The sequence below is a fragment of the Oncorhynchus keta genome, chromosome 30, assembly GCF_023373465.1.
Source record: "Oncorhynchus keta strain PuntledgeMale-10-30-2019 chromosome 30, Oket_V2, whole genome shotgun sequence".
NCBI lineage: Eukaryota > Metazoa > Chordata > Actinopteri > Salmoniformes > Salmonidae > Oncorhynchus > Oncorhynchus keta.
The window spans coordinates 39,756,545-39,828,633 of NC_068450.1; the positions used below are offsets into that span (position 1 = coordinate 39,756,545).

The 72,089-nt window shown below is 43.5% G+C and overlaps 2 protein-coding genes and 1 long non-coding RNA gene across 4 annotated transcripts; 2 read left to right on the forward strand and 1 right to left on the reverse strand.

Annotated features, from left to right (window-relative positions):
• The first annotated feature begins 23,909 nt into the window (after positions 1–23,909).
• LOC118363565 (polycomb group RING finger protein 1-like) lies at positions 23,910–29,124 on the forward strand. Of its 2 annotated transcripts, none has more exons than XM_035744542.2 (9): positions 23,910–24,076; positions 25,007–25,112; positions 25,821–25,973; positions 26,221–26,292; positions 26,411–26,516; positions 27,576–27,621; positions 27,917–28,003; positions 28,317–28,397; positions 28,955–29,124. In XM_035744542.2, the coding sequence occupies exons 1-9, from the start codon at positions 23,990–23,992 to the stop codon at positions 29,003–29,005; spliced, it is 789 nt and encodes a 262-aa protein (XP_035600435.1). In that variant the 5' UTR covers positions 23,910–23,989; the 3' UTR covers positions 29,006–29,124. The 2 variants fall into 2 exon arrangements, with proteins under 2 accessions (XP_035600435.1, XP_052344379.1); XM_052488419.1 differs by having other exon boundaries at positions 27,920–28,003.
• A 6,226-nt stretch (positions 29,125–35,350) lies between these two features.
• Positions 35,351–37,873, reverse strand: LOC118363566 (transcription factor LBX2-like). The gene is made up of 2 exons (XM_035744543.2): positions 37,123–37,873; positions 35,351–36,437 (listed from the first exon to the last, which is right to left on the reverse strand). Exons 1-2 carry the CDS (start codon positions 37,445–37,447, stop codon positions 35,995–35,997), a joined length of 768 nt encoding a protein of 255 aa, XP_035600436.1. The 5' UTR covers positions 37,448–37,873; the 3' UTR covers positions 35,351–35,994.
• A 925-nt stretch (positions 37,874–38,798) lies between these two features.
• LOC127913753 (uncharacterized) lies at positions 38,799–43,949 on the forward strand. The gene is made up of 3 exons (XR_008086642.1): positions 38,799–39,002; positions 42,776–42,975; positions 43,382–43,949. It is a non-coding gene; the product is annotated as an uncharacterized LOC127913753 (long non-coding RNA).
• The last annotated feature ends 28,140 nt before the right edge of the window (positions 43,950–72,089 follow it).

Genomic DNA, 72,089 nt, shown 5'->3' on the forward strand with positions numbered 1-72,089 from the left:
GTCATCATCACCACCACCACCAGACAACATTAAAAACCCTGACGTTACACTTATCTTAAAAACGGTGTTTCTTCTTCCCTGTCTCCTTATCAGGTGCAGCACTAGAAAAATACCCACTAATTTAAAACTCCAACCATTATATCTCCAATTAGCTCTGGGTATAAGCCTACATGTGTCTGGAACACATGGTCACTCGTATATCAAACTGACTCAAGTGGGAGCTGTTTGGCCTAGAGCGCTGCGCAAATGAAATATGACAGAGTTCAACTTACAGTGTGAGGGCTCTGTGTGTGGGTGATGAATGCGCTTAGTATCCTACGCGGGGTCCCACACGGGGGAGTGTCTCTGCATAATCAGCATACCACTGTAGCTGATACCTGCACTGTGTCTGTCCTGCACCCTAGGCAAAGTATAGGAGCAGGTGCATGGTGTCCTCAGACTGTGTGCGTGTGCGCATGCATGAAAGAGTGCTTGCGTGTGCGTGTGTTCATGTGTTTCTGTTCAGCCCTTGTAATTTGAAAACATTTTCGAAAATGTCAGTCTGTTGTTCACATCTGTATGGGGAGCGGCACAGCTGCTTTTTCATCCAGTAAACATTGCCACAAGTGTCTTTCAGCTGAATCGTCAGGGGGATGGAATTAAATTGAACACTGCACAGCATTGTGCAAAAATAACATTACCGCTGTGCAGAGAAAATGCATGCTAAAAGAAAACCAAACTCATTAAAATTGCTCAGAGTAAACATTACAGATACACTCATTTGACTTATCGCTATTGAGGTTTCCTCATAGGCTGGGTGATATGTGAAGGTCTTATCTAACTCTAGGGGTCATAAGTCATATTACCCCCCAGCAACAGTATGAGATATGGAGCTCACAGGGCTGTTTCAACATGCACTGCCTCAGACACTGTTATCTCCTCAAAGCCCTCTTCTATATCTTTGGCTCTAATTGGTTAAACACCACCAGTTCCTCACATCACCACAAATCTCTCTCCCCAAAGTCTTTTGATATAGACCCCTATCTCCACTGGCGCTGTGCTCTTCACACATAGCTATGACTGATTGAGTTGCTCATCCGCTAAATGTGAAAATCAATGCATTCGCAAAGGGACAGATCAGACAACTGACCGCAGCTTATCACACTGAGATATTTGGACTATTTACAGCACATTTTTTTTTGTGAATAAAGGAACAGAAGTCTAGATAAAATGTAATGTTTCAAGCTTACTTCCATGTATACTATGTGGTGGTAATTTAACATTTGTAACCCGTAATAATACATTTGATTTGTGTAGCACTTTTGGTTTAGACAGAAATCACAAAGCTCCATGTCTTAGTGATGATTTGTTCCCTACTTGCAGATGCTGAGGGTTGGACTCAATAAACTGCAGAAATATTCAACTGTTGGAGAGACATCCTGTCATTACAGCCATTAACTGATAAAAGTATTAAAATGGACTTTTACTGGTCCAGAAACGATGTGAACATTTCGCCAGTCTGTGTTTGATCAAAGCCCAGTCTTCGTCAATCTGGTCCACAGCCTGTGGAAGGTTCAATGCAAAGAACAAGGCTTCTGCAGTTGGTCCCCATTCAAATATTGGGATCATTTTACACTTTTTATTAGTTATCATACAGTTAATTTAAGGCCATGATTGCCTGTAAGCAGTCTCCAGTATCGCAATCACATTTTTCAGTCTTTTTCATTGATTGGACAAATTTTGTTAGCACAAGTCCATCTCTGGTGTCATCTTTGATGCCATTCTAGCCTAGGTACCTTGCAAATGTAGGATTTTACCATGTCTGCAGTTTACAGTAATACTTTTTTGATAATGCTTTTTTGATAATGCTATGTTAGAGAGAGGGTTTCCTAGGAATCTCAGACAAAAGGAAAAGAATACAAGCAGTGACCCAGCAATGGAAGGTCATACACCCTCCAGATCAACTACACGCATCTTCAAATCTCCACCACATGGAGCTGGACCTCAGTCTTCCTGCAATCAGACCAGAAAAGGTGACGTCAAAAGGAGAGGCCCAAGACTTGATGGGAGATAACTTCTAAGAAAGCCACTCTGGACTAAACTCTCTTCTCTATGAACTAAATGGTCGCTCTTTGGTATTCTCCTCGGTCTTTTCTAATGAGGACTTGGGGTCAGTCTAATTGTGGCAGGAAATACTGCACTGATCAGAGGTGCAATTTGAGGGGAAATTAGGATTACCTCATCATCTCTGTGGTTGGGGCAGGGAGAGCAGAGAGCCCCTAGGCTGCTCGGATGCTTCTTCTCGGGCCAGGAGCTGCACAAATGTGGGAAGAGTGTGTATGAGTTGGGGGGAACTTGGACAGGCTCAAGGGAGGTGATCATTAGAAAAAAATCTGAGGATGAGAGTCTGGGAGGTATGGGTGAGGGCAATGCACCCACAACGCGTTATATTTTACAGTAAAGGCTGCAGAAGAAGCAAACTCTTTTGTACACGCACACCTGCTGGGGAAGAACGCGTGCACCCGATTGGCTGAGGAAACTAGTTTAAACCTGTTTGAAGGCTCGCATATATTTAATACGCCAACATACATTTGTTAAAATGGGCAGAAGGCATGTGATGTTTTGACTAACCACCGACCGTATATGATACTCTGACCACCAATAACACCCAGTGGTCACAGCGGGCCTATGATGCAACCTTGGAATAATCATCTTTATCTTGCCTCTTCATAGCAGTAGTAGTAAAGAACAAACTGCAGTTTCAAATAACATTTCATACTGAATGGGCTGACTTTGGAGAGAATGTCTGAAAATACCATGAAGCACAAGGCTCTAGCATCTGCACTGCGAAGCATTTTTATCATATTTCTTGCCCCATCATAATACTTGCCACTAAAGCTCCTGTCTCCCCCCCAGAAAACTAACCAGATAACAAGGCAAGCTTCTGAAAGATTCCCCTGTCCAACTATTTACCGTGGAACAGCCTCCTTTTGTCCCGGTCCCTTTAATCAGATCATAACTTTGATCCACCCACCTATCAGGAAATTAAAGGCTCTTGACTCAAGTTCTCCATTAGCTCGTAAATTTGACCATAGTTGTGCACAGGTTGTCCTTTCCAGTGCTCCACCATTCTAGCTCTGTGCCAAGCCACGCTGCACATGTACACAGAGAACAAAGATCCAGCCCGCAAAGTACAAATTCCTGCTTTCTTCTTTGGATCTAATAGGCTTTGAACAATAGGGAATTGTTTCATTGAATGTGTTGAAACTTTTTCTTATCATGCCTCATTCCCATGCCTTCTATCTGATTGTCTCTATTGAAATCGTATAGATAGATTAATGGTAGACTTGTGAATATTGTCTAAAAAATATACACATTGTCAATTGTTATATAAAATGTATGTTTAGTTGTCAGAGATCCCACTATAATAACACCAGACACCCAAACTGCAAGGTGTGTGGGTTTTAGGTTTGCAAAGCCCTTCGTTTCCACATTTCAACACAGAACAAACAGTCTGATTCGCTAGCTGTATCTCTAGCCCTAATCTCCCTGCTTCCGATACCACAGGAAGCCCCCCCATCCCCCTGTAAACCCCCTCCCTAAAGCCAAGGGCGAGCAGAGCACGCAGAGGCACACACCTCTGCCTGCGAAGAGCAAACAGGGGGATCTATATTTCACCAAAGCAGGCCCCACACTCAGGCCTGGGTACAAGTAAACAATAGTACTGAGGGTCCATAATTGATGGCACCATTCCCTTTCATACAGTAAATACATGTCAAACAGTGGGGACAAGGCGGCCAGATTACCCAAGATTTGCAACACCTCTGGATTACCCAAGAATGCCTGTCTTTGATCTCCCACCACTTAGCCTTTGATTCCCTGTAATTATTAAAAGAGGCGGCTTTTTGTGCCAGAAAAATGATAAATGACTAACGATTTCTTGATTTTGCATTGGCGGGTGGCAAAGATACCTTATCTGTGGTGTGGTGCACATGAGCAGTAGTGACAGAGGAAAAACATGTATATGATACTTTGACTCCAAGTGTTGATTTGTAAAAAATAATAATAATAATAATAAATGTCATCTGTATCTGCACCAAAACTCTGGTATTTTTCATCCTGTAGCTTGTTCTCCATTTATTTTTAAATAGTGAGACAACATGTTTTCAGCACATTCATTTCCATGACTGATCAAAACAAATCTTCTCATGCTTTCTGGCTCTCTGCAGCCAAAATACACTGGTGTACAAAACATTAAGAACACCTCCCTAATATTGAGTTGCACAACTCCACCCTCCTCCCTTTTGCGCTCAGAACAGACTCAATTTGTCGGGGAATGGACTCTACAAGGTGTCGAAAGCGTTCCACAGGGATGCTGGCCCATGTTAACGCCAATGCTTCCCACAGTTGTGTCATGTTGGCTGGATGTCCTTTGGGTGGTGGACCATTTTTGATACACACATACACAAACTGTTGAGCGTGAAAAACCCAGCAGAGTAGCAGTTCTTGACACAAACCGGTGCCCCTGGCACCTACTACCATACTCCGTTCATAATTACAGCTCAGCATTTAACACCATAGTACCCTCCAAAATTGTCATTAGGCTCGAGACCCTGGGTCTCGTCCTCGCCCTGTGCAACTGGGTCCTGGACTTTCTGACGGGCCGCCCCCAGGTGGTGAGGGTAGGAAACAACATCTTCACCCCGCTGATCCTCAACACTGGGGCCCCACAAGGGTACGTTCTCAGCCCTCTCCTGTACTCCCTGTTCACCCATGACTGTGTGGCCATGCACGCCTCCAACTCAATCATCAAGTTTGCAGACGACACTACAGTGGTAGGCTTGATTACAAACAACGACGAGACGGCCTACAGGGAGAAGGTGAGGGCCCTCAGAGTGTGGTGTCAGGAAAATAACCTCACACTCAACATCAACAAAACAAAGGAGATGATCGTGGACTTCAGGAAACAGCAGAGGGAGCACCCCCCTATCCACATCGACAGGACAGTAGTGGAGAAGGTGGAAAGTTTTAAGTTCCTCTGCATACACATCACGGACAAACTGAAATGGTCCACCCACACAGACAGCGTGGTGAAGAAGGCACAACAGCGCCTCTTCAACCTCAGGAGGCTGAAGAAATTTGGCTTGTCACAGAAAACATTCACAAACTTTTACAGATGCACAATCGAGAGCATCCTGTCGGGCTGTATCACCGCCTGGTACAGCAACTGCTCCGCCCACAACCACTAGGCTCTCCAGAGGGTAGTGAGGTCTGCACAACGCATCACCGGGGGCAAACTACCTGCCCTCCAGGACACCTACACCACCCAATGTCACAGGAAGGCCAAAAAGATCATCAAGGACAACATCCACCTGAGTCACTGCCTGTTCACCCCGCTATCACCCAGAAGGCGAGGTCAGTGCAGGTGCAGCTGGGACCTAGAGACTGAAAAACAGCTTTTATCTCAAAGCCATCAGACTGTTAAACAGCCATCACTAACATTGAGTGGCTGCTGTGCTGACCAACTGGCAGGTGTCTTCACTGACATTTTCAACATGTCCCTGATTGAGTCTGTAATTACCAAACTGTTTCAAGCAGACCACCATAGTCCCTGTGCCCAAGAACACGAAGGCAACCTGCCTAAATGACTGCAGGCTGCCTGCCATTCAGGACCTCTACACCAGGAGGTGTCAGAGGAAGGCCCTAAAAATTGTTAAAGACCCCAGCCACCCCAGTCATAGACTGTTCTCTCTACTACCGCATGGCAAGCGGTACTGGAGTGCCAAGTCTAGGACAAAAAGTATTCTCAACAGTTTTTACCCCCAAGCCATAAGACTCCTGAACAGGTAATCAAATGGCTACCCGGATTTGCATTGTGTGCCCCCCCAACCTCTCTTTTACGCTGTTGCTACTCTTTGTTTATCATATATGCATAGTCACTTTAACTATACATCCATGTACATACTACCTCAATTGGCCCGACCATCCAGTGCTCCTGCACATTGGCTAACCGGGCTGTCTGCATTGTGTCCCGCCACCCACCACCCGCCAACCCCTCTTTTACGCTACTGCTACTCTCTGTTCATCATATATGCATAGTCACTTTAACCATATCTACATATACGTACTTCCTCAGTCAGCCAAACTAACCGGAGCCTGTATGTAGCCTCGCTACTGTTATAGCCTCGCTACTGTATATAGCCTCGCTACTGTATATAGCCTTGCTACTGTTATAGCATCGCTATTGTTATAGCCTCACTACTGTATATAGCCTCACTACTGTATATAGCCTCGCTACTGTTATAGCCTCGCTACTGTATATAGCCTCCCTACTGTTATAGCATCGCTATTGTTATAGCCTCACTACTGTATATAGCCTCGCTACTGTATATAGCCTCGCTACTGTATAGAGCCTCACTACTTATTTTTCACTGTCTTTTTATTTATTTTTTATTTTTTTACTTACCTATTGTTCACATAATACCTTTTTTTGCACTATTGGTTAGAGCCTGTAAGTAAGCATTCACTGTAAGGTTGTATTCGGCGCACGTGACAAATAAACTTTGATTTGATTTGCTGCCAACATATTGACTCAAATCTCTAGCCAATTTAATAATGAAAAATTGGATGTAATAAATGTATCACTAGTCACATTAAACAATGGCACTTTATATAATGTTTACATACCCTACATTACTCATCTCATATGTATAAACTGTACTCTATACCATCTACTGCATCTTGCCTATGCCGCACGGCCATCGCTCATCCATATATTTATATGTACATATTTTTATTAATTCCTTTACACTTGTGTGTATAAGGTCGTTGTTAGACTTGTTAGATATTACTGCACAGTCGGAACTAGAAGCACAAGCATTTCGCTACACTCGCATTAACATCTGCTAACCATGTGTATGTGACCAATAACATTTGATTTGATTTGATTTGAACCTCCACCTCCAAATCGATCCCTCTCCGGAGTACAGGCCTCAAGTGTACTGCTCATTCCTTCGATGATAAACGCGAATCCGAACATCACCCCTGTTGAGACAAAACCGCGACTCGTCAGTGAAGAGCACTTTTTGTCAGTCCTGTCTGGTCCAGCGACGGTGGGTTTGTGCCCATAGGCGATGTTGTTGCCCATGATGTCTGGTGAGGACCTGCCTTGCAACAGGCCTACAAGTCCTCAGTCCAGCCTCTCTCAGCCTATTGCGGACAGTCTGAGCACTGGTGGAGGGATTGTGCATTCCTGGTGTAATTCGGGCAGTTGTTGTTGCCATCCTGTACCCGTCCCGCAGGTGTGATATTCGGATGTACCGATCCTGTGCAGGTGTTGTTACACGGTGTCTGCCACTGCGAGGACGATCAGCTGTCCGTCATGTCTCCCTGTAGTGCTGTCTTAGGCATCTCACAGTACGGTCATTGCAATTTATTGCCCTGGCCACATCTACAGTCCTCATGCCTCCTTGAAGCATGCCTAAGGCACATACATGCAGATGAGCAGGGATCCTGGGCATCTTTCTTTTGGTGTTTTTCAGAGTCAGTTGAAAGGCCTCTTTAGTGTCCTAACTTTTCATAACTGTGACCTTAATTGCCTACCGTCTGTAAGCTGTTAGTGTCTTAACGACTGTTCCATGGGTGCATGTTCATTAATTGTTTATGGTTCATTGAACAAGCATGGAAACAGTGTTTAAACCCTTTACAATGAAGATCTGTGAAGTTATTTGGATTTTTAAAATTATCTTTGAAAGACAGGGTCCTGAAAAAGGGATGTTTCTTTTTGCTGAGTTTATGAAACTACGGTTGCTTAATTGCATTGTCAATATCGATCCTAGAGTGAATGTGAGTAAACAATGAGACTGGTGGAAAAGTTTTTTCTCCTTAAGGAGTTCCATAAGCCAGGGCCGGCAATGGCTGTCAGTTGCCAGTTGCATGCTACGGAAGGAGATACTGAACCAAGATGAAAGACCGCCTGCATGCAGGGACAAGGGAGAAGATGAGACAGAAAGAATACAAGTCTCCAAAACAATTCCATTATTGACACAGTGCAGGCAATAAGGGCCCTTTTTTAAAAACCCCATCAAAGTTCTTTACGGGAGGCCAAAAGGAAAATAATGTGCTAGGCTACGGCTACTGGCTCGTGCAGCATCAAAGAGTTGCCTTCATCTCTTCGCCGAGCTCAAAACCTTTTGGGGCATCTCGGCTTTGATGTGCCGATTACCTGGATACGTCGGCGGGACGTTATTGGGCTAGGTGAGCCACCGTGTTCTGTGAGGACAGCCCAGTGCCAGCGGCGTTCAGTTTGCTCAACCTGCATGCTGCCTGGGATTTGGCTGCTGCGCCCTCAGGTTCTGTGCCGAGCATGTTTTCCCTCGGCCCCCATCCTTTTAAATGTCCGTGAAGATAAGATGGGGTGTGGGATAATTGAGAAGGGCAGCTCTCCGTGTGGAGTGCAGACACAGTAGATGAGAAGTGTGGTGCCTGTTCCTTTTGGGGTTTTGTGTTTCAAAGAGAGGTGAGTCTGCAAGGAAATGTTGGGAGTTTTCTGTGGAGGCATATGTAGTAGTGGCCTTGTCTAGTGCACGCTGGACACAATGTCATTGAAGTGATATTTAATGTAGATACCAAACTTTCACCATGACATGGTTATTGTAGCATAACAGTTGTTTAAATGACTACAAGCACCATGATCCCAGATAACCAATCTCATGAAGGAATGGGATTGAGAAATTTGCAGCTCGGGGGTATAATTCTAGGGGCGTCGAATGTTCAGCTTGCTGCAAGTCACTATGGAAGCTCTAGTCTAGAGTGCCCAGTTTAATTGTGTTTCGGAGCATGTTTTAACTCTCTCCATGGTTAAAATAGTAAGAAAATAGATGTCATTGTTGTAAAAATCTGTAAGTGTGCTTAATTTACTAGCATCTGTATTTAAGTATTATATATTACACTGTTTTCCTTTTGGTGGACAGAACTTGTTACTACATTACACAGAATAACAAGTTGTACCACATAAGAATGACAGGAAATACACATCATTTTTTTTAACCTCGGATTGGTGAGTTTAAAGTGGCATAAAAACCTATTACATAAAACAGATCAATATTCTGGGTTTAGTACCAGTGGTTTTAGCATATGCACCTGTCTGTAGTGGGACTTATGCTTCATTCATGACAAGTCGGAAAACTCGGAACCTTGCAAGTGACTCGGAATGGCGCAAGTTATTTGCGAAGAGCTTCCTATTGGTTGATTCTGCTACTTTCCAAGTGGGAAACTCGGGTATTTCTCTACAACGAGCTTCCTCGTCAGAAATGTCTGAGTGGGCTTCCCTGGTGGCGCAGTGGTTAAGGGCGCTGTACTGCAGCGCCAGCTGTGCCACCAGAGACTCTGGGTTCGTGCCCAGGCTCTCTCGTAACTGGCCGTGACTGGGAGGTCCATGGGGCGACGCACAATTGGCCTAGCGTCGTCCAGGTTAGGGAGAAGAAGCAGCAGAAGCAGCAGAAGCAGCAGCAGCAGCAGAAGAAGCGACAGGTGCAGCAGGAGCAACAGCAGCAGGAGCAACAGCAGCAGCAGCAAAGGCAGCAGCAGGAGAAGCAGCAGAGGCAGCAGCAGCAGCAGCAGCAGCAGCAGTGGGAGAGGCTGCACTATTTGGAGAAATGGACTTGGGAGGAGATCCTTGACGGGGAAGGACCCTGGGCAGAGCCAGGGGAATATTGCCGCCCCAAAGCCGAGCTGGAGGCAGTGAAGGCAGAGAGGCGGCATTATGAGGAGCTAGCACGGCAGAGCGGCTGGAAGCCCGAGAGGCACCCCCAAACATTTCTTGGGGGAGGACACAGGGAGAGTGTGGCAGAGTCAGGAGCCAGACCTGAGCCAACTCCCCCTGTTTACTGTAAGGAACCATGGATGTTATCGGAGCTATCGGCGAAGCTGAGGGCTGAGTCTGAGAGGGTCGAGGAGTTATTGGACAGAATGGAGGAGAGTGAACGGATGGGAGATGAGGAGACACTCGAGGAGGTGTTAATAGAATTGGGGGAGTGTGAAGAGTGAGAGCAGTTGATTTGGCGTAGTATGCAAGGCATTCGCCCTGAGGTGTGTGTCCCCAGCCCGGTACCACCAGTGCCGGCACCCCGCACCAGGCTGTCTCTCCGTCCCATCAACACAGGTGCTCCCACCTGTCCGGCGCAACCAGAGTTTCCCGCCTGTCCGTCGCTGCCAGAGCTCCAGCTCCTCAATCCAGAGGCGCCAGAGCCCCTCAGTCCAGAGGCGCCAGAGCCCCTCAGTCCAGAGGCAACAGAGCCCCTCAGTCCAGAGGCGCCAGAGCTTCTCTGTCCAGCGCGGCCAGAGCCTTCCTCCTCTCCAGCGCAGCCGGAGTCTCCCGCCTGTCCTGAGCTACCAGAGCTCCTGCCCCTCATTCCAGAAGCGCCAGAGCCCCTCATTCCAGAGGCGCCAGGGCTCGTCAATCCAGCACTGCCAGAGCTTTCCTCTCCAGAGCCGTCTGAGCTACCCGTCTGCCCAGCGCCGTCTGAGCTACCCGTCTGCCCAGCGCCGTCTGAGCTACCCGTCTGCCCAGCGCCGCCAGTGCCGCCAGTCTGCCCAGCGCCGCCAATGCCGCCAGTCTGCCCAGCGCCGTCAGTGCCGCCAGTCTGCCAGGAGCCGCCAGTCTGCCCAGCGCCGCCAGTGCCGCCAGTCTGCCCAGCGCAGCCAGTGCCGCCAGTCTGCCCAGCGCCGCCAGTGCCGCCAGTCTGCCCAGCGCCGCCAGTGCCGCCAGTCTGCCCAGCGCCACCAGTGCCGCCAGTCTGCCCAGCGCCGCCAGTGCCGCCAGTTTGCCCAGCGCAGCCAGTGCCGCCAGTCTTCCCAGCGCCGCCAGTGCCGCCAGTCTGTCCAGTGCCGCCAGTCTGCCCAGCGCCGCCAGTGCCGCCAGTCTGCCCAGCGCCGCCAGTGCCGCCAGTGCCGCCAGTCTGCCAGCAGCCGCCAGTGCCGCCAGTCAGCCAGGATCCGCCAGTCAGCCAGGATCTTCCAGATCCGCCAGTCAGCCAGGATCCGCCATTCAGCCAGGATCCGCCATTCAGCCAGGATCCGCCAGTCAGCCAGGATCCGCCGGAACCGCCAGTCTGCAAGGATCCGCCAGTCTGCCAGGATCCGCCAGTCTGCCAGTCAGCCAAGATCCGCCAGTCAGCCAGGATCCGCCAGTCAGCCAGGATCCGCCAGTCTGCCAGGAACCGCCAGTCAGCCAGGAACCGCCAGTCAGCCAGGATCTGCCAGAACTGCCAGTCAGCCAGGATCTGCCAGAACTGCCAGTCAACCAGGATCTGCAAGAACTGCCAGTCAGCCAGGAACTGCCAGTCAGCCAGGATCTGCCCGAACTGCCAGTCAGCCAGGATCTGCCCGAACTGACAGTCAGCCAGGATCCGCCAGTCTCCCAGGATCCGCCAGGATCTTCCAGATCCGCCAGTCAGCCAGGATCCGCCATTCAGCCAGGATCTTCCGGAAACGCCAGTCAGCCAGGATCTTCCGGAACCGCCAGTCAGCCAGGATCTGCCGGAACCGCCAGCCAGCCAGGATCTGCTAGATTCATCAACCTTCCTGAGCTTCCTCTCAGTCCTGAGCTTCCTCTCAGTCCTGAGCTTCCTCTCAGTCCCGAGCTACCTCAGTCCCGAGCTAACTCAGTCCCGAGCTAACTCAGTCCCGAGCTGCCCCTCAGTCCGGACCTGCCCCTCAGTCCAGTGGGGCCCGTTGTTAGGGTTCCTAGGCCTAGGTTAGCAGCGAGGGTCGCCACTCAAGGGACGCTAAGGAGGTGGACTAAGACAATTATGGAGTGGGGTCCACGTCCATCGCCAGAGCTTCCACCGCGGACAGATGCCCACCCAGACCCTCCCCTATAGGTTTAGGTTGTGCGTTCGGAGTCCGGACCTTGGGGGGGTGGGTACTGTCACGTTCTGACCATCGTTCGTGTGTGTTTTCCTTGTTTTAGTGTTGGTCAGGACGTGAGCTGGGTGGGCATTCTATGTTGTGTGTCTGGTTTGTCTATTTCTATGTTTGGCCTGATATGGTTCTCAATCAGAGGCAGGTGTTAGTCATTGTCTCTCATTGGGAACCATATTTAGGTAGCCTGTTTTGTGTTGGGTTTTGTGGGTGATTGTTCCTGTCTCTGTGTTTGCACCAGATAGGCCTGTTTAGGTTTTCACTTTTCTTGCTTTGTTTAGGCTGTTCATGTATAGTCGTCTTTATTAAAAACATGAATAACCACCACGCTGCATTTTGGTCCGCCTCTCTTTCACCAGAAGAAAACCCTTACATGGATACCATGAAATTGGGGAGAAAAAGGGGTAAAATAAAAAAACTGAAATGTCTGAGTTCCCTAGTTGCGAAATGGCATGAATGTAGCTCTCATTTTCAGACCACAGTGGCAAGACAAAATGTGGGGGTTCTTCCTACAAACGTCTTTGGCCTCAATATTATACACCGATTTCAGGGTCAAAGTATCACTCAAATGTGAGCCAACTCGTCGCTATTTAGAAATCGATGTCGTATTGGCTGTCTGACATAAATAGTCTTACAGAGATATACTCCCGTTTGGGGTCACTTAGAAATGTCCTTGTTTTTGAAAGAAAATAACATTTTCTGTCCATTAAAATAACATCAAATTGATCAGAAATACAGTGTAGACATTGTTAATGTTGTAAATGACTATTGTAGCTGGAAACGGCTGATTTTTTTTAATGGAATATCTACATAGTCGTACAGAGGCCCAATATCAGCAACCATTACTCCTGTGGTCCAATGGCACATTGTGTTAGCAAGAGGACAAGTATATTAGAGTGTTTAGTTTGAGAAATAGACACCTCACAAGTACTCAACTGGCAGCTTCATTAGAAAGTATTCGCAAAACACCAGTCTCAACGTCAACAGTGTAGAGGCGACTCCAGGATGCTGGCCTTCTAGGCAGAGTTGCAAAGAAAAAGACATATCTCAGACTGGCCAATAAAAGGAAAAGATTAAGATTGGCAAAAGAACATAGACACTGGACAGAGGAACTCTGCCTAGAAGGCCAGAATTCCGGGGTCGCCTCTACACTGCTGACGTTGAGACTGGTGTTTTGCAGGTACTATTTAAAGGAGCTGCCAGTTGAGGACTTGTAAGGCGTCCGTTTCTCAAACTAGACACTAATGTGCTTGTCCTCTTGCTCAGTTGTGCACTGGGGCCTCCCACTCCCACAGCTGGCGTTCTTCTGTGAAGGGAGTAGTACACAAGATCTTCAGTTTCGTGGCAGTTTCTTGCATGGAATAGCCTTCATTTCTCTGAACAAGAATAGACTGATGAGTTTTGGAAGAAAGTTCTTTGTCATTTTGAGCCTGCTCCAGATGCTCAACTAGTCTAAAGAAGGCCAGTTTTATTGCTTCTTTAATCAGAACAACAGTTTTCAGCTGTGCTAACATAACCACAATAGGGTTTTCTAATGATCAATTAGCCTTTTAAAATGACAAACTTGGATTAGCTAACACAACGTGCCATTGGAACACAGGAGTGATGGTTGCTGATTGTCACGGATCCCTCCGGAACTTTCATTACGCACACCTGTCCCCTGTTCCCACTGATTAGTACTTGTATAAGTGTGCCCTTTGGTTTCCAGTGGGCTGTTGATTATTGTTACAATGTCCATTGGTGTGTGTGAGTACCTGTGCTGTGTGTTTTGGCTTTTGTGCCATTGTGCAGATGATTATGAGTCTCGTCCCGTGGGTTAATCATTGTGTGTTATTTATTCAAGGTACTCCTCGTTCTTTTCTTTTGGGTTTCTACCCTGTGTTTTGTTATGTGTTTGTTTGGTCTTCGTCCCCGTGCCGTTACATGGCACGTTGTAATTTGCGCTTAATAAAAAACCTTATTACGCATTCCTGCGTCAGTCTCCCGATCCTTCATGCCAACGTAACATTGATAATCAGCTGTTTCCAGCTACAATAGTCTTTTACAACATTAACAAGCTCTACACTGTATTTCTGATCAATTTGATGTTATTTTAATGGACAGAAAGTTATTTTCTTTAAAAAACAAGGACATTTCTAAGTGACCCCAAATTTTTGAATGGTAGTGTAGATAAATGGCTACAAGTTCACACCTATTGACAGATATACATGTATGTGATACACCCAAGTTCTTTAAGGTTTGTCTCTTAGAGTTTAAACAGAATTTGTTGGCATGGTTATTTTCCCAGTTCCATTTATTTCAATATAATGTCAAGTGATTAATTTGCCGTGCCATTGATTACAATAGAACAAGCTAATCAATTCCAGTTTAGTGGCCACTTTGTAACTACTGGTGCGTGTGCAGTTTAAAGTTCTCAAAAAGAAAAATACAAGTATCCTGAACACAAGTTTGACAGATGTAGTCATATGTAGAGTGTAATTCTTATGTTTGGGTCTTCAAAATATCACAACTTATTTCAGCATATTGATTATGAATTTGGACAATTAAAAACGGGTGTTTAGACACTGGGCAAAAAAAAAACTAAAATCCATGACAAGCAGCAGCAGTATCATTTCAACTCATGTTTTAGTAATAGAAATTCAATTAACAATTAACAATTCAAATGTACCATTTATAACAGGATTCCATTTAATCAGGTAAAAACTACTGAATGAGCTCAAAAACATTCTATGATGAACTGATTTTGATTCATAAAATTGTGAAAATATGTTTGCCCTGCCTAGTAATTATTCTGTTCAATGAGGAATTGTTGGTGAACTCTGGGTACATGTAATAAATCAACTTATCAAGACCTGATTATGTGAGAGACAACCTACTCCCTCCATTTAAGGGAGGTAAGAGAGGCCCAGCAGAAGGTAAAGATGAGGAAGAGGGAAAAGGAGACCGTGAGAGTTCTGGGGTTTGACAAATTACACACGAGCCAGAGAAATCAGAAAACAATGGCAAAGTGTTGCTGCACTAGATCCTCCACTACAGAGGAAACCAACACACAGCCAATAGGATTGTTGGAGGTTTTGATGTCTCATTACAAGTTCACTGGTTCCTAAGGACTCAGTTGCAGAAAGTTACTTACACTCATTCATGCTCTCTCTCTCTCTCTCTCTCTCTCTCTCTCTCTCTCTCTCTCTCTCTCTCTCACACACACACACACACACACACACACACACCCCTACACTCATATACCTACCTTAAACTTTACAGAGACAGGGCTTGGATTATAATCAAATATGACAACTCAGTCCAGCTTGGTTGACGAATGAGCTAATAGGCTGTACCCACCAAGAGAGCATGATGCAAGTAGGCCTATGTATGTTTTCAGATAATGTAGTAGGCAATGTGCTGGGCGTTTCCTGCTGGGGAAGCCTAAAGGTCATTGCACCACATCATCCATTCTGCACTTCAAAAACAGCCCTTGGAGCACTGCCCGGGGGCTTTCGCCATTAACTTGCCACTTGGCGGCCAACTGCAGGGAGCAGCAGAGACAAAAGCCACTGCCCATCCCTGCATGCTCTGATTGCTCCAAGAGGGCCAGGGCTAAAAATCTGTGTGCCCTGACTGGGACGGGATGAGGCCTCGGTTTGGCATGGCGGAGCGTAGATTCCCCTGCAGAATGTTTGGTTGTATTTGGCGCAGGCCATCCAGGACTGGGTATTTATCAGTTCTGTGAATGCCAGTCAATTGATTCAGTGTGCAATGTTGAAGGCTTCTTTGCTGTTTTGTTGAAGACGTTGACATTCCAAAGATTCAAATTGAAATCAAATATCAAATCGGGAGATGAGACCACACTCAAAGACATGCAGCAGGCTATGTTCTAGTGCTATTTCAACATGTTTTCTCTTTCTGGTCCAATGCTCTACAATGTATTCCCAAACTTGGGTATGGGTACCACCAGGGGTACAATCAATGCAGTCGGGGTACGCCAAATAGAAATGTGAATCACATTTTTTAAATACAATTTTTATATAAAACAATTCTTCACATTTTCAAACAGTCAATTTAGTAAGGCCCGCATCCATAGAGACACATTTCCAGCTCTACTGGTAGTACTGCAGACGCCAGGACAGCGGAGTCAATCACCACCTTCCGGAGACACCTGAAACCCCACCTCTTTAAGGAATACCTAGGATAGGATAAGTAATCCTTCTCACCCCCTTTAAGATTTAGATGCACTATTTTAAAGTGACTATTCTACTGGATGTCATAAGGTGAATGCACCAATTTGTAAGTCGCTCTGGTTAAGAGCGTCTGCTAAATGACTTAAATGTAAATGTAATGTACTGCTACTATCAGCAGTACTACACCTGCACCTGTCAACGACACAAGTTGTTCTGCTTCCACAGGAACATCCAATGCTAGCATCAGTAATTCTACATTTGTTGTTAGCCTAGCTAGCATGTACACTGACAGTTGTGAATCTGATGCAGCCCGAAGAGCTGCTGCCCCCTTACCCGGGAAAGCAACGAACAACAGACAGGGACGTTGGACCGTCAAAGAGCCGTAAATATGATGAGAACTACATTGATTTGGGGTTCACTTATATTGGGAGTAGTGCCTTTCCTCAGCCAGTGTGTTATATATGCAAAAGTACTTTTTTACAACTCTATGAAACCTACACTCTTGCGTAGACATTTAGAAACAAAACATGCCAAATTTAATAATAAGCCACAGGAGTTTTTTGAGCGAGAATTAAGACGACTTTCGAGTAGTAAAACATGCATAAAAACAACAGATACCATTAATAAGAAGAGGCTAGAAGAGTCTTATATGGTGAGCTACCGAGTGGCTAGGACAGGCATGCCACATACTATTGTGGAGGACAAAATTCTTCATGCTGCTGCGGATATGGCTGGGACAATGCTGTGGGAAAGGCCAAAAAAACTATACAGACAATGTCTTCATCAAACAACACTGTTTTACGACACATCAGTGACGTGGCAGGAGATGTTTTGAAACAATTACTGCTTCGCATACAAGCCAGTGAATTCTATGCATTACAGCTGGATGAGTCAACAGACATGGCGGGCCTGGCACAGCTCCTGGTATATGTCCGTTACATTTATGGGGGGTTTATTTTTTATTTTACCTTTATTTATCTAGGCAAATCAGTTGAGAACACATTTGTATTTTCAATGACGGTCTTGGAACAGTGGGTTAACTGTCTTGTTCCGGGGTAGAACGGCAGATGTTTACCTTGTCAGCTTGGGGATTTGATCTTGCAACCTTTCAGTTACTAGTCCAACACTCTAAATACTATGCTACCTGCTAACGCGTGTGAAAGCATTTGCTCCCGACGCCACTTGGGTACACTGCAGCATCCACCAAGAGGCTCTTGCTGCCAAGGGAATGCCTGACAGCTTGAAAGACGTTTTGGACACTGCTGTGAAAATGGTTAACTTTCTCAAAGCAAGGCCCCTGAACACTTGTGTATTTTCTGCACTATGAAATTATATGGGCACCGACCATGTAGCGCTTTTACAACATACAGAAGTGCGCTGGTTTTTAAGGGGCAAAGTATTGACAGTTTTTTTTTAATTGAGAGTTGAGCTTAAAGTTTTCTTTACTGATCATAATTTTCACTTGTCTGACCCCTTGCACGATGACGAGTTTATCACACAACTGGCTTATCCGGGTGATTTTTTTCTCGCCTGAATGATCTGAATCTAGGATTACAGGGACTCCATCATTGTTTGTTTTTTGTCTGCAAATGAACTCAAGCTTACAGATAATGTAAAATGTAATATAGTGAAGCACCTGAGTGAGTTGGGTGCACAATTATGCAGGTACTTCCCGATGACACAAACAACTGGATTCGTTATCCCTTTCATGCCCTGCCTCCAGTCCACTTACCGATATCTGAACAAGAGAGCCTCATCGAAATTGCAACACGTGGTTCTGTGAAAATGTTATTTAATCAGAAGTCACTGCCAGATTTCTGGATTGGGCTGCGCTCAGAGTATCCTGCCTTGACAAATCTCGCTGTTAAGACACTGATGCCATTCGCAACAACGTACCTATGTGAGAGTGGATTCTCGGCCCTAAATATAGGCACAGACTAAGTATACAGTATATGTATACAGTATATGTTGTTTCATCTTTGGACATCTCCTTCTTGCCTGGCAGGTGTTGGAATTAGATAAACCCATCATTTCAAATAAAAGTGCAGAGAAGTGAAGCGGATTTACAGACTGTCCAAGAAAAAAAGGGTCCCATTGTCCATTTCCTATGTGAGGTAATGATAATAAATGAAAGGCTTTTCTCTCCCTTTTTGACATCTCTCGCTCTCTCTCCTCGCTGACGTGTTTTGCCATACTGCGATCTCCTGTGTCTCCAGGCCCTCAGGTTATTTGGATATGGCATGGAGTCAAAGCTCTGTCAATCAGATAAGCACTGACCTAGCAGGCCTCATAGATAAGACATTACACAGCAAGAGGAAACGGCAGACAGTGGGGACACAAGGCCGACTACAAAGGCTCAGTGAAGCGAGGCTGATCAAGACGGCTCTTCAACCACATAGGGCTGCCAAGAATGAAGTATCGCTTGTCCCAATTTAAAATGACTGGATCAAATCTGGATCTGGTGGATACTTGTCTCTCTTTAAGCATCTGCCTTTAAAATCCCTCCCATTTTCAGGGTACAGAACCCAGTTTAAACCAGCATCTCCTCGTTTATGTGAGGAGCTGTAACTTAAAATGTTGGTGTAAATCATGTACTTATACCCAACATAGATTGAATTAGGCCTACAGTTTTTGATCTTGCACCAAAAACAAGTTACATTTGAGTAGACAGGCTTACTCTAACCATAATGCCAATGGGGTGCAAGAGACACTGAATGCATATTTCCATTGGTGAATGAGTGCTAGTGTGCGACATTGAGAAATTACAAAAGGGTGAGACAAGGATGTGCTTTTGTTTAAGTCAACATTTGGGTGGTCCACAGATAGAAATGCACTGAGGGGGGATTCCCCTACGAATTCTAAATAAACTTTGAGGAGTACCCAGAGCACTTTCCATCAGGAGTGACTCAAAAGTAAAACATTAATAAAGATATACTCTATAGATGCTGCTCCTCTGAAACGTCTCACAGAAAACTTGTGCTCAAAGCAATCATACAACATAATTCACGACCCACTGGTAAACACCTTGGAAAATATGGCACACACGACATGAAAGACAATATGGGGTTGTGATGTCTAAACATTCACCCAAGTGAAAATGGGTTAAATACTAAAGGACACAATAGTCATTGGTTCATAATTATGCAATTCATAATTATGCAACAAGTAGAAGAAACAATCTCTTCTGAATATAGCACACAGTGTAGCCAACCCTTGTGGACGAATAGCCTATGCTCTATAACCATAGGGGTGATGTGAAAAACTATTTATATGGACAATTTTTACTTAAAATGTTGGCGTCGTCTAAGAATATTGAATTGTATGCTTCCAGTGCCATCTACTGACAAGAGACGGGTAGCACAGAGCCTACCATTCAAGGCTATAGTCTGCCATAGCGGACACAATAATACCCATAAAAACACGGAAATTGTTCCAATGGATTTTCCAACATTCCTTTTTCACATTGTGAATTTTTCAACAAAATAAATGTAATAAAGTGTGTGTTTGATGTAGGTTTACTTTGGCGTGACGTTTTGATAGAGGCGTAATTCTCTCTCGGACAAGGTGAGTTTTATCAATGTAATTGCCTCAATTTACTCTCTAAAATTCGCAATGCTAATTATTGCTAAAAGTTACCTTGTCTGAGTGAGATTTGCGCAGTTATCAAAACGTCACGCCACGGTAAGACTACACGAAACACAGACCTTATAATAAAGTCATTTTAAAATCCCAGATGGATAAATGAATGGTGGAAAAAGATTGGAACCATTTCCGTGTTTTATGACTCATACTGTGGTACTCAATTCACAGGGAGTTTCTCCATTGGGCCTGACAGCTTTTCCAGCTGGGATACTCACTAACTATCACCTTAATTGGCTGCTCCTGATGTGCTTATCAAGGCTTCCTGGCATCACAGCACTTGGATATGGCTGTTGCTGCCACCTGAGGGATGGAATGTGGAAGTGTATCCTGGTAGAGCGTAACTATGATAAGACTAACCCCACTATTGTGGAATAGGAGAAAAGCATGCACACATTTCTAATCAATACACTACTTATCCTTTGATCTATAAATGTGTAGCACAATAAGATACATTTGTTTTTACCACTTCAACACATATATTTTGGGGTTCCACCTCTATAAAAGTCATTCCAATTAGACTGGTTTGGATTTCTCCCTATCAATAAAAAACAATATGGTGCAGAGCGTTCGACTTGGCGCCGCTAAAACCATTGACAACTGCGTGCCATTTTCAATATCATCACCTCTTGAAAAGCATAGTCAGAACTACACATTTCTGATTATTCCACATGTATCTCTATCATCAGAGTTATACAGCAAGTAACTGCATGTTCTTTATGATCAGTAAACATCAATTGATCATGTATTTTCATATATACGTAAGGGTAGTTATCAATTTGGCATATAGCTAGCTTGCTAAGCAAACAAGGTGTAATTTAGCATGCTTCATCAGAATTTAGGCTTTTTGGAAAGAGCTTGACATCGGCAAGTCTTTGTCCTGGTAAAGTTGTCAATCGGACTTCTGTCATCACAACAGATGGGAAAGCCATCCGTGTCTTTTCCTATGAGATGATGTACAAATACTTTTAAGACTTCATGGGGTTTTATTTGAATGCTACCACCCACCGGCATGGCATGCCCATAAACGTGACACCTGCCCTGTACCTAAGCCAAAGGAAGATACATGTCTTCCCCAAGTTGGGTCGCACGGAGCGCCTGCTTCTTGTGATCTGAAGAAACACAAACGCACATCACAAGTCCACTTCAGGTTACCTTCACCGACTCAACAGCACCACCCAACCTGAAACCACCCATGGATCAGCCAAAGCGCCTGCTTCCACCCTATTAAAAAATCTCAATCCCACTGCACCAAACATATCTTTATAATATAATATAATAATATATGCCATTTAGCAGACGCTTTTATCCAAAGCGACTTACAGTCATGTGTGCATACATTCTACGTATGGGTGGTCCCGGGGATCGAACCCACTACCCTGGCGTTACAAGCGCCATGCTCTACCAACTGAGCTACAGAAGGACCACATAGCCATGCCCATCAATGCAAGGCTCGGGATCCGAGCTCAGGCCCTGAAGCAAGGATATGCATATTCTTGGTACCATTTGAAAGGAAACACTTTGAAGTTTGTGGAATGTGAAAGGAATGTAGGAGAATATAACACAATAGTGTTAAAAGATAATACAAAAAAAAACGAATTCCTTTGTATTTTTTTTGTACCATCATCTTTAAAATGCAAGGGAAAGGCCATAATGTATTATTCCAGCCCAGGTTCAATTTAGATTTTGGGTAATAGATGGCAGCAGTGTATGTGCAACGTTTTAGACTGATCCAATGAACCATTGCATTTCCGTTCAACATTTTGTATCAAGACTGCCCAAATGTGCCTAATTTATTTAGTAATAACTTTTCATGTTCAAAATGGTGCACTCTCCAATCAAACAATAGCAGGTATTATTTCACTGTAATAGCTACTGTAAATTAGATAGTGCAGTTAGATTAACAAGAATTTCACTGTAATAGCTACTGTAAATTAGATAGTTAGATTAACAAGAATTTAAGCTTTCTGCCAATATCTGATACTGCAACCTCATGCTAATCGCATTAGCCAACATTAGCTCAACCGTCCCGTGGAATGGACATCAACCCCAAAGAAGTTTTTCATTTTAATTTGATTTTTTCACCCCAATTTCATAGTATCCAATTGTTTTTAGTAGTTACTATCTTGTCTCATCGCTACAACTCCCGTACGGGCTCGGGAGAGTCGAAGGTCGAGAGTCATGCGTCCCCCGAAACACAACCCAACCAAGCCGCACTGCTTCTCAACCCGGAAGCCAGCCGCACCAATGTGTCGGAGGAAACACCGTGCCACTAGCGACCTGGTCAGCATGCACTGCGCCCAGCCCCCCACAGGAGTCACTAGTGCGCGATGAAACAAGGATATCCCTACCGGCCAAACCCGGACGCTAGGCCAATTGTGCATTGCCCCATGGACCTCCCGGTCGTGGCCGGCTGAAACAGAGCCTGGGCTCGAACCCAGAGTCTCTGTTTGCACAGAGTCTCTGTTCACACACTGCGATGCAGTGCCTTAGACCACTGCGCCACCCTGGAGGACTAAAAAAGTTAAAGGGATACTGCGAGATTTCAAGATTTTGTTTGTTTCTCTACTTACCTAGAGTCAGACAAACTCATTCCATGGAGGGCCGAGTGACTGCAGGTTTTCGCTCCTCCCTTATAGATTGGTTAGCTGACAACTTTACAAAAACGATGAGCATGGTTCAATGGGGGCGTAACGTCCGTGTGCTGTTATGATTCAGGATCACAGAGAACGATAGAGGCCTCTAGTGGCCATAAGGCTGTATTATACATTTATTGGCTGATCCTTCATGGTGACCCTGTTGGAACCATGTCCAACTTGGTCATCAGGAGGGATCAGCCAATCGTGAAGAAGAAAATTGAATACTTTAAAATGGAGATAGCCTCAATGGCGCTTCCCATGCTGTAACAGATGCCATAATGGCAGGGATACAATGATGAGGCCTCTTTCCAGCTCTATGTTCTTGATGGCCAGATAGCTAGCAACAATGACAAGAGGCTGCCATGTGGGGAATCGTTGGTGGCTCATTTCAGCTAGTTTTATCTTGTTATTGATACCACATCTTGTTTTGAGGTGTTTGACTGATCTCACGTAAATGCTAATATGGCTAAAATTAGTTAGCTAGCTAACCAACAACTGTAACGATGTATTTGAGAGACCATAAGTGCTCATTGTGCAAATGTATTTATGCTCTTGAATAACTATTGGAGACTAAATATAGTTGACATGTTATCAACAATCGAAGCCAACCCTGTCTGTTTTGCCCCATAGTTGCGCACACCAGTGGAGGCTGCTGAGGGGCGGACAGCTCATAATAATGTCTGGAACGGCGCAAATGGAATGGCATGCTAAACAACCAACCCGTCGATACTTGATTGATGAATTGAGGTCACTGATTAGTAAGGAACCCCCCTCACAAGGTTGTCTAGGTCTTAATTGAAAAGACAAAACAAAACCAGCAGACACTAGCGCCTTGTCCATGGAAGGAGTTTGACACCCTTGGGTTAGTTAGAATGTCTATTTCTCTGCTTTGAGATGAGTTGGCTACTGTTCCCAGGAGACTTCCAGTAATTGTGCTAAGCTAACAATATGCAGATTTCAACTGTCTCCAAGCTACACGCAGATACATGCAAATGGCATCCATGAGTTAGTCTGACAGCATTGAAGTTAGAGGTTTCACTCACAGACAAAGTGACAGTGAGAACAAAGGAGAACAAGGAGAAGCAGAGACAGAGCGACAGCAGAGATAAACAGCACAACAGGGAGGAAACAGAGTTTTTACATGTTGTATTTGTCTTAAACATGAGCTGGTTAAAAAGAGCTGTTAAAAATCATGTTTAGCCAATCATAGGTAGAGTAAAAGTTGAGGAACACTGCACTATAGTGTACTGTCTATGTTAATGCCCCGGGCTGAATCTTTGTCCCAGTCTGTCCCTGGACGTAATTAAGCACTTGTGTAATGAGAAGGATTCTGTGTTTTCCCAAACAAAAAACGTTTTATTTGCATTTCCAATGAAAAGATATGTATGTTTTTTCTGGACTATCCATCATGCTGCCTGGTTGACAATATGTCCGAGCGGAGCAGATTACTGTTTGATTTTAGAAGGGCGCTCCTCCCTCACCGCTTTTGCCCTTTCTCGTCACGGGCCATAGACCGGTGCTCTGCAGCTCAGCATAATGGAAGCCGCCCAGTGGTAAAACGGCCTGAGTGGGGCATCTTCATTAATCCACCATCTTTGATACTCTTCCACCCGGAAATAAGCAGCCTTTTTAAAGATGGCGGAGCAAGGGCCAATGGCGATAGCTATGCGGCTAAGAAATCAACTCCAATCCGTATATAAGCTCGACCCTTTACGAAATGAGGTAGGTACCAATTAGTTTCGGACTCTATAGACGCGACAAGACCAGTAAGAATTGTTGAAGTTAAATAGAGCTGAATCTAGCTACATAACTACGACGAGGAAAAGCAGCAATGCGAGCGCTTCCTCCTGTCACCAAAGTGATGGAGAGAGAGCTGCCTACGTGTGCGCAGGCGTGTGTGGAAGAGTTTACCCGTGTTTTCTGGGCAGCTACTGCAAGGTCCTTCGTGCAAATGTGTACCGTTAACTCCCCGGTTTTACACCTGTAACGGTCTACATTATTAGTTAAAAGACGCATTTGCGTTTTGAATAAATGGAAATTAGTTTATAGGTAGCTAGCTAATTGTGTTTATTAGGCTAGCTAGCTTCTGGTGACGGACTTATCGAACCTTGCTTGTAAAATGACTAATATTTGTCTTACCTGTGTCCTTTATTTGCAATTCCATGTGTAGCGTACTGGGTTGCTAGCGATAACTTACAAATAAAGATGTATAGATTCTACACTGTTATTATTGACATTGTGTTAGCTTACGTTAACATAATAGATACTCTCCTACAATGTTGCAGCCACCTGACACGCCAAACTGTGTGTGTGTGTGTGTGTGTGTGTTGGTTACATACTACACACATTTTGCAGATGTTATCGCAGGTCCAACGAAATGCTTATGTTTCTCGCTCCAACAGTTCAGTAAGAACTAACAGTGCGAAACAAAACAAACAAATCCCCAAAGTGAGAAATATCAACCTAGTGGAAAAGAGCAATCATCATATTGTTATTCGAATGAACTCATCAGCCTGTCTTCTCTAGAATGTAAACATTCTAGCTCGTTTTTGACATTAATGTAATACATTGTTGCTGCTCAGAAAATAATTCAAGAAAATGAAGGTATACTTTCTACTCGAGATTTCAATAGCAACGTTATTATTGTTGAAGGAGGAAGTCAAGTTGAAGATCAAAGACCTGAACGAGCACATAGTGTGCTATCTCTGTGCTGGGTACTTCATCGATGCCACAACTATTACAGAGTGCCTGCATACATGTAAGTGGGCCCAGCCTGTGTTTTCAATGTTTTGGCTTCCTCTGAGAAATGGGCAAACTGTTATAGACGTGTATAAACCCTGGATTGCTGATGCCTTATTGGCACTCTCCAGAAGAAGTTGTCCTGCATAGGAATGAATGGAATTCTACAGTATTTACATGAATTGTTTCAAGGACAAGATTACATTTATTTAAAGGGATACGTCTGGATGTTATTTACTTCCCCAGAGTCAAATGAATTTGTGGATACCATTTTGATGTCTCTGTGTCCAGTATGAAGGAAGTTGGAGGTATTTTCGCATTGCCAATGCTACCTAGCCTCAGCCATTGCGCTAAAGATGCCCATAGACTTCCAGCCGTTACCGCAACTACTTCTAACATCGTTCATACTGGACCCTGAGACATACAAATGGTATCCAATCCCGAACTATCCCGTGAAGTATTTGTTGTTGTAGTGGGGACAGTAACATTAGGACTTTATAAAAATTATACTTTAAGGATGGCTCACGTAAGTATGGATTAAGGTGTCAGTAATATAATAAATGTGGCAAAAATGAATGTAAACAATAACAAATGCATTTCTATAGAATCCAATATAAATCATTGGTCCTAGCCTACTTATTGCCTGTGAATGCGTAGTTGTATAGTACATTTTAATGTTATTATTAAATAACATTAATGGCTAATGTCTCTTCTGCTTCTATTTCAGTCTGTAAAAGTTGTATTGTGAAATACCTCCAAACCAGCAAGTATTGTCCAATGTGCAACATAAAGATCCACGAAACACAGCCTTTATTGAACCTGAAATTGGATAGAGTGATGCAAGACATTGTCTACAAACTGGTTCCAGGACTTCAAGAAAGTAAGTAGGCTAATACTTGTTCTCATTTTTGTTACATAGTACTTTAGTATTGGTTTTGTTGTTGCACAAGTCGAATAAAGAACAGTCGCTATTTATCCTGTGTACTTTGGAGAGAAAATAGCTCTCAACTCCTAATTGGAACAGCGTTAGTTAAACTTCAGGAGGAAGCAGCATTGCATTGTTAGCCATTTAGCATGGGTTGATTTTTGTATGTGAACGTCCTTTATTTTCTGTTCTTTGTAAACAGGTGAGGATAAGCGAATTAAAGAATTTTATCAGTCGCGTGGGCTTGAGAGAGTTGTCCAACCCTCTGGAGAAGGTAAGCCTTTACAGGGAAAAAGAATTACCTAATTTCATGTTTTGTGAAAGTACAGCTTTTCCCCCAATGTCATGATATGTTATTCGTTTGAAATGGTATCTGTGTGTGTCACCCCTAGACTCCATACCAGCTGCTGCAGGATTACCTTTCACCACCTTTGACCATTCCAAGGCCCACTTTTACAGATACGACGAGCAGGTCTCGCTTTGTCTAGAGAGGCAAAGGTAAGCTTCCGTGTCATGCCTTGACAAAACTATTCGCAGACCACTGGACTGTAAACAAATTATATTTCAAGTGGTGGATTATCACTGTTAGACTTAAGTGTCGAAGTTCAGTATTTTGGTTCTATATCCCCAATCAGTGTTTCCTCTAGCTGGCAATTGACATATTTTGTCCATTGTAAAAATACATAAAAGCCAACAATTTAAAAACATTGTTAACCCAGAAAATATCCTAATGAAAAATAAATATCCTCTAAAAATCACATTGGCTCTGCCTGAACTGGTTCAGGTTGTCTTTCAATTGCATCTCTTTACTCTGCCCTTCTCCTCTGCCGGTCTGTCTCTCACTAACACACACAAACTTGCAACATTGCATGAACTGGTACTGGCCTGTCCATGACAGGGGGAGAAGTATATATTTTATGACATTTTGCTAGATTTATCTCCCTAAAATCTCCCTAATAAAATACAAATAATTTACAGAAATGTACAGTCCACCAAGGAGGATTATTTAGATAAAGTAATCTTGCTTCCTCTAATCTAATGTCTGGTCAAGTAGCCAGCTAAATGTTAAACTAGTGCAAATCACGCTAGCTGGTTGGCTACTGTACCAAGGATTGAGGCACAAACAAGTGGGAAAATGAAGTGACACTTAAACCGAGCATATTGACAAGCATAGCCATAGGATTTTGGGTGCACCCCCTGAAAAATTAATTTTTTTGTTTGTTTTTTTCTCTCACAAAAGTATTTTTCTGGGCCTTTAATAGTCTTGTATTAGCCGACCAATATAGCCATCTGTAGCACAGGTTTAATATATTTTTTTTAATGATGAGCAGCAGAGGAGGGAGACATTGCGCAAGGATCGAATGTTCACTTTGTAGACTTATTCTTCCTCCTTGCATAGCTCAATAATCATTGTCACTTCCATATCGGCAGTGGGCACTCCTAAAAGAAAATCCTTAGCCTACACATTGGTTGCATTCAGATGGGTTTCTATTACATAATGCCCCTTAAAATCCCTGTGTGTGTCATGCTTAATCATGTATTCTCTCATCCCTGCAGTGTATCTCTGTCTGGAAAAAAAGATAAGACCAAACTGACTCTTCAGGTGGGTAATGGACCTGCACCCTACCACCAGAGGTCTCTGTTGGTTTAAGGTGTAGTGTTCTGTTTGGATTGAGATGAAAAACAAAGGTCTCCATAAACAATACTTCTGTTAAATGTCAATTGCTGATGCATTTATGTTTAATTTGAGTGTGTCTGTCAGTCCTTACTAGAATTGCCCTCAAATGTTTTGGTATTTCTCTTTATTTACGTAATAATTTGGATTCATACGTGTGTTGAAGAGCAGAATCAGAGTTGTAGTAATGTTGTGGAAATGTTTCTCTGCCTCGTCTCTGCAGCAGAAGTTTGTGCGCTGCTCGGTCCGAGCCGAGGTGAGACACCTGCGTAAAGTGCTGTGTCATCGACTGAATGTGGAGAAGCACCAGGTCAGTCTACCCTCTAGCAAGACTACATTTTAAGCACATTTAAGAGGGCCATTTCAGCCCCATGTGCAGTGTGCACTTTTTGTAAACACTCAAACACAGGAACCACATCCTATGATTCCAAAAAAATATATTGATTTTAGCCTGTTAGAGAACTGAACAAAGTTGCAACATTAGATTGAGTGCTTTGAATATTATACACAAGATTAGTACATGTGTCAGCTTGTGAATGTTTCAGAGAATTGAGTGCCATTGTACAGTTCACCCAGGACCAGTTATGTTTTGTCCTCTATGTGTGGTCTCCATTGCTCCACAGGTCCAGATGTTTTTCAATAATGAGTTCCTTCCAGATCACATGACCATGAAACGGCTGTGGCTCTCTCACTGGTTTGGCAAGGTACAGTGCTCTCAAGTTTAGCCAACAATTTTCATACTGAATTCCTTTACACTTGAACCAGCTTTTCCCATTTGGACAGTCGTTTAGAAAAAACCTACTGTGGGAGGAACAGGATTGTCTCAGATTTAATGAAATAATATTCCATATCAATTTTCTGTAGTGACTTCAAATTATGCAATATCTATGGCAATTTTACTCAAACGTTCTCCAGCACAATAACTTATTTTGTTACTTAGCAAACTGTAGGCCCTATTCAATCAAGTAGTTTGTGTTTGCAGGATAAGAGAACAAATAATCTCACGTAATAATGACAAACATACAAGAGTGCATATTTAAATTATCATGCTGACACTTGATTAATTTCTCACTACACTTTCCTTAGTAATTCCAAATATGCTTAACCGCAATGCGCTAACTTTTTTTTTTTTTCTCCCTCAAATCTTGTCAACGGGTTATAATTGATTTGGGAGTTTCTTCAGAATTGTGTTAGTTTGATTTAATGTTTGTGGGATCAATTTAGTCATTTAGTCGTAATTAATTGGGTATTTTTATTCCAGGCTCAGCCGTTGGTTCTTCACTACACGATCAAGGACAAAAGGACAAGATAGGATCCCCCCTTTCTAATGACCTCAGCAGCTGTATATATTTTGTTTAATATATAGTGTTTGTGTACATATGTGTATTTTCCTCTTTGTATTTTCTTAAAAATAAATAGTGGACAAATGTGCAGAGTTCTTTATGATAATTCCTGGATATTTGCACTGCACTTACAACAGAAGCTGTATTCAATTATGGGAAACCATCAAGCCAACATCAAAATGGAATGAAAGAATGGATGCAACCATCAATGAACCAAGCAGTAATATCTCAATTCATTTTGAAAAGCTACTAATCTTGGTAGTTATGTAAGATAAAACATAGCATTAGCATTGATGCTTTAGTAGTGAATATAATTTGAGGAGCAGAAGTATGTACACCGTGCTTTATAGGCCAGAAGATTAACTGTACAAAAATTGTAATCTACAGTGCATTTGGAAAGTATTCAGACCCCTTGACTTTTTCCACATTTTGTTACATTACAGCCTTATTCTAAAATGTATTCAATATTTCTTTCCCCCTCATCAATCTACACACAACCCCATAATGACAAAGCAAAAACAGGTTTAGACATTTTTGCAAATATATTCAAAATAACCTTATTTACATAACTATTCAGACACGTTGCTTTGAGACTCAATTGAGTTCCGGTGCATCCTGTTTCCATTGATCATCCTTGATATGTTTCTACAACTTGGACTCCACTTGTGGTAAATTCAATTGATTGGACATGATTTGGAAAGGCACACACCTCTCTATATAAGGCCCCACAGTTGTCAGTGCATGTCGGTGCAAAAACCAAGCCATGAGGTCGAAGGAATTGTCTGAGGAGCTCCGAGACAGGATTGCGTCGAGGCACAGATCTGGGGTAGGGTACCAAAACATGTCTGCAGCATTCAAGGTCCCCAAGAACACAGTGGCCTCCATCATTCTTCATTGGAAGTTTGGAACCACCAATACTCTTCCCAGAGCTGAGCAATCGGCTGAGAAGTGCCTTGGTCAGGGAGGCGACCAAGAATCTGATGCTCACTCTGACAGAGCTCCAGAGTTCCTCTGTGGAGATAGTTGTCCTTCTAGAATGTTCTATCTCTAGCACTCCACCAATAAGGCCTTTATGGTAGAGTGGCAAGACAGAAGCCACTCCTCAGTAAAAGGCACATGATAGCCCACTTGGAGCTTGCCAAAAAGGTACCTAGAAGACTCTTAGACCATGACAAATAAGATTCTCTGGTCTGATGAAACCAACTCTGGCCTGAAGTTGAAGCATCACGTCTGGAGGAAACCTGGCACCATCCCTATGATGAAGTATGGTTGTGGCAGCATCATGCTGTGGGGATGTTTTTCAGCGGCAGGGTCTGGGTGACTAGTCAGGATGCGGGTAAAGATGAATGGAGCAAAGTACAGAGGGATCCTTGATGAAAACTTGCTCAGGACCTCAGACTGGGGCGAAGTTTCACCTTCCAACAGGACAACAACCCTAAGCACACAGCCAAGACAATGCACGAGTGGTTTCGGAACAAGTTTCTGAATGTCCTTGAGTAGCCCAGTCAGAGCCAGACTTACAGACCTGGAAATAGTTGTGCAGCGACGCTCCCCATCCAACCTGACAGGGCTTGAGAGGATCTGCAGAGAATAATGGGAGAAACGCCACAAATACAGGTGTGCCAAGCTTGTAGTGCCATACCCAGGAAAACTTGAGGCTGTAATTGCTGCCAAAGGTGCTTCAAAGTGCTGAGTAAAGAGTCTGAATACTAATGTATTTAAATTAGTATTCAGGGAATTTATTTACATTTGGAAATATTTCTAAAAACCTGTTTTTGCGTTGTCATTATGTGGTATTGTTGTGTGAGGGTGATTTTAAGCAATTAGAATAAGCCGTTAACGTAACAAAATGTGGAAAAAGTCAAGGGTTTTGAATACTTCCCGAATGCACTGTAAAAGTTGATAACTTTAACAGTATTTGTTAACATACACCTTAGCCAAATACATTTAAACTCAGTTTCACAATTGCTGACATTTAATCCGAGTAAAAATTCCCTGTCTTAGGTCAGTTAGGATCACCACTTTATTTTAAGAATGTGAAATAATAGTAGAGAAGGATTTATTTCAGCTTTTATTTATTTCGTCACATTCCCAGTGGGTCAGAACACTCAATTAGTATTTGGTAGCATTGCCTTTAAATTGTTTTACCTGGGTCAAACGTTTCGGGTAGCCTTCCACAAGCTTACCACAACAAGTTGGGTGAATTTTGACCCATTCCACCTGACAGAGCTGGTGTAACTGAGTCAGGTTTGTAGGCCTCCTTGCTCGCACATGCTTTTTCAGTTCTGCCCACACATTTTCTATAGGATTGAGGTCAGGGCTTTGTGATGGCCACTCCAATACCTTGAATTTGTTCTCCTTAAGCCATTTTGCCACAACTTTGAAAGTATGCTTGGGGTCATTGTCCATTTGGAAGACCCATTTGCGAAGAAACTTTTAACTTTCTGACTGATGTCTTGAGATGTTGCTTCAATATATCCACATAATTTTCCTCCCTCATGATGTCATCTATATTGTGAAGTGCACCAGTCCCCCCTGCTGCAAAGCACCCCCACAACATTATGCTGCCACCCCCGTGCTTCACGATTGGGATGGTGATTTTTCACATTGCATGTCTCCCCCTTTTTCCTCCAAACATAACAATGGTCATTATGGCCAAACAGTTCTATTTTTGTTTCATCAGACCAGAGGACATTTCTCCAAATAGTACAATCTTTGTCCCCATGTGCATTTGCAAACCGTAGTCTGGCTTTTTTTAATGGCGGTTTTGGAGCAGTAGCTTCTTCCTTGCTGAGGGGCCTTTCAGGTTATGTCGATACAGGACTTGCTTTACTGTGGATATAGATACTTTTTTACCTTTATCCTCCAGCATCTCCACAGGGTCCTTTGCTGTTGTTCTGGGATTGATTTGCGTACTATTGTTTGTACAGATGAACGTGGTACCTTCAGGCCTTTGGAAATTGCTCCCAAAGATGAACCAGACTTGGAGGTCTACGATTGTTTTTCTGGGGACTTGACTGATTTCTTTTGATTTCCCCATGATGTCAAGCAAAGAGGCATTGAGTTTGAAGGTAGGCCTTGAAATACATCCACAGGTACACCTCCAATTGACTCAAATTATGTCAATTAGCCTATCATAAGCTTCTAAAGCCATGACATTTTCTGGAGTTTTCCAAGCTGTTTAAAGGCACAGTCAACTTGGTGTATGTCAACTTCTGACCCACTGGAATTGTGATTATTTCACTTAATCTCTAAACAATTGTTGCAAAATGTACTTGTCATGCATAAAGTAGATGGCCTAACCTACTTGCCTAAACTATAGTTTAACACGAAATGTGTGAAGTGGTTGAATGACAACTCTTAATGACTCCAACCTAAGTTTGTGTAAACTTCCGACTTCAACTGTAAGTTTAATTGAGTTCAGTGGGCCAAGTCTGGAATGATCACATGGGTGTATTGCAAAACTAACACTGAAGAACTCTAAATTCTTGTAAATCGTGTTCTTGGAAGCACCTATACCGTACCTCTTCATGCAGTGTGATACTTTGATGGCCTAGCTGTACATACCTCTTGATGCAATTGTTTTTAGACCCTTTTTGTTTTAATGATTGTCAGTGAGACTTATGCCATGATGTTCTTCCTTCATAGAGAGCAATAGTAATGGTGTCTTTTTGTAGGCACTAACCGGCCTTTGACTGGCCTGGCTCGGTGGTCAAAGCCTATGGGGACATTTTTTTTTTTTTTGGGGGGTGAACAGTGAAAATGTGGTCTGTAGTAAACACAAGCTTAGATCTTGTTTTGCTCTGAGAATCTTCTTCTAAAGTCAATTTGAATTTTCAAATATTTATGTACTCAAAACAAGCTAAAAGGCTTCATAATTCATAAAGGTCATGTTTAACTGACTGATATCTCATGGAACAAAACATAAGATCTCCTATCTCCGTTTATCCCAAAACCCCATTCTTTCCCCATTTTAATTTCCTCCATAGGAATGGCTGAACAAACCAGAGGTAACTCCTTTCCAGTTTTTAGGACAAGCTGTTGTGCTCTATTGCAAGTGATATCATCCCACTAAGCAACACTAGGTGGCAGACTTGATTCATTCATTACTTTTAGGTTGACAGGCAATCTTTGAGGGACATTATTAGTGGAGCTATGGTGTTGCTTGACTACAGAATAATTTTGAATGATTTACCTTTTGCCGTCTGACTCAACAATCATACAGGGAGATATGTGCCATTGAGAGTCTCAATGTTAGTCAGTCATGCCCTGTGTTGACACCATATTCCATGTCATCTTTTGTAGCACAGTATATTTGGGCTTTAAACCAACTGATGGATATCTGCATTATAACAAAAAGGGCATATTTTCATGTAATAACTAAGACTGCATGTCAAGAAATACATATTCAGTAGTACAGTATGCTAAAGAAATGACCAGTTATTTACTTAAATTATGGCGGGGAAATGCTAATGATACAACGTTTGTTTTTTGGATTCACCAAAGCATGCACCATTTGGTATCACAGTTACCACTTGTGTCGAATTCTTAAAGTTAAAAGTAATTTAAGTAAAAAAATATTGTTAGCAATCTCCACGTAAATAACATAAAGCACCACCTCAACCAATATCAACAAATACATAGCCTACTACATAAATTGTGCATCTGTGGATCAATTTTAACCATCAAGCGCAGTGGTGTTGGTGCCAAAGTCATCATGGGCCGTGGGATGGTAATCTCCCTTACTTGCATTGGATTTTAAAGCTTAGAAAAACTCAAATGTGGGTAAACCACCTCCGTTTAATTACAATTTTAGATCACTCATTTGTTACTCTCCATTAGTGTTTATTTGCAAATCCTTGAAATTGTGCATGCCACAACCAGGTAAAACAGTTGTAAGCACTTTAACAGTGTACCTCTACTGTAATTACTGTACCTACTACCAATGTAACAACTATGTTAATACATAGGTATTAGAGGCACAATGTAAAGTGCCCTTGACCAGTTGAGAACAAAATAGCCTGTTCATCGATACTAGTAATAAGTATTGCTATGGTTATTTAATATTAGTATTATTGAAAAGCTTGATACAGACACAGGTTTCATTAAATAAAATGATTCATGAAATATCACACCTGAGCATTTGTAACATACTTTATCTCAAGAAACACTGCATAACCTTATACCATTTCGTTTGAGAGAATATTTACATTGCAGAATTCCCAGCGCCCGCTCGTGGTACTATTTTTGTGTTTGAAAAACGTCAAAATGAAAGTCATTGATTTAACGTGGGTAGACAAATGTAATGTTGTGATAACATGCTCTATATTCATAATTTTCTAAACGAATACTTGGTTTTATTGGCCACATACACACGTATGTAAACTTATGGATTTGTATTAAAGCTTATCCAACATTGTTTATGTAGACCGCAAAGTACTTTTCCCTTTAAAAAAAAGAGAGGAAACATTTGAGGCAAGCAGTGGATCAGATGCCTTACATCGTTGTGGGTCACACTTCTTTACCCAAGCCGAGAAAAAAAACTATTGGCCTATCTGTCCAGTTCTGGCAGAGCCGCTCCACAATGCACCTATAAAAATCGAGTTGACTTTTCAACCCCAATGATTCCAAGCGATTACACCAATTGTGCGCACTGGCGTTCCGTCTTCTCCCTGTCTGAAGAAGCCCCCTTCATCTGGTTACAAGTGTTACATATGGACCGAAACTTATTCAAGCAGACTGCAGTTGGAACAACAAGGATGCAGGGGAGAAAGACAACAACCCTCCTATTTCCACTGCCTCCTATTGAGATGTATTCATTAGGACCCCCATGCTAATCAATTGCTATTCATGGACGTTTTTCTAAATTGCTATTCAGAGGCGCAGATGCGTCCCATTATTGCTGCCGGCTCCGTGAAAACTTTATGTACGGTGAGACGGGTTAACCTAATCAATCATGTTGACTAGTTTGTGTTAGACGATTCAGAAACCATATGGCAGTGGAGTGCTCGCAACCTTTTTTTTACGCAGCCCCTGGTCCTTACCATCTTGTGACAACTGCTAAGGGAGTAAAAATGAAGAACTTGTTTAACTGCCGCTAATTGAGCCACTTCACGCCCAACGACCAGTAGAGTAGGCCTTCTGTCAACAGAAGGATATTCATAGATCCAAATCCGGTGTACTAGGCCTAACCAATACTTTGATGTTACCAGAAGTAAAACAATATTGCGTTCTAGATACATGTTCATGATACTGTTGCCTTATTGTATTATCTCACAAATTGTAGGTTAAACCGATCCACATCGAGACACAGATAACATGAAATACCATACCCTTTATTTACATAATGCTGGTTAAATAGAATGGTACAATAAAATTAGGCATATGATGTTTAGTTATTGAATTTATATACAGCCTAATTTATGCATGTAAAAAAATTGGCGATATGTCTGCAACTGGATAATGATAATGGCTTTTTTTTTTGCTATTGGCTTTTTTTAAAATGAAATATAGCCTACATCAAGATCGATACATATCCTAGACACCAATTTTAATCTAGCCCATTTAGTTTTTTTTCCAGTTCTGGGCATTTTGTAGAAGACGTGGGCCTAACCTTGGGCACATTCGAGTTTTTGGTTGATATGTCCTTTAGCAGCTGAATGTGGATGAAAAGTTAAATAATTGCCCCCCCCAACCCCAGCGTTAAATGTACATACACATTTTGCAGTCATGATCCTGTACCAAAACACTAAGTATTTTTCATATCCAATTCAAATAAAGATGTCGGCTATTCCTCAAATAATTTGGTGAAATTGAAACAGAAGACTTTACAGTCCTATTAATAAATTAAAATGGAGAAGAGGAGAAAGTAAACTTTCCTTTTTTTAGTTTCACTTCTCCCGCCGTCAATATCCGTGCAAAAGTTAAAAATGCCCTTTCTTAAAACATGGGCCTACTGTCAATCGTCCACCTCAATCTCTTCGTCCTCCTCTGAGAATTCGTCCGTGGTTTGATCTCTGGATGAAGAGGGGGACTGTGGAAATGCTCGGTGTCCTTGTGACGAAGGGGAGATGCTTCCTTGCTGGTCGTCAATGTCTTCTTCCATGGTGACTAGCTTTTGCAGGGTTTGTGGTGGTATTTTCTTGAGCGACTCCACGTCCGCTTTCATCTCTTCCAAGTCTCTCTTGAGCTTGGCCCGTCTGTTCTGAAACCAGGTGATGACCTGAGCGTTGGTTAGCCCCAGTTGCTGAGCTATCTGGTCTCGGTCGGCCGGGGACAGGTATTTCTGGTACAAAAAGCGCTTCTCGAGTTCATATATCTGATGGTTGGTGAAAGCTGTCCGGGACTTTCTCCTCTTTTTTGAGGTCTGCCTCTGTCCAAAGGCGTTCACATGCTCACGACCTTTAGGGAACCAAAATACAGTCACTCTCCAAAACAATATCAGAACAACATGTCTACAAACGTCCTCAAGTGTGCCATGATTAGCAGCTTTGTTATTGAGGCTTTTTTAAAGGGTTACAGATGCAAACTATTTTTGTGAATGGCCAATTGTGTTGATGGGTATGGTTTGGTAATAACTTGTGGGCAGCATTCCATAGAGCCATATTAAATTAATGACATTATGTTTTACATTGCCCATGCGTCATTAGGATTAACATGGCTGTCAATATCAGGATCTAAATAAAAAATAATTATACTAAATCATACAGCCTATAAAATGTTGCAACTTAATTTAATGATACAACAGGAAGCACAATAGCAAATGTCGGTTTAGAGGCCTGCTTTGCCACCCAAATAAATCGCAGGTTTCCTTATACTGGTGTTTAGTATCTAACAAATAAACTCAAATGGTGAAATAATAGAGGATAGATTACAGGCACAGGCATGATTGTTTGGGGAATTTAGGCTTAGCAATGGCTTGAGACAGCCTATTGCAATGCCTTTAAAAAACAAGTTTGACAACAGTTCACACAACCAATAGCCTATCAACAATAGCTATTGGAGATTATGCATATTTGGTTAATAAAATCACTAACTTAATCTGTACATGTAAGTATTAAAACGTCATGTCTATTGAAATCCTTACCCTCGGCTGCTTGTATAACGCTGACTTCCAGACCTTTAAATGTTTTGCTGGCTAGTTCCTCCAGAGCGCATAACGGCGAAGAAGGAGTGGTAATACCGTTCCTTGCTGCGTTTGAGCCGGACACTTTTTCAATAACTCTCGGTGGACAGAGATTAGCAACTGATTTCTTCACCGAGGGTTTGTTTAGAATATCCTCGATACTGAACGGCGTCAGTGGCTTGTTGGAGTTGGCCGGGGGTGGAAGCTGGTCCAAAGGACCCCGTCTCCTCTCCTCGCCGCTGGACTGCAACACGGAGCCTGCCTTCATGTCTTTACTGGAGGTCATCGGCAGTCCAATGGAATTACTGCTGACAAAGGCTGGTTATTTCATTCAAATGCTAGTTTAAACGTCCACGAGTGTTTCCTTCGATTCGCGTCTACTTCACAACCCACTTTTTTTTATCACTTTCAGTCGAATCTTGCAACTTCACTTGTCTGAAATGTTTTCTCCAAAATAACCATGCTTCGGGCGTAGGCTGCAGTTTCACAGGCAACCGAATTGTATTCCCTTCCAGAGAGAGACAGTTCCTCTGCGAAGTTCCATGAAGATCTTTAGAAAGTATAACGGGTAGTGGCTGGGGGCGATTCCTGCGAGGAATAAGCTGTCTCAAGGAACAAGAAAAAGCAAGCAACTGCTAACTAGTTATTGTTGATTGGGCGAAGTTCAATTAGAGAAACACTACACTACTTGCTGACCCGCTGCTGCGTCTTAAAGGGCCAGACCAAAATAACTAATTGGACGCGGGAATAGGAGGAGTGTCGCCCCAGCGTTGGGGATGTTTGAGGAGAGGGTGATGGCTTGAAATGTTTATGCATCTGCCGCCGCCCCCCTTCCCACAGGCAACATGTTCCCAGTGTATTTCTCTGGGAAGGGAGTTGATGCTCATTAAACAATGCCACAAGCATTCTTGTGAATGATGGTATATTTTTTATAGTACACAGCACGTCTAATTGACCATTTAAAAAAAGTTTAAATATTGCAACCATTTGTAGCTTAATCATAAAAAATTATACGAGATTTAAAAGCACTTATGATTCGGAGACAAAAGGGTTAGGTGTATAATGTAAGTGCAAGTAACCACAAGATTGACCAGGGTACATTAAACTCTGCTCACTGCATAATTAGCCTAATTTATAGACCCCCCTGCAGAAAATCAAGCAATATAGTAGGTAGGCCTAACCCAAATACAGTAATATGCCATTTTGGGATGTGACAAATGTGCATTATTATTAGGCTAATAATGTGTTATTATTATGTTTTGAGTGCAATGTCTTATTAACAAACTTTTTTCTAGAACAGTACAAAAGTAAGGCTGCAATATAATTAACATTCCATGTTAGCATGCTCATTACGTTTCCAGCGCAAAGCATAGACGTGTTATCCTTCCTGTCGTGAGGTTATAGGCTTTATGCGTTTTGGATCTTTTGGGAGAGGAACGGCTTCAAGAAAAACCTTAACCTTTAACCTTTTTTTGCCCATCAGTTATCGGTGATTATTATTTTTAAGTAGTTATACTATTATCTATTCTAGCCGTATAGGAGTCTCATGAGACAACCTGGGGATGATTAGGAGATAAATAGTGAATTTTAGGACAGTGTCGAATTACACTATAATGCGCCATAAAATGTCATAGAATAGCATGCTGATAAATATGACGCGTGACAATACTTTGATCTGTTGAGTTCGTAGGTAAAGAGACGCGACACAAGAGTTGTCACGCTCTCATTCTCTCTCCTTCGTTAATGATGTGAATAAAAATTCTGATGATGCAAGGACTATACCATGTAAGAGGGTAGATCATAGAATGAAAAGGGGTAAGTTCGATAGCAACGAGGAGCAGGTAGGTTGTGTGTTGTTTATCCATTGATCAGAATGACTTCAGAATTTTACACTAACAAGTATGGCAGACCTACAATATGCATGCATTAATAGTTCGTTATATATTTTTCAAATAGGTTTAACGATAATCTTCGAAAATGTTTTTATGCAGCCTATAGCCTATACTATTCATCTGAAGTATGATGTTGTATGCTAATGGTTTCAATAATAGACTATTGCAATTACAAATAAGTAATGTGTTTAACAGGAATTGTGTGTCTTTATGCTTAGGCCTATGTGAAATGGCGAAATGTTATTTGTATTTTCGTTTATTAAAATATAATATATTGAGAAAATGTGTATTATATTTTTATATAAACTTTCATTATTTATGGCGCACACAGACTATCCAAAAATGTAGCATTTTAGCCTATTCATTCCAAAAAGTGACACATTTTGCATGAAAGGACAATATCCCCATATGAATATACAATGCTTTCCCCAGTTATTTTTTCTAATAAAAATAAATTCCACTGGCATGTTTACAAACTGTTGGAGAATTATTTTTATTGTTATGGTATTTTATTCAGCACATTAACACCGTGCTCTCTGCAGCGTGATAGACAGATTTACAAACCAGAGGTGGCAATTCTGAACTTATTCCCACATCCCTCACGGCGCGTGTCAACAAAATCAATTATTATCTATTTCAAACCCGAAGTATATTGATAATGGCCAATGTCGCTGTTATTTAGTAGTTTTATAAATAATCGATTGAAATGGTAAATGCATTTCTTACATGAACCATTACCAGTGAATCGAGCCTTTGCAGAAACATCGTACTGTTCGTGCTATCACCATATGGTGACATTCGTGTGGGGACGAAACCAGGCCAAATAACATTAGAGTTATACAACTGCACGAGATTCTATTAGTCTAGGTGGAAACCCGCCGTCTTGCGCGTCATTCAGCAATATTGTTAGGGATGTGTTCTTGTTAAACAAGGGATACTTCATTTGAAGGGCTCAATTGAATCCAACCAACATGATACAATTGCAGATAGCAGCAAATATCATGAAGTACAGACTCCCCCCCACACCTGCGTTAATTTAGGCCTTCGTTAATTTTCCTCGTTCAAAAACACATAATCAGTAGGCCTATCACACGAACAATGTGTTGCTTCATCTCCTTATTTGAAGGATATAGCCGAACTCAAATCATTCTCAGTTAAGCCTACATAGACCTAGGCTTAGGCCACCCATCGAATTTATTTAATAACATAACAATTACAGCCTGATAACTATAAAGCAATATCTTGTCACTGATCAACAATTTAACATTTTTAAACGTTTCTATTTGGTTGCAGCGATATCTCCCAAACAACGAGTTCGTCTTTATGTCGGAGTGGAAAATCTTTAAAACATTTTTTTTTTTACAATTGCAGTATAACCTTAGATATGCTTACATTTACAGGATAACTTGGAAATGGAGACGAACCAACCCAACCATGCTTACCGATGTGTCAACTATTAGGCTATGTCGTCTTGATTTAAATAGTTAATTTTGAACTAAAAGACAATTCAGGGTGTACGCATATGCAGGAAAAATACATAATGTAACGTTGCTGTGTTAATATCAGGCTTCTTTCAAAAAGAGATAGTTGCCCTAGAACACAGCGGAGGGCCAACGAGCCATGGAAGGACGGAAAGAATGGGGTGTTATATTTCCCTCAAATGCAGCAAGCTTTAATAGTTCTAAAGAGAAGTCCACCGATATCTCTTTTCCAAACTTGTTTCCGATGGTCTTTGCGGTCTTAACCGGAGCAGTGCTAATTCGAAAGGTTTTCTTTGACTTAATTTAACCGTTAATTAGAAACAGAACACCTGACATCATAAATCATCAAATCTTAGGGGAGTTGCGTTTTATATTAGGCATAGCTCGATCTCGTCACTCCCCTTCCCCGGAGCCGGTCCCCTATACGTCACATATTGCTGCTCATGGCCACTCAATTTTCCTTGTAGGGCCTACAGTGAAGATGTGTTGGGGCTGGCTATTGGAAAGCCGTATTCAGACTATCAAAATATCATCGCCAACTGGTCTTTGGAATAACTGCGGACATAAACAGTTGGTTTTGAATGTTGATTTTCTGATTCTTTAGGCTCCACTGTAGGGTTTTTTGGTGATGCTTTGCAGATGTTCGAGAAAATAAAGTACCCTGACCTGGTACTTCAATAAACTTAAACTGGAGAAACACGGGCCTTGTTCCAACAAATCGTAAAATAAGCATAAATTATGCAGGTGCATTGATTTGTCCATTTACATTGTTCTCTCTGTTGGTCTCTGTCCATGCTTTCAAACAAACTATTTGAGATTTATATATCATCACCAATATCATTTGGCTTTACAATATAGTGAAACTTGGGTCGCCCAATGCAATATAACTGTTGAGTGACACATCTGGATGTCATTCAGGTAGCTAGGCGTATTATATTTATTCGTCACTCTTTCCATGTTCTTTACTGAATCCTGTTGCAAAACAAAACAGCTGTACTAACAACGTAAATATAACATGATACAGGAACACACACTTAACGTGGGCGCAATAGAGAAGGTTACACGTATGAGTGATACATGCTTACAGGGAAAGAGAGATGGCTTGCTGAGTTGGCATCAGAAAACAATGAAGCAATAATAAAGACGAAATATTTATTAAACTAGGCAAGTCGGTTAAGAACAAATTCTTATTTTCAATGACGGCCTAGGAACAGTGGGTTAACTGCCTGTAATGGTCAGGATATTGTGGGATTTCATCTCCCCATTCAATCATTATTTTATAGGCATAACAATAAATTACCAATATTGTAGACTGTAAATAAATAATATTAATGTACTATTATCAACATGAAAAATAATGGTAGGCCTACTACTAATACTTCAGTCATTCACAACGTTCGGTCACTACTGGAATCACGATTACGACAGTCCTTGACAAACCTGAGAAGAGAGCAAATTGCATAACTGTAGCCGATTTCCCTCAAAATGGTAGTACACATAAGAAAAAAAAAATGCAATGTAATCTAACATCATTATTAACTTCCCCTATTTTCTCTCCACTGCCAGAAATAGGTTACACAAGCTTTATTGAACGAAGCGATCATTTCAAGCACCACTGCCTTTTCAAGAAAACAATGCAGTCAATCGTCTGGGCAAATGTAGCCTAAGCTTTGAGTTGCTCGTGCGTTCTAACAATAATCAAGGGTAAGCCTAGTACACAACACATCATAATCATACTTCATCACCTCGGAATTGGAGAGAAAGTGAGTGAGCGCTTAAATAATCCCCTGCGGTGTGTGTGTTTGTGAAAACTGGGAGTGAGAAAGGGGCTTGTGCGCGCGCGCGTACATGACAGGTTATGTGCATGCGCAATCTTGGAGATAAGACATTCTTCGTCTATTCTCTCTGTAAGCGTGTTTGAGTGAGTGGGTTTGACGCATATAGGGATGGAGAGAAGACCAGTAACGCCGGGTTCAATCCCCTCTCGCAAGCATCACTAACATAACAGCAATCGTAGCCTAGCCTACACGTCGGCCTTAAAGTGCTAAGGCTTTTACATCCCGCATTGCATTAGACAGTGTAATATTCCACCGTGTTTAGTACCTGTTGTTTTTTTCTCTCCCGTCCGCCACTAGGTTGACAAATGTTTAGATTCCCAACAGGGTACCGCGGAGCCCCAAACGCGCAGGGCCAAACGGCTTCGCACCCTGTCACCTCTGCACAGTTCATTTTCTCTTGCAGGTCAGAGCTTGAAACCCCCCCGGGAGCGGTGTTGTTCGACATCTAATGCTCCATTGGGGTCCATTTTAAGATCATAAAGAGGGACGGAGGCGGCCAAGCGCCCGGTCAGAAGGGCTAAACGAGGATTACAGCGCACTAGCACATGTTTCTGCATCGTGGGCAATAATAGGCTTCATTAGCCTGTAATTATCAGAAACAATGTAAGCACCTTTTAAACGAACTGTAATGTCAAACACGACTAATAGAGAAGAGTGAGCTAAATGTACTAACCCCTAACATTTTTAAATGAATTGACCATTATTTTGTAAGTAGTTGAGTATAGGCCTATTATTGTTATTATTATTATACAATTATTTTGTAAATACATTACATCTGTTTTAAAAAATGTGTTTTATGTTGAATACATCCATAGCTTATACTCTGGTTGTTCTTTCCTTTCTGGTTTTCGGACACCTGCGAATAGTATTTTTTTAATGTATCGATGAACTACACGTGGAATCACTGAAATCTAAAGTGGAGTATGGCCATTGACCCCATTTCATTATTCACTATACACTGTAACATATGGTCCTCACAATTACAGATGACTTTGTTTTTCAATTACAGACATGCAGACACACACACACGATGGATGTTTGCCTGTGAACATGGCATCAGTAGACCCATACAGACAAAGAGAAGTGGGACAGATCAAAGGGAGGAACCACACTATCGCCCCCTCCCAAACGGATGCTGACTGATGAGAAAATATGGGGCGGTTGAGCCAAAGCCCCTTTATTATTGGTTAAATGTGGGGTGAACAACCATAGTCTGATTCCATTTTCAAGGTTTTGCTTTCTCATGTACAATATTGCTCTTGGAAAGCAATATCAACGTGTATATGCTGTATGGATAATGTACACAACTAATTCTGCATGTTGTCCGTAATGATCATTTCCAATTGGCCAATAAATAAAAACATTGATATACTGAACTAGGTTCAATGAAAAAGCTCTTATAACAGAGGGATCTTTGGAGTTCATCATTAGTTATTATATTCATTGATGATTAAAGCTGTGTATCAATGTCATTCACAAATTGGATGTTATTAACCCCATGTTGACTGCCCTGATTGTCAGTTGCTCTGGATAAGAGGGACTTAAATGTAAAATGGAAACATATTAAAGATGAAGCAGAGGTGCCACTGTGTAGTGTGTTATGTGCCTATTTCACACTAGAAAGCTTCATGAATACACTGAGCAATGCTCACAACCTCAGCACAGGAGCAGACTCATAACTCAAAGAGTTCAGATTGGTCAATTGACCCCATGCTAAAATAAAGACTACCAGAGCTCATGGACAAAGGGTCACATAATGATGTTTAGTAAAAAAAAAGCCACATATTGAGGTTTGACTGTTTTGGAGAAACTCTACATTTTCAAGAATTTCAAGGTTTACGGTTAGGATTAAAGTTTGGGTTATGAGCCCAAAACCCAAAGTTGTTAAAGGATAAGGTTAGGCTGACTCAAATATTCATGCCAAAGGAATATTGAACATACACAGCCTCAAGAATAACATCACATACTATATATATATATATATATATATATATATATATATATATATATATATATATATATATATATATACATTCATAGCTGTTAGAAGTAATTATGTGTAAAAAAAAAATGTGAAAAGAAAACTAGAAGGACAGGGAAACATTGAAGCCAGTTGTGATAATGATTTATGCTGTGTAGTATTACTACTTAGAGATTTATGACCCATGGAACTATGAATACAAATAAACAGCCAGAAAGTCACTCTTAAAACAATAATACAGAAAGTCACTAAATACGAACATTTGAATGAAAGCTCACATGAAAATCTTCCTTTAGTTCCATGACTATACTAACACACACTACCTGGACAAAACCAAACAACAATGTGTGTACATTTCAGTGACATCTGTTATTTTTGTTCGATGAGAATGAATTTGGACTGAACTAGGACTCATAATCAGTGGCGCAGTTCATATCTTTGTGAATGAAGATGAATGCTTTCGTGAGTAGGCTACAAAGTACCATGGGAGTCGTCAACAAATGAATCACTTGCAATTCTATCCACGGCCACTTGGACACCTAGCAGGTCCCAATGCACGTTTTGAGTTAATGAGGGCGCATCGGTGCAATGTTTTATGAGCAGAGTGTCGTAGTTCTCGAAAAGGGAGAGAGAAAAAAAATGAATAACTGAAGCCACCTCTCCAGAGAGGTAGAGTTTCTTGAGATGGTGTGGCGCCACGACCTGAAGCAGCTCTCCCCCCTCCTCACATCAGGATTTCATTAAGCCGTGAGCAGCCCCTGCCGTCTCCCGGCTTTCTCCTGCGCCACTTTGCTCCCAAACCAAATGAGGAAATAGCTCGTCTGGCCGCTGACAGACCCCGGGTTTGGCCGTAAAGATAAATGACCCAAAGTATTTAAGTTTAACACTTTGACAAAACCCACCTGATCTGGGGGATTAATGCAACGAAAAATCCATCTGCGAGAATGACTCGGAGGAGAGTAATGGCCAGGCGCTGGGAAGGTCAAACAATATTTAGGATAAGTACATATCCAGCGTTGAGACTTGAACTTTCCCAAGACTTATCTCATAGACTTGTACATATGTGAACGTGCACGCACACTGATGTGGTCCAAATATTAAGCACAGTATACTCTTCCTCCAGCATTATTATCACATACGCATACAGTGCCATTTATAACCTGTTATAACCTGTTATAGCAAGACTGTGACTTTGAAATGATGTCAATAAACTCATCTTGATAAACATATGGATCATATGAGATCAGTCATTAAAGATGACAATGCTGAAAGAGGTCAAAGGTCAATGTAAGACATTAGTCCAGCTGCTCAAAGTATCCCATCCAATGCAATTTGAGTGAGGCAAAACTTTAATACCTCCTGGCTTTCGGTTTAGGCTAGCTGGGAAGTAAGTCATCTTCCGTGGAGAGAGATGCTTAAGGCTGTAGCTCTCCGAAAGAATGACAAAAAAACACATTCAATGCCAGGAAGTCATCTTCCGTGGACAGTGAAACATCTTTCATTTTACCTTGTGAGGCTGAGTCCTACTAAGTGTCCTCATCCAAAACAAAGGGTTACTCTGCGGCCTACCTGGCAAGGCATAATGTAACACAGGACACCAGAGGGCTAATATGCCACCTAGAGTGATGCATCAACATAAGTTAAAAACAACCTGCCTAGAGCCTTTAAACACAATTTAAAGCTAAGAGATAATGCGCTATGAGCCACTGGGAAGTCAATGGGGGTGTTTTCTCCATGTGTGCAAATTCATTACTGGAAATGACCTATTAATAACAACACTGGTTTAACCCCAGAACAGAAGCACAAGGTAGAATAGTTTTGGATTCTGTAAAAATGCCCGATTGATAATTCCAGTTTTCAAAATAAAAGGCATGTGTATGAGGTTATGTTAACAATGCCACCGCATAAACCTACTTACACTGTATATCACAGCCAAGACTAACTGGCTTTCACATCAATGTTTGCTTCTCACTTTTGAACATGAACAAACTCCCCTTTTGTCTTTTCTTCTACTCCGGCTCTACTCCCTCTAAAATGGAAAGGAAGACCAGGAAAGAAAGAGATGGGAAAAAAGATGTTGGGCAACAATAAATAATAAGGGAGTGAATATACTGAGGAAGGTCTTGGCCCAAGCTCCTCATAACTTACTCTGTTGCCTGGGATCATAAATATTAGAAATAAGCTCACACTCAGTCCAAATCATAAGAAACGATTCCTCAGAGGACGCTGTGCATGTCTTCCCACGGGCGAGAGACCGGTCCTTGGGCCCAAAATAGCCTTCAGTCCAAGCGTTGCCCTGTTCCAGGTAACAAACATAGAAATATGTTCTAGTGGAAAGTCTAGGTTTCTAATTAGTTTTGCTGACAGCCCTCCCTAACCCAGTGGTATTTTCTCCTTGCGCTGTTTTGTTCAAATTTCCTGGACACTGTAAGTTATTTTGGAGGAGAGAAAAGATAAATATAAAAAGACGACAGTGCACATGAGAATTGTAAATTCCCATGCAGTTAACCAATCAACAACGAGGAGGATACTTGTTCAAATATTTGGGATCACAGTAAAAAGCTATGGCTAATGATGAACCGCTAGACTGGATTGTGCTATTTGGAAATTGGATTCTTTGGAGCGTGATTGTGTATTTACGTTTTTTTTTTGTAGCATTTATACAATATATGAATATTTATTCATATTACTAGTCATGGATTTCTCCCCAATGTACACGAGATAGACTACCTACACGACTTGATTGTAAGTCGCTTTGGATAAAAGCGTCTGCTAAATGGCATATATTATTATTATATTATGTGTAGTGGCTACACTTTTACCACAAGACTGACATTATTACTTTACCTGAATGTTGTAAAGATGGATGTTTATTTAGTTTGCAACTCTGGAATCTTTATTTAGAATCCTTACTCTGCCCAACATGTATACGATTCTCCTTGTTTCTTTCAGTTTGTGTCATACTAAATTATCTTTCATCCTCACTCATAACTAATATTACTAGTGAGTGTCCAGCCAACTCATCACTAGTCAACATAAGCTGTGCATATGTATTTTCCTAAATGTTTCATTCTCCTGAGTTGAAATAAGGAAACACATTTTTTTTTACAAACATGACAGTGTAAAAGGGTCCTTATCCTTGATTGGGTCTGCAGCCAAGCCTAGTTGTTTCCACTCGATTTTTACTTGTTTATGCAGGGTGCCAATGAAACCAAAGCAGCATCCAAGCCTGCAGGCAGAACAACTTTTAATTGCAAACAATTTATATACAAATCGGTTTGTCTTGTAAAAGTAAAGGTAGGGGAAAACATTGTGGCAGTATTGTCCTGAAGCAGCGTGCCTATTTTTCTAAGTCAGACAGTATTTAGAGTTCTGGACAGAAATCACAAACTGTCACAGCACAGCCCGTTTTTACTTCCAAATCTTGACACTCTGTGCTCAAGGGCTGTGATATACCCGTCAGTGACCACACTCACCATAAGGAGGCTGAGAGAATACACGCAATGTAGATTATCAGGACAAAAGCCCATCAGCTTGTCAAGGGATGCAGCCAGTATTGTATCCACATGTATTGAACACAGAGCTGTCAACGCATCTGACGGTCCCATTCATCACCTACAAAAGCCAGCGCTGTCAGAGCCACAATGCGCCCCATCTATCCCTGCCCTAAGTGACAACTCTGAGATGAGCATTAGGGCAGCGGAGGATGTATTCAAATGATTTGTTTTTCCTCTTTGCACAAGGCAATTTCCTCAAGGCACTCAGCCTAGGGGGATCATCAGAGTGAAACCTTATAGTAAAGTAGTCATTTGGCTCTTATATTTGACCTCGTATCCAATACAGTATGAGATTTATATATTATTTGGATATTACAGGAGTTACATTTCTTAAAACAACTAATATGTTGGATTATTCCATTCCTGTGTAAGTATTGGAGGACAGATTATCCAAAGTGTTTAACCAGAGATTTGTGTGTGTGGTTGTATTTGTGTGTATACAGTGGGGTGCAGAATTATTGGCACCCTTGATAAAGATGAGCAAAAAATAAATAATACAAATACTGAGATAAATTGCATGCTAAAAGAATTGGAAAAATATTACATTTTATACGAATACAATTGCTCAGAGAGATTTAGTTGAACACGTTTGAAAAATAAATCTTTAAAATATGGGGTAAAAATGATTGACACCCCTGTTTTCAGTACTCCGGCGCCCTATCCTTGGGAGGATAATGACACTGAGCCCCTTTCTAAAATCTTTTATGATATTGAAGAGCACATTGGGAGGGTTCTTAGACCATTCATTCATATAGAATCTTTCCAGATCCTTGATATCCTTCGTCTGAACTTATTTATTTATTCAATTCAAACCAAAGGTTTTCAATGGGGTCCGGAGACAGATGGCCATTGCAAAATGTTGATTTTGTGGTCAATTAACTATTTCTTTATGGGTTTTAATGTGTGCTTGGAGTTATTGTCTTGCTGGAAGATCTACTTATGGCCTTTGTCTCAGCCTCCTGGCAGAGGCAACCAGGTTTTTGGCTAAAATGTCCTGGTACTTTGTAAATTTCATGATGCTGTTAACCTTAACAAGGGCCACAGGACCAGTGGAAGCAAAATATCCCCATAACATCAAACATGCACTACCATATTCACAGTAGGTACGAGGTACAACTTTGTGGTTTTAAATGTCTAAGAGGACGTAATCAGTATTTTTAGTAACAGAGGTATACAAAAAATGGTATGGCAAAGAGCCCCAATGATAAGGTTCCAGAAAGTTCCATCGCTTTGATTCATCCCTTTAAATAACAGAACAAATGACATTGCTCTTATTGCTATAGAATACTTTTCTGCATATGCTTCTGTTTTTCGACGCCAAACCCACCACTGGTGTGCATGGCCAAAGAGCTCTATTTTCATGTCATCTGACCGTAGCACCGCCTGGAGTTTCATAAACGGCATTGGCACTTTCAACCGGTGCTATGGTCATTTGACATGAAAATAGAGCTCACCATTAGTGCAGACGTAGGATATCAAGAATCTGAAAAGGTTCTGTACGGAGGAATGATCTAAGATCCTTCCCAATGTGATCTCCTTTGTCACAAAACAATTTAGAAACGTCTCAGTGTCACGTTCTGACCTTAGTTCCTTTGTTTTGTCTTTTATTTTAGTATGGTCAGGGTGTGAGTTGGGTGGGTTGTCTATGTTAGTTTGCCTATGATTTTCTATTTCTATGTTTGGCCTGGTATGGTTCTCAATCAGAGGCAGCTGTCAATCGTTGTCCCTGATTGAGAACAGTCCATCCACTCACTGGACCCATATTTACTTTCAATCTCTTTTCGATTTTTAATTCGATTATACTTTCCGATAACCTGCCTCACCCAATGTGATACGGAATTGCTATTATTTTTAATTTTTAGAACACATTCAAGAACCTCCAGAAGCCTACCAGCTAACTAGCTACAAGCTATTTAGTCATTGTTAGCCACTGCTAGCAGCTTTTACCTTCTGCACAGCCAGCCATTTTTTTTAGCCTAGATAGTACTCGCCAGTCTAGCTTCCCTTTTCCCATCCACCACTGCCCCCTGGACACTGTGATCACTTGGCTACATAGCTGATGCCTGCTGGACTGTCCATTAATCACGGTACTCCATTCTGTTTGTTTATGTTTTATCTGTCGGCCCCAGCCGCACTCAGGCTCTGTGTGTAGTTAATCTGACCCTCCCTGCCTAGTCAACGCCATTTTACCTGCTGTTGTTGTGCTAGCTGATTAGCTGTTGTTGTCTCACCTACTGGTTTAGCTAGCTCTCCCAACCAACACCTGTGATTACTGTATGCCTCGCTGTATATCTCTCTCAAATGTCAATATGCCTTGTATACTGTTGTTCAGGTTAGTTATCATTGTTTTAGTCTACAATGGAGCCCCTAGTTCCACTCTTCATACCCCTGATACCTCCTTTGTCCCACCTCCCACACATGCGGTGACCTCACCCATTACAACCAGCATGTCCAGAGATACAATCTCTCTTATCATCACCCAGTGCCTGGGCTTACCTCCGCTGTACCCGCACCCCACCATACCCCTGTCTGCGCATTAGGCCCTGAATATATTCTACCATGCCCAGAAATCTGCTCCCTTTATTCTTTGTCCCCAACGCTCTAGGCGACCAGTTTTGATAGCCTTTAGCCGCACCCTCATACTACTCCTCCTCTGTTCCGCGGGTGATGTGGAGGTAAACCCAGGCCCTGCATGTCCCCAGGCACCCTTATTTGTTGACTTCTGTGATCGAAAAAGCCTTGGTTTCATGCATTGTCAACATCAGAAGCCTCATCCCTAAGTTTGTTTTACTCACTGCTTTAGCACACTCTGCTAACACTGATGTCCTCGCAGTGTCTGAATCCTGGCTCAGGAAGGCCACCAAAAAAATTTCCATACCCAACTATAACATTTTCTGTCAAGATAGAACTGCCAAAGGGGGAGGAGTTGCAGTCTCCTGCAGAGATAGCCTGCAGTCATACTTTCAAGGTCCATACCCAAACAGTTCGAACGACTAATTTTAAAAATGACTCTCTCCAGAAACAAGTCTCTCACTGTTGCCACCTGCTACCGACCCCCCCCAGCTCCCAGCTGTGCCCTGGACACCATTTGTGAATTGATTGCCCACCATCTAGCTTCAGAGTTTGTTCTGTTAGGTGACCTAAACTGGGATATGCTTAACACCCTGGCAGTCCTACAATCTAAGCTAGATGCCCTCAATCTCACACAAATCATCAAGGAACCCACCAGGTACAACCCTAAATCTGTAAACAAGGGCACCCTCATAGACGTCATCCTGACCAACTGGCCCTCCAAATACACCTCCGCTGTCTTCAACCAGGATCTCAGCGATCACTGCCTCATTGCCTGTATGCGCTGCGGATCCGCAGTCAAACAATTACCCCTCATCACTGTCAATTGCTCCCTAAAACACTTCTGTGAGCAGGCCTTTCTAATCGACCTGGCCCGAGTATCCGGGAAGGACATTGACCTCATCCCGTCAGTTGAGGATGCCTGGTGATTCTTTAAAAGTAACTTCCTCACCACTTTAGATAAGCATGCTCCGTTCAAAAAATACAGAACTAAGAACAGATATAGCCCTTGGTTCACTCCAGACCTGACTGCCCTCGACCAGCACAAAAACATCCTGTGGCGGACTGCAATAGCATCGAATAGTCCCCGCGGTATGCAACTGTTCAGGGAAGTCAGGAACCAATACACGCAGTCAGTCAGGAAAGCAAAGGCCAGCTTCTTCAGGCAGAAATGTGCATCCTGTAGCTCTAACTTCAAAAGGTTCTGGGACACTGTGAAGTCCATGGAGAACAAGAGCATCTCCTCCCAACTGCCCACTGCACTGAAGCTAGGTAACACGGTCACCACCGATAAATCCATGATTATCGAAAACTTCAACAAGCATTTCTCAACGGCTGGCCATGCCTTCCTCCTGGCTACTCCAACCACGGCCAACAGCACCCCCCCCGCAGCTACTCGCCCAAGCCACTCCAGGTTCTCCTTTACGCAAATCCAGATAGCAGATGTTCTGAAAGAGCTGCAAAACCTGGACCCGTACAAATCAGCCGGGCTTGACAATCTGGACCCTTTATTTCTGAAACTATCCGCCGCCATTGTCGCAACCCCTATTCCCAGCCTGTTCAACCTCTCTTTCATATCGTCTGAGATCCCCAAGGATTGGAAAGCTGCCGCAGTCATCCCCCTCTTCAAAGGGGGAGACACCCTGGACCCAAACTGTTACAGACCTATATCTATCCTGCCCTGCCTATATTAAGGTCTTCGAAAGCCAAGTCAACAAACAGGTCACTGACCATCTCGAATCCCACCGTACCTTCTCCGCTGTGCAATCTGGTTTCCGAGCCGGTCACGGGTGCACCTCAGCCACGCTCAAGGTACTAAACGATATCCTAACCGCTATCGATAAAAGACAGTACTGTGCAGCCGTTTTCATCGACCTTGCCAAGGTTTCAACTCTGTCAATCACCATGTTCTTATCGGCAGTCTCAGTAGCCTCGGTTTTTCTGATGACTGCCTCGCCTGGTTCACCAACTACTTTGCAGACAGAGTTCAGTGTGTCAAATCGGAGGGCATGCTGTCCGGTCCTCTGGCAGTCTCTATTGGGGTGCCACAGGGTTCAATTCACGGGCCGACTCTTTTCTCTGTATATATCAATGATGTTGCTCTTGCGGCGGGCGATTCCCTGATCCACCTCTACGCAGGCAACACCATTCTGTATACTTCCGGCCCGTCCTTGGACACTGTGTATCTAACCTCCAAACGAGCTTCAATGCCATACAACACTCCTTCCGTGGCCTCCAACTACTCTTAAACGCTAGTAAAACCAAATGCATGCTTTTCAACCGTTCGCTGCCTGCACCCGCACGCCCGACTAGCATCACCACCCTGGATGGTTCCGACCTAGAATATGTGGACATCTATAAGTACCTAGGTGTCTGGCTAGACTGTAAACTCTCCTTCCAGACTCATATCAAACATCTCCAATCTAAAATCAAATCTAGAGTCGGCTTTCTATTCCGCAACAAAGCCTCCTTCACTCACGCCGCCAAACTTACCCTAGTAAAACTGACTATCCTACCGATCCTCGACTTCGGCGATGTCATCTACAAAATAGCTTCCAACACTCTACTCAGCAGACTGGATGCAGTTTATCACAGTGCCATCCGTTTTGTTACTAAAGCACCTTATACCTCCCACCATTGCAACTTGTATGCTCTAGTCGGCTGGCCCTCGCTACATATTCGTCGCCAGACCCACTGGCTCCAGGTCATCTACAAGTCCATGCTAGATAAAGCCCCGCCTTATCTCAGTTCACTGGTCACGATGGCAACACCCACCCGTAGCACGCGCTCCAGCAGGTGTATCTCACTCACGGTTCCGGGTTGGAGCGAGCGGTCGCATTCGCACTTCGCTCTGCAGGTTGTATAACTTTTTCATTACATTTCATTATAGTACAACGGTTGATTTGTCTAATCTTAGCAATTCTTCTTAGCTAGCTACATAGCCGTCCTTGTATCAGAGATAATTGCATAATTATCGTATTTCGTCGCCCTAACGTAGCCTTCACTGCTATTCGCCCAGGAGCTAGCAAGCGCTAGCTAACGCACACAGATTAGCATCACTGTAGTGCTATTCACTCAACTGTACGACTTGATTAGTCTAGTGTTAGCTAGCTACATAGCTGTCCAAGATAATTGTGTAGTTTAGTGTGTGTAGCCTTGGAGTGATTATCTTAATTCACTGAGGTTCGCTAGCCAGCTATTTGTCGTCCTTAACGTAGGAGACTCTGCTAGCTAGCCAACAGCTAACAGCTAACAGCTAGCCAACAACAACCCGGTCGCATTCCGCTTCGCTCCACAGTTAGTATCACATTTTCATTTCATTTCATTACAGTGCAACGGTTTGATTTGTTTGATCGTAGCTAGCTACATAGCCGTCTTTGTTTCAAAGATAATTGTGTAGTCTAGAGCGATTTCCTAGGTTAGCTAGCCAGCTATTGTCGTTCTTTTAACGCAACGTAACGTAAACAACACTGCTAGCTAGCCAGCTAGCCCCGATTAGCAGCACTGTAGAAACTATTACACTCAACGGAACGACTTGATTAGTGTAGTGTCAACAACGCAGCCACTGCCAGCTAGCCTACTTTAGCAGTACTGTATCATTTTAATCATTTTAGTCAATAAGACTCTTGCTACGTAAGCTTAACTTTCTGAACATTCGAGACGTGTAGTCCACTTGTCATTCCAATCTCCTTGCATTAGCGTAGCCTTTTCTGTAGCCTGTCAACTATGTGTCTGTCTATCCCTGTTCTCTCCTCTCTGCACAGACCATACAAACGCTCCACACCGCGTGGCCGCGACCACCCTAATCTGGTGGTCCCAGCGCGTACGACCCACGTGGAGTTCCAGGTCTCCGGTAGCCTCTGGAACTGCCGATCTGCGGCCAACAAGGCAGAGTTCATCTCAGCCTATGCCTCCCTCCAGTCCCTTGACTTCTTGGCACTGACGGAAACATGGATCACCACAGATAACACTGCTACTCCTACTGCTCTCTCCTCGTCCGCCCACGTGTTCTCGCACACCCCGAGAGCTTCTGGTCAGCGGGGTGGTGGCACCGGGATCCTCATCCCTCCCAAGTGGTCTTTCTCTCTTTCTCCCCTTACCCATCTGTCTATCGCCTCCTTTGAATTCCATGCTGTCACAGTTACCAGCCCTTTCAAGCTTAACATCCTTATCATTTATCGCCCTCCAGGTTCCTCGGAGAGTTCATCAATGAGCTTGATGCCTTGATAAGCTCCTTTCCTGAGGACGGCTCACCTCTCACAGTTCTGGGCGACTTTAACCTCCCCACGTCTACCTTTGACTCATTCCTCTCTGCCTCCTTCTTTCCACTCCTCTCCTCTTTTGACCTCACCCTCTCACCTTCCCCCCTACTCACAAGGCAGGCAATACGCTTGACCTCATCTTTACTAGATGCTGTTCTTCCACTAACCTCATTGCAACTCCCTCCAAGTCTCCGACCACTACCTTGTATCCTTTTCCCTCTCGCTCTCATCCAACACTTCCCACACTGCCCCTACTCGGATGGTATCGCGCCGTCCCAACCTTCGCTCTCTCTCCCCCGCTACTCTCTCCTCTTCCATCCTATCATCTCTTCCCTCTGCTCAAACTTTCTCCAACCTATCTCCTGATTCTGCCTCCTCAACCCTCCTCTCCTCCCTTACTGCATCCTTTGACTCCCTATGTCCCCTATCCTCCAGGCCGGCTCGGTCCTCCCCTCCCGCTCCGTGGCTCGACGACTCCTTGCGAGCTCACAGAACAGGGCTCCGGGCAGCCGAGCGGAAATGGAGGAAAACTCGCCTCCCTGCGGACCTGGCATCCTTTCACTCCCTCCTCTCTACATTTTCCTCCTCTGTCTCTGCTGCTAAAGCCACTTTCTACCATTCTAAATTCCAAGCATCTGCCTCTAACCCTAGGTAGCTCTTTGCCACCTTCTCCTCCCTCCTGAATCCTCCCCCTCCCTCTCTGCAGATGACTTCGTCAACCATTTTGAAAAGAAGGTCGACGACATCCGATCCTCGTTTGCTAAGTCAAACGACACCGCTGGTTCTGCTCACACTGCCCTACCCTATGCTCTGACCTCTTTCTCCCTCTCTCTCCAGATGAAATCTCGCGTCTTGTGACGGCCGGCCGCCCAACAACCTGCCCGCTTGACCCTATCCCCTCCTCTCTTCTCCAGACCATTTCCGGAGACCTTCTCCCTTACCTCACCTCGCTCATCAACTCATCCCTGACCGCTGGCTACGTCCCTCCCGTCTTCAAGAGAGCAAGAGTTGCACCCTTCTGAAAAAACCTACACTCGATCCCTCCGATGTCAACAACTACAGACCAGTATCCCTTCTCTTTTCTCTCCAAAACTCTTGAGCGTGCCGTCCTTGGCCAGCTCTACCGCTATCTCTCTCAGAATGACCTTCTTGATCCAAATCAGTCAGGTTTCAAGACTAGTCATTCAACTGAGACTGCTCTTCTCTGTATCACGGAGGCGCTCCGCACTGCTAAAGCTAACTCTCTCTCCTCTGCTCTCATCCTTCTAGACCTATCGGCTGCCTTCGATACTGTGAACCATCAGATCCTCCTCTCCACCCTCTCCGAGTTGGGCATCTCCGGCGCGGCCCACGCTTGATTGCGTCCTACCTGACAGGTCGCTCCTACCAGGTGGCGTGGCGAGAATCTGTCTCCTCACCACGCGCTCTCACCACTGGTGTCCCCAGGGCTCTGTTCTAGGCCCTCTCTTATTCTCGCTATACACCAAGTCACTTGGCTCTGTCATAACCTCACATGGTCTCTCCTATCATTGCTATGCAGACGACACACAATTAATCTTCTCCTTTCCCCCTTCTGATGACCAGGTGGTGAATCGCATCTCTGCATGTCTGGCAGACATATCAGTGTGGATGACGGATCACCACCTCAAGCTGAACCTCAGCAAGACGGAGCTCCTCTTGCTCCCGGGGAAGGACTGCCCGTTCCATGATCTCGCCATCACGGTTGACAACTCCATTGTGTCCTCCTCCCAGAGCGCTAAGAACCTTGGCGTGATCCTGGACAACACCCTGACGTTCTCAACTAACATCAAGGCGGTGTCCCGTTCCTGTAGGTTCATGCTCTACCACATATGTCAGAGTCAAGGCCCGCGGGCCACATCCGGCCCGCGAGAAGGTTTTTTACGGCCCCTGGGATGATCTTGATTTATTATTAGAACCGGCCCGCAGACCGCAGCAAGCCGGCAGCCCGCAGATCTTTTACACGCACCAATACTACATTTCCCACAATGCAACGGTGATGCACCGAGCAGTAGGCTGCTTCATTTCAATATTTATTGGCACAGCAGTTGTCAGCATCACAGTAAAATTAACTTTCAGATACCCATCAAAAATGGCAAAACGGAAGGTGGACACTGAGAACCGGGGTTTCAAACAAGGTGGGAGTCGGAGTATTTGTTCACGGAGGTAGCTGGAAAACCTGTGTGTCTTCTGTGTGGAGAAAGTGTGGCGGTACTGAAAGAGTATAATCTGAGACGACATTATGAAACGAAACACGCGGACAAAAACAAGAATATGGACATGGAACAAAGGCTACAAAAGGCAGAGGAATTAAAACGAGGCCTCAAATCTCGACAGGCTCTGTTCAAAAAGCCAAATCACAAGGCCAGGCTGCTGTCAAGGCCAGTTTTATTTTGGCAGAAGAGATCGCTAAATCAGCCCGGCCATTTACGGAGGGGGATTTCATCAAAAACTGCATGATTAAAGTTTGTGACGAAGTTTGCCCAGAAAAAGGCAACTCTTTTTAAATGTGAGTCTGAGCAGAAACACCATTGCCGAGAGAGTAGACCAGTTGTCCATCAATCTAAAAGAGCAGCTTGTGAAAAAGGGAAAAGATTTCATTGCATATTCCTTGGCTGTGGATGAGAGCACCGACATTTCTGACATTGCCCAGTTGTCAATTTTCATCCGCGGAGTGGACTCCAGCCTAAGCGTGACAGAGGAGTTTTTGGCTTTACGTCCTATGCATGGCACAACTACGGGGCATGTTTTGTATGAAGAGGTGTCAAGATGTGTAAATGAGATGGAGCTGCCTTGGGAAAAACTCGTGGGTTTGACAACCGACGGAGCACCTGCGATGTGTGGACACAGGAGCGGACTGGTGGCGAAGATACGGGAAAAGATGCAAGAGGAAAACGCGACAGGTGAGCTGACAGCTTATCATTGTATCATACACCAGGAAGCGTTGTGCGGTAAAGCCTTGAAAATGGAGCATGTAATGAGCATCATCACGCGCACAGTTAACTTTATCAGAGCCAAAGGTTTGAATCACCGCCAGTTCAAGGCATTTCTGACGGAGTTAGAAACGGAGCATGGTGATTTGCCTTATCACACAGAGGTGCGATGGCTAAGCCAGGGAAAGGTGCTTCAAAGATGTTTCGAGCTTCGTGAGGAGATTTGTCTGTTCTTGGACAGCAAAGGGAAAGACACAACACAACTCCGAGACGAAATGTTTCTGTGTGAAATGGCTTTTCTGTGTGACATTACGAGTCATCTGAATGCAATGAACTTGCAGCTGCAGGGTCGGGATCGTGTCATCTCTGATATGTACAGTACAGTGAAGGCATTTAAAACCAAACTGACTCTGTGGGAGACGCAGATGCGGAAAGAAAATTTGAGCCACTTTCCCAGCTGCCAGACCATGAAAGAGAAGCTCTCTACCAGTGCGTTCCCGAGCGCACAGTTGGCTGATAAAATAGGTATGCTTGCCGCTGACTTTCGACGCCGATTTGCTGACTTTGAAGCACAAAAAAGCAGGTTGGAACTGCTCGGTAACCCATTTGCTGTTGACGTGGAAAGCTCACCACCAAACCTCCAAATGGAGTTGATTGACCTCCAATGCAATGATGCACTGAGGGCAAAATATGCGGCAGTGGGTGCTGCGGAGTTCGCCCGTTTCCTCCCGACACAATGCCCCAGCTGCGCATCCAGGCTGCTCAAACGTTGTCTATGTTTGGCAGCACATACCTGTGTGAACAACTGTTTTCTTTGATGAACTTGAACAAAACATCACACAGAAGTCGACTTACTGCTGAACACCTCCACTCAATTCTGAGGATTTCCTCAGCTCAGAGCCTTACCCCGAACATTGATGAACTTGTGGAAAAGATGGGACACCACCAAGTATCACCCTCAACCTCAAACAAGTGAACATTACTGTGCAATCACATATTTAGAGTTTTTACTCAGTTCAAGTTTAAAAGTTAAAGTTTAATATTTGTTTTCACTGCATGTTACTTCTCCTTAAACAAAGTGTTGTTTCTGATTAATAGATTTTTGCACTTTATTTTATTGTATTTCAATCCAATTATATTTTAAAAATATTTCAGTTGAGTGGATGATAGAAAATTGCTATTATTGTTTTTTTCTTTGAAGTAAATTTAGCCCACTTTTGCTAAAATAGAAAATATAGGCTACTGATGGTGCCTTGAATACCGGTTTCTTTCATTTAATGTTCATGTTATGGGGATTTTTATATAAAGGAAATTTGTCTTTTGTGTCTGTTGAAAATTAAAGATTACTGACAGAGCCATAAGAAAATATTGCTTTATTTATCTGATCATATTGGAATATATTTGTTAGGTTTTCAGTAGGTTCAATTAGGTTCACTAGACTATATGCGTCATTTAAAAAATTTTCAATGAACATTCGAACAGTCCGGCCCTCGGCTTGTAGCTACATTTTTATTTGGCCCTCCGTCCATTTGACTTTGACACCCTGCTCTACAACATCCGCAGAGTACGACCCTGCCTCACACAGGCGCAGGTCCTAATCCAGGCACTTGTCATCTCCCGTCTTGATTACTGCAACTCGCTGTTGGCTGGGCTCCCTGCCTGTGCCATTAAACCCCTACAACTCATCCAGAACGCCACAGCCCGTCTGGTGTTCAACCTTCCCAAGTTCTCTCACGTCACCCCGCTCCTCCGCTCTCTCCACTGGCTTCCAGTTGAAGCTCGCATCCGCTACAAGACCATGGTGCTTGCCTACGGAGCTGTGAGGGGAACGGCACCTCAGTACCTCCAGGCTCTGATCAGGCCCTACACCCAAACAAGGGCACTGCGTTCATCCACCTCTGGCCTGCTCTCAGCCCAGTCAAAACTGTTCGCTGCTCTGGCCCCCCAATGGTGGAACAAACTCCCTCACGACGCCAGGACAGCGGAGTCAATCACCACCTTCCGGAGACACCTGAAACCCCACCTCTTCAAGGAATACCTAGGATAGGGTAAGTAAGGGTAACTAATCCTTCTCACCCCCCACCTTCTCCCCCCAAAAAAAAGATTTAGATGCAAGTGGCTGTTCCACTGGATGTCACAAGGTGTATGCACCAATTTGTAAGTCGCTCTGGATAAGAGCGTCTGCTAAATGACTTAAATGTAAATGTAAATCATCCCTAAAGCCAACACCTCATTTGGCCGCCTTTCGTTCCAGTTCTCTGCTGCCTGTGACTGGAACGAATTGCAAAAATAGCTGAAGTTGGAGACTTTTATCTCCCTCACCAACTTCAAACATCTGCTATCTGAGCAGCTAACCGATCGCTGCAGCTGTACATAGTCTATCGGTAAATAGCCCACCCGATTTTACCTACCTCATCCCCATACTGTTTATATTTATTTACTTTTCTGCTCTTTTGCACACCAATATCTCTACCTGTACATGACCATCTGATCATTTATCACTCCAGTGTTAATCTGCAAAATTGTAATTATTCGCCTACCTCCTCATGCCTTTTGCACACAATGTATATAGACTCTCTTTTTTTCTACTGTGTTATTGACTAGTTAATTGTTTACTCCATGTGTAACTCTGTGTTGTCTGTTCACACTGCTATGCTTTATCTTGGCCAGGTCGCAGTTGCAAATGAGAACTTGTTCTCAACTAGCCTACCTGGTTAAATAAAGGTTAAATAAATAACATTTAAAAAATATATATATTTAGGTAGCCTGTTTTCCATTGTATTTTGTGGGTGGTTATTTTCAGTCTTTGTGTGTCTGCACCAGACAGAACTGTTTCGGTTGTTTCTTTGATGTTTGTTATTCAGTGTTCAGTTTTTTTTCATTAAATAAGATGAACACTTACCATGCTGCGCTTTGGTCCTCACCTTCTTCCCACGACAGCCATTACACTCAGTGCCGTTATCCTCGCAAGGCGAGGTATTGAAAACAGGGGTGGTAACGGGGTAACGGGCAGCAGCAGCAGCAGCGAGATCTGGACTATATTACAACATGGGATGAAATAGAGAGGTGGTCGGTCGACCCAGGGAGAGTGCCGGAGCCCACCTGGGATTCTCTGGAACAATGTGAGGAGGGTTACCGGAGAATGGAGTTGGCACGGCGGTCAAGGAAGCCCGAGAGGCAGCCCCAAAAATGTCTTGGGGGAAGGCACACGGGGAGTGTGGCGAAGTCAAGTAGGAGACATGCGCCAACTTCCCGTGCTTACCGGAGAGAGGGACCAGACAGGCACCGTGTTATGCCATGAGGCACAAGGTGTCCCTGGTGCGTGTGCATAGCCCCGGTACATTGCAGCGCCTCGTATCGGCCGGGCTAGAGTGGGCATCGAGCCAGGTGCCATGAAGCCGGCTCTGCGCATCTGGTCTCCAGTGCGTCTCCTCGGGCCAGCCTTACGCATGGTGTTCTCGGTTCGCCAGCACAGCCCAGTGCGGGCTATTCCACCTCATCACACTGGCCTGGCTACGGGGAGCATTCAACCAGGTAAGGTTGGGCTGGCTCGGTACTCAAGAGCTCCAGTGCGCCGGTCTATCCGGTGCCACCTCCACGCACCACCCCTCCGGTGGCAGCCCCCTGCACCAAGCTGTCTCTCCGTCTCCTTCCTACAGGTGCTCCTGCCTGTCCAGCACTGCCAGAGCCTTCCTCCTCTCCAGCGCTGCTAGAGTCTCCCGTCTGTCCTGAGCTGCCAGAGCCTCCCGTCTGTCCTGAGCTGCCAGAGTCTCCCGTCTGTCCTGAGCTGCCAGAGTCTCCCGTCTGTCCTGAGCTGCCAGAGTCTCCCGTCTGTCCTGAGCTGCCAGTGTCTCCCGTCTGTCCTGAGCTGCCAGAGTCTCCCGTCAGTCCTGAGCTGCCAGAGTCTCCCGTCAGTCCTGAGCTGCCAGAGTCTCCCGTCAGTCAGGAGCTGCCAGAGTCTCCCGTCAGTCAGGAGCTGCCAGAGTCTCCCGTCAGTCAGGAGCTGCCAGAGTCTCCCGTCTGTCCTGAGCTGCCAGAGTCTCCCGTCTGTCCTGAGCTGCCAGAGTCTCCCATCAGTCAGGAGCTGCCAGAGTCTCCCGCCAGCCAGCCAGGAGCTGCCAGAGTCCCCCGCCAACCAGCCAGGAGCTGCCAGAGCCACCGGCCAGCCAGGAGCTGCCAGAGCCGCCGGTCAGCCAGGAGCTGCCAGAGCCGTCAGTCACGCCGGTGATGCCAGAATCTGCCGGAATCTCCTGTCCGTCCGGTGCTGCCGGAATCTCCCGTCCATTTGGGACCTGTGGCTAGGGTCCCCAATCCGAGGTTGGCAGCGAGGGTCGCCACTCTTAAGAGGCCACGGAGGTGAGTAGAGAGGCTGAGAAGGACTATGGTGGAGTGGGGTCCACATCCCGCGCCAGAGGACAGACACCCACCCAGACCCTCCCCTATAGGTTTAGGTTTTGCGGCCGGAGTCCGCACCTTTGGGGGGGGGGGTGGGGGTGTTACTGTCAGGTTCTGACCTTAGTTCTTTGTTTTGTCTTTTGTTTTAGTATGGTCAAGGCGTGAGTTGGGTGGGTTGTCTATGTTAGTTTGTCTATGATTTTCTGTGTTTGGCCTGGTATGAGGCAGCTGTCAATCGTTGTCCCTGATTGAGAACCATATTTATGTAGCCCATTTTCCATTGTGTTTTGTGGGTGGTTATTTTCAGTCTTTGTGTGTCTGCACAAGACAGAACTGTTTCGGTTGTTTCTTTGTTGTTTGTTATTCAGTGTTCAGTTTTTTCATTAAATAAGATGAACACTTACCACGCTGCGCTTTGGTCCTCACCTTCTTCCCACGACAGCCGTTACACTCAGTGCTGTTATCCTCGCAAGGCGAAGTATTGAAAGGTATTGAAAACAGGGGTGTCAAACATTTTGACCCTTACCTTTTAGAGAGAAAAACAATATTACTTGCTTAACAAAATCTTTCTCTGAGCAATTGTATTAGTATAAAATTATGTTTGACCCCCATTCTTTTTTAACATACAATATGTGACCAATTTCAGGAAACTAGGCATATGTCGCACAACTCACAGGAGCTGTATTTGTTTTTTTTTCCCGGGGTGGGGCAAAAATGCCTCCTGGAACATGTGAACTTTCATGTGCCTAATAACAAACTTGTATTCCATCCATAAATACGAATAAAATTGTTAATTACGAGCCTAGTTGGTTTAGCCACGGAAAAAGCCAGGAACCTTCCCGCTAGCCATGATTGGCTGAGATAATGGGTGGGCTGGACATGCCAGGAGATGAGTTTGGGTTGGTCTGCCATGTACATTGTTTCTGTCTGTAACGTGAGCTGTTCAGTATGGGTTGCCAGTCTTTTTTACCATGCCGTTTTTGAAAGATATAACATTAGCCATCGAGAACTACAACAGTTTTGCTACTTTTTTAACAACATTGATGCCCTAAATTTAGCAGGCGCTATTGACAGATCAGTTGGAAAAAGTGAAACCTGCACATTCCCCGGTCAGTGTGAACCGGAGTGATTTGACACAACGCTGGTCAAACAAGATCTAGATATAAACAAAACAAAGTTAAATGATTCCAGTCTGCCGTGAAGTGTTCATCCATGTATACGGGTAAGAGTCTAGCTACAAGTTAGAATCTTAGTCTAATTATTATTTTTTGTCAGAAAGTCATTTTTATTGCAAGTTAAAGCTTACTGTCAGTTAGCTAGCGAACGTTAGCTTGCTGGCTCGCTAGCTAACTTTGTGTGTATGATCTGTGTAGTAATATTATTAGAATCAGAAATACATTTGCATTGATAGTTATAAGTGTTTCTATTGGTAGTAGTATGAGTTGGGATAATTCCGGTTCATTGTTTACCTAGCTAGCTACATATCTACATAAGAGTCCACTTCACCCGGATTATTACACGACCCTTCAAATTAGCCAGCTAGATGTGACTGGAGGGTGGTTACTGCATTTCCTGTACACGACCCATCAATTTAGACAAGAGTGTTGGGTAAGCATCATCGAATAATGATAAAACATTTACAAAATACTTTCTGTTTTTGAGATTTTAACCACTTCACTGTACTGTTTACACCTTCTGTATCCAGTGCATGTGACAAATAAACATAGATTTGATTTGGTATAGCGTGTGTTTACCACATGGCCTCATGTGAATCCTTAAAGAAATGGGTGGGGTAAGGCCCTTGTAGATTAACTAGATGGAAATTAATTGAAGGATCCATTTTATTTTATTTAACCCAATTTAAAGTAACTGTCCAGTTAAAATCTCCTAAAAGTTCATATTCTGTGTGTGAACAATGCTGAATGGGTGTAGACGAAGAAGAGCTCTCCAGTAGGTGTATCAAAACATTCAAGGGCAATATTCTCAAAAGTGGGGTTACAAGCTAAATGCAGTGCATGATATACCATTTTCTAGGTCTGAGTCTGTACTTTTATCCAATGTAAAAAACACAATTTCATATTTTGCGATATAAGACCTAATAAAGCTGGTCGGTCACATATAGCTCATTATTGAAATTATTTATTTTATACAGTAATTTTTTGCTCATCTTTATCAAGAGTTTCAATAATTTTGGACCCTACTGTATATGTGTGTGTGTGTGTGTGTGTGTGTGTGGTGTATGGGTTTGCATGTGCATATGTGTGTGATGTGTGTTTGTGTGGAGAGGAAGAGCATGCACGTTCATGTGAGTATCTGTGTGGGTGGCCTGAGTCAGCAGACTAGTGGTAATTACAGTGAGGCCTGCTAGTTGAGGGCTGTGCAGCACTGCAGAAAGCTGACAAGGGAGCATAATTTCCCCTGTAACGCAGGACCAGAGAAAGTAATAAAGCTACTCAATAGAGGACAATAAAGGAGAGCCATGTCACATTCTCAGAGTACTGCAAACACCTAACCTGTTTACGCCGTACAAACAGTAGCAAACTAATAAAATGACTCACGCTAGTGAGTTGAAGCAATCGAATCTGTGCCTTCGTAAAGGATGTCTCGGTCGCACACATTACTGCTTATTAAGAAACGTTGGGGTTTTAAATGTCTTTCAGAGGACGTAATCAGCATTTTCAATAACGGATGTATAAAAAATGCATGCGTCAAAGAGGTATGGCAAAGAGCTCCAATGATAAGGTTACAGGAGGTTCCATTCGCTTTGATTCATCCCTCTACATCACAGAACAAATTACATTGTTCTTATTGCTTGATGACTTTTAGGTATCATTCAGATGATGGCTCATGAATCTAAATCGTTAAGACTGACATTGACGTTGTCTGCGTAAAAAAACTCTCCTGAGTTTTTTGTCATAGTGTAATATAGACCACATCCAAAGCATTGGTTAGGTATAAAATGACAGAGAGATGTGCTGTAAATCCTATATCTTCATCATCTATAGTTAATAATACATTTTTAAGCATAAACGTAGCAGAAAATCACCTTTGTATGAATAACTCAATGAACTTTTCTTCCACATTTGCGGAAGAAGACATAAACAGGATTAACATTTTGGTATTATGGCTTAGTTAACATCCTAATGTAAGGGTTTTCCTGTGGTGAAGGTGAAGCGGACCAAAATGCAGCGTGGTGGTTATTTATGTTCTTTAATAAAGGAACTAGACATTAAATAACTAACAAAACAATAAATGTGCGAAAACCTAAACAGTCCTATCTGGTGCAAACACAGAGACAGGAACAATCACCCACAAACACACAGTGAATCCCAGGCTACCTAAGTATGATTCTCAATCAGAGACAACTAATGACACCTGCCTCTGATTGAGAACCATACTAGGCCGAAACGTAGAAATACCCCAAAACATAGAAAAACTGCCCACCCAAATCACGCCCTGACCATACTAAATCATGACAAAACAAAGGAAATAAAGGTCAGAACGTGACAGTACCCCCCCCCCCCCAAAGGTGCGGACTCCGGCCGCAAAACCTTAACCTATAGGGGAGGGTCTGGGTGGGCGTCTGTCCGCGGTGGTGGCTCTGGCGCGGGACGCGGACCCCACTTCACCATTGTCTTAGTCCGCTTTATTGTCCGCCTCCGTGGCTTTCTAACCATGGCCACCCCTCTCAATGACCCCACTGGACAGAGGGGCAGCTCGGGACAAAGGGGCGGAAGCTCTGGACAGAGGGGCAGAAGCTCTGGCGCCTCTGGGCTGAGGGGCTCTGGCGGCGCCGGACAGACGGGACCACCTGCAGGGAGGAGACAGAGAGACAGCCTGGTGCGTGGGGCTGCCACAGGAACCACCAGGCTGGGGAGACCTTCAGGAGGCTTGGTATAAGGAGGCACCTGAAGGATCGGGCTGTGGGGGAGCACTGGAGCTCTGGTGCGCAACCTTGGCACCACTTCCCCAGGCTGGACAACTACTCTAGCCCGGACCCTCCAGAGTGCAGGCACAGGTTGAACCGGGCTGTGGGTAAGCACGGGAGATCTGGTGCTTACTACACGCACCTCTCCCTTAGGCTCCACTCCCACATTTGCCCGGCACGAGTGGAGCGCAGGCAGAGGACGCACTGCACCCTCCCAGCGCCCCGGAGACACAGTACGCAGAGCCGGTGCAGGATACCCTGGACCAAAACTGCGCACCGGCGACCAGACACGCTGAGCAGACACCATACGCCCTGGCTCGATGCCCACACTCGCATGGCACTTTCGGGGGGCTGCCCTATAACGCGCCGGGCTATGGGCACGTACTGGCGACACCGTGCGCTTAACCGCATAACACGGTGCCTGACCAGTAATGCGCTGCTTATAATAAGCACGAGGAGTGAGCTCAGGTCTGCTACCTGGCTTAGTACCACACCTCGGCTGCCCCCCCCATTTTTTTTGGGGGGGGGCTGCCTCTCGTACCTGTCGCACTGCTGTGCTGGCTTCGCCAACCTCATTCTCCTGTAGCCTTCCTTGCACTGCTCCATCAAATCCCAGGCGGGCTCCGGCACTCTCCCTGGGTCGACCGCCCACCTGTCTATCTCCTCCCAAGTTGTGTAGTCCAGATTCTGCTCCCATGTCCAGAAATCCTGACCTCGCTGTTGCTGTTCCTTCTCCTGCTTTTGCTGCAACTGCTGTTTACCACACCGCTTGGTCCTGTTGTGGTGGGTGATTCTGTAAGGGTTTTCCTGTGGTGAAGGAGAAGCGGACCAAAATGCAGCGTGGTGGTTATTCATGTTCTTTAATAAAGGAACTAGACATTAAATAACTAACAAAACAATAAATGTGCGAAAACCTAAACAGTCCTATCTGGTGCAAACACAGAGACAGGAACAATCACCCACAAACACACAGTGAAACCCAGGCTACCTAAGTATGATTCTCAATCAGAGACAACTAATGACACCTGCCTCTGATTGAGAACCATACTAGGCCGAAACATAGAAATACCCCAAAACATAGAAAAACAAACATAGACTGCCCACCCAACTCACTCCCTGACCATACTAAATCATGACAAAACAAAGGAAATAAAGGTCAGAACGTGACACCTAAATTGACCAGAGGATGAAGGTATCTGGTAGACACCTCCATCTCTCCTATGTTGCATCCTCCTCTTGGTAAGAGTAGTGCTATGCTAACCACAGTCATGCAACTCTCTGCATGGGCCAACGCTGGCGCTCATTTGGAAGTCTGTGTGCTCGTCCCTGGTGTGCGACGTCCCCGCTCTACCCCCTCGTGGTTTTATTTTTTAATTAACCTCTGAAAGATACTCTGTTGTTGCTTCCTGTGTCCATTTCAGCAGGGTTAATGATTTTATGAGGTCGGTGAGAAATGGCATATGACAGATCAATGCACCTCAATTTCCCGCCCCCCTTGCTCTGTCTCACTAGCCGGGGCAGCAGTGAAAGGACTGCCTGGCCATACTCCCTGTCCACTTGCTCCCTTGTTACCAATAAATACACTCGCACACTTGCACACATGCACAAACCAATTTCACCCCTTACTTGGGAAAGCACTTGTAATTTAAGCTTCCTTGGACACATAAGAGATTATGTAAAACGGCCAAAATGCTCTTAAATTATCCTGTTGATGACACACCAATGAAGGCAGGGTGTAATTGGTATTAGTCACTATTCTTCATTCTTCCTGACAGTGCCAAATATTTCATTCAGGCCCGTTTGAAATGTATTAGTATTTGCCAAACAATTGCATCAGCACTGCACCATAACAATTGCATAAATGAAAGGGGATTTGCTTATAAGGGATACTACAAAGTCAGAACTGCAGTATACTGTAAAATAACAGCAGATTTGTCTAGATTCAGGAAATCAGGGCCCATTCGTGGAGGTGTCTCTCAGGATGACTCATTGATCACAGAAGCCCAGGGCCTACTCAATACTTCAGCTTGTATATTGGAACTTGGAAATTATTTCAGCTTTAACATGACAGCTTATTGATGTTGTGTCAGACTGTGACACGCTTATACTGTATATGTCCCTACGGCGAAACCCTGGGAGGGAGGCATCTTCACCCTCCTTAAGTTAGACAAAGCTTTTCCGAATCCGTCACGATCCTGCACTTTTATTTTGTACTCTCCTCCACCTATTAGTTTGGTGTTTCAGGTGTTGGAGTTTTTTTGTTGTTGGCGCAATTGTGTCCATTTGTCAGGTTGTTTTAGCTAGCTAGCTTTATTCAGTTCAAGGGATGCGAGTGCCAAATTAAGTAGACGCGGCCAAATGTGCACAGTTTACCCGAAGCAATATCCACAATATGTTGCATGTGCAAAATATGAAATCGGCTCAATGTAACAAATGAAGCTACAGTTGAAGTCGGAAGTTTACATACACCTTAGACAAATACATTTAACTCAGTTTTTCCACAATTCGTGACATTTAATTCTAGAAAGATCTCCATGTCTTAGGTCAGTTAGGATCACCACTTTATTTTAAGAATGTGAAATGTCAGAAAAATAGTAGAGAGAATTATTTATTTCAGCTTTTATTTCTTTCACCACATTCCCAGTGGGTCAGAAGTTTACATACACTCAATCAGTATATGTTAGCATTGCCTTTAAAATGTTTAACTTGGGTCAAACGTTTCGGGTAGCCTTCCACAAGCTTTTTGGCCCATTCCTCCTGACAGAGCTGTGTAACTGAGTCAGGATGTAAAGCCTCCTTGCTCGCACATACTTTTTTCAGTTCTGCCCACAGATTTTCTATAGGATTGAGGTCAGGGCTTTGTGATGGCCACTCAAATACCTTGACTTTGTTGTCCTTAAGCCATTTTGCCACAACTTTGGATATATGCTTGGGGTCATTGTCCATTTGGAAGACCCATTTGCGACCAAGCTTTAACTTCCTGACTGATGTCTTGAGATGTCGCTTCAATATATCGACATAACTTTCCTCCCTCATTATGCCATCTATTTTGTGAAGTGCACCAGTCCCTCCAGCAAAGCACCCCCACAACATGATGCTGCCACCCCGTTCTTCACGGTTGGGATGGTGTTCTTCGGCTTGCAAGCCTTCCCCTTTTTCCTCCAAACATAACGATGGTCATTATGACCAAACAGTTCTATTTTTGTTTCATCAGACCAGAGGTCATTTCTCCAAAAGTACGATCTTTGTCCCCATGTGCAGTTGCAAACTGTAGTCTTACTTTTTTATGGCGGTTTTGGAGCAGTGGCTTCTGACTTGCTTCCTGGCCTTTCAGGTTGTGTCGATTTAGGACTCATTTTACTGTGGATATAGATACTTTTTTACCTATTTCCTCCAGCATCTTCACAAGGTCCTTTGCTGTTGTTTTGGGATTGATTTGCACTTTTCCCACCAAAGTACGTTCATCTCCAGGAGACAGAACGCGTCTCCTTCCTGAGCGGTATGACGGATGCGTGGTCCCATGGTGTTTATAATTGCGTACTATTATTTTTACAGATGAACGTGATACCTTCAGGCATTTGGAAATTGCTCCCAAGGATGAACCAGACTTGTGGAGGTCTACAATTTTTCTTCTGAGGTCTTGGATGATTTCTTTTGATTTTCCCATGATGTCAAGCAAAGAGGCACTGAATTTGAAGGTAGGCCTTGAAATACATTCACAGGTACACCTCCAATTGACTCAAATTATGTCAATTAGCCTATCAGAAGCTTCTAAAGCCATGACATCATTTTCTGGAATTTTCGAAGCTGTTTAAAGGCACAGTCAACTTAGTGTATGTAAACTTCTGACCCATTGGAATTGTGATACAGTGAATGATAAGTGAAATAATCTGTCTGTAAACAATTGTTGGAAAAATTACTTGTGTCATGCACAAAGTAGATGTCCTAACCGACTTGTCAAAACTATCTTTTGTTAACAAGAAATGTGGAGTGGTTGAAAAACAAGTTTTAATGACTCCAACCTCAGTGTATGTAAACTTCCGACTTCAACTGTACTTCAAGCTAGGCAAAGCACCTGTTGACAGTGACTGGAATCAGGAACGGCGGCGGCGTCAATGATTTGAACGGTTGGAAAGGAAGTCATGAATTACTCACCTTTGATGAGAATCAGAGATTTTGAGCACAAAAACCACCAGAATCACAGGGAATCATTATTTGGCTTTTTATAACAGGTGTTTAAAAATGAGAGTGTTACAGGGTAACTGACCCCTGCCTACCCTGACTGCACATCACTGGACACAACTGTAAAGGCTTTGCTCGTAGCAGAACCCGCATAAGCGAAGTGAACGTCTGTGCTGGCATACTCCCTTAAAATACCTTCAATTGTCCCTCTTGAGACACCGTAGCAACAACATAGCCAGTATACACTTCTGCAAAATAGTCAGAATCAATCAAAGATAAATCTGTAATTCATTTTGCCGTTGTTACAGAGGTCTTTTTACAGGTCAATTTGAAAACTAGTCGTCTCTTGTTGAATGACAACAAACACTTATTTGAAGGATCCCTTCCATAGTTCCCACTCCTACTAGGTGTAGTAATGTTGACCAATCACTGACGAAGGGGTTTAGAATACGGCTACTGAACTTCGATTTGCCTCAAGACATTTTTTGGGGTGCACGAACACCCAAAACAAAAAAACAGCCGAAAGACCAAAACGAACGAAAATGTGACAAAATGTCGTCATATGTGCACAAACTGTTTCGATTGGGAAGAATAATGTAAGCTCAACAGTTAATAATCAATGTCTGGCCAACACATGGGCTTTAAAAATCTTTATAGTTACCCTGTAAGTAAGCATTCGCTTTCAAGTAATGTTGTAGGAAAAAAATGACAAATTCATCTTGATCCTGTCAGTATGGATGTGAATAATGTGAGATCGTATTAACCAGTTTTAATGTACAATGAAACAATATTGAATTTGTGCCAATTTAGATATTTCTTACAAGGTATTAGCTTACAATGGAGGCTGAGCAGTTCAGAGAAGCATACCAATACAAAAACACATTAATACAGTGTCTAATCATTGATAAAGATGAAAGGAAAGTAGAACCAACTCATCACAAAGGATGGGGCCCCATTGAGCTCATCTCAGCATGCTTCCCTGACTCCATCTGTGAGACACTTACTCTTTCAATCACAGAGTTTGGCCTTGCTTTCCCCTTGCCCCTGATATGTTACACAACCATCGCAGAAGATGGAGTGGACACCCATAATCATACCCTGACTACACATACACAGACACATGCACACATCAACCCTTCACAAGCTGGTTTTGGAAACATCAAAAGTGACTGTAGGGAGTCTGAAACTTAAGAGCATGCAGCACGCCTTGGCCCGCAGGTATGCGGTGTATGGCCCCGAGGTATGAAGCCCATGCTGGGTCCCGCTCACATTTGGATGTCTCTATCTGTGGAAACTTTTATTTTTCAACCCGCGCATCCCCACCAGTCCAGTGGGCCTCCATATAGAGCTGCGGCCAGGATGTATCAATCAACCGCGCGCCAAGGGAATTACCTCATTGCACATTGGCAGCACTATCTAAGCAGGCTTTGAGATAAATACATACTCTTTAAGTTACATGCTACTCCGTGAGAACCTCTGCTTTATCACCCCGGAGGCCGACAGGTTCGGCCTGTGTCCTTTTGCTTTGGTTTTTCGATCCACTTCTTCTGGCCCATCTCCATCCCCATGCGTTTGAGGACAACTTTATGAAATCAGAATATATGGAATAAGGCAGTGGGTAGTGTCAAATGTTTATTGTTGACCAGTAACAATACATGGTCTAAGTAACGACTTCAGTCCGTTAAACTCTTTCGTTGACTCATTGTCATACTCACGCTGAAACAATGACAATGCATTCAATGACAAGATAGCTCAATTCAGCTAGTCTTTCTTGCATGATGTGTCGGTGCTCACTTGAAAATGAATCCCAGCGGTGCCTCCAATGTTGTGAACCACTCTATAAGCTTATAAGGTCAAGTCAAACACGAAGGGGAATATGATAGCATATTA

Excerpts from the sequence above, each read along its gene's own strand:
- LOC118363565 (XM_035744542.2), top strand. The coding sequence starts at position 23,990 with ATGGCGGAGCAAGGGCCAATGGCGATAGCTATGCGGCTAAGAAATCAA. Across the intron at positions 26,293-26,410 it reads TGTCCAACCCTCTGGAGAAG|ACTCCATACCAGCTGCTGCA; the intron begins GTAAGCCTTTAC and ends TGTCACCCCTAG. Across the intron at positions 28,398-28,954 it reads TCTCTCACTGGTTTGGCAAG|GCTCAGCCGTTGGTTCTTCA; the intron begins GTACAGTGCTCT and ends TTTTTATTCCAG.
- LOC118363566 (XM_035744543.2), bottom strand. The coding sequence starts at position 37,447 with ATGACCTCCAGTAAAGACATGAAGGCAGGCTCCGTGTTGCAGTCCAGC. Across the intron at positions 36,438-37,122 it reads CGTTATACAAGCAGCCGAGG|GTCGTGAGCATGTGAACGCC; the intron begins GTAAGGATTTCA and ends GGTTCCCTAAAG.